Consider the following 72,089-nt stretch of genomic DNA (forward strand, 5'->3'; position numbering starts at 1 on the left):
CTAGGTTATCTGTCAATGTTGGATGCTAAACAGATGCTAACTGACTTACCACAGTATTAAATGCGTTCAGGTGCTCTGTCACCGAGTCTCCATCTTTCATCCTCAGGTTATACATCTTCTTCCACAGGAACAATTTATTCACCAGAGACTTAGATTGGTACAAAGTCCCTAACTTGTCCCACAAAGCCTTCGTCGTAGCTTCCCCTGATACATTCAAATATACTGAATATGAGACACACAATCGTATTGTGCTCTTTGCCTTTCGATCCAACTTCTTCTATTCTTCATTGAACACTCCTGTTGGTTTAGTACCTGGATCTACCGTGATCCACTAATCTTTATCCATCAACAGATCCTCCATCTTGAGTTTCCACAACTCAAAACTCTGACCCTTAAATTTCTCGATCTTTATCTTTCCACTGCTCGCCATCTTCTTTGACCACCATAATCAATCTCGCAGATCTCCCACTGAACAGGGTCTACCATATGCCCGACTGAAACCCCTCAGTAACAAAGGCATCTCCTTGAAGCCAAAACTACTCTGATACCAAATGTAGGTTTTAACCCCGTACAAAAGTTACCTGCATATGAATTCTAAAACATAGAAAATAAACAATGCGAGAGCATAACACATAAAACACATATGCACAGAGATTTTCCCCTGGATCCGAAAATTGGACTAGCAGCTTGATTTTTCATTATATTCCTTTCAATGTTACAATACTTATTTATACATGCTGAAGCATCCAATACCATGGAATGAAAACCATCGCGTCCAAAACCATGGAACGAAAACCATCGCGTCCAAAAAACATGTGCAAAAATCATGCACAAAACCATAGGTGGGTCTGCCCAACCTAACATAGGTTCCAAAACCAAAATATTCCAGGGCACTGCCCTAGACCCCATAAAGTGGGGTTACAGGTACCCCTCAAACCCCATGTGACCTCCCCCCTTCTAACCCCTAGTTAACTACGTGGGTTAGTCGTGGAAACAATATAACACAACCTAAGAGATTGCACAATAGTGTCAAAGAGTATCAGTTCCATTTTACATGAAAGGAACTTTTTTGAAATTGTGATTTCAGAAAGACAACATGAGCATGCAGGAATGTTTAATTTGAATATTGTAACACATGATTTTGCATGCATTACAATTTATCTTGTCCATATCTATGAAGTTTGAAATGATAAATGGATTCTTTGACTTTAATATATGTAGTAGAAATAAATATGGAATAATGATTGCATATGAGATTTTTCTAGATTTGGATGAATTGAATGAAATATACAAGGGCTTGCTTGAGGATACTTCAACACTTGAGCTAAAATGCCTCCCATGCCAAGCTAATAATCCCAAAAATGGGTCCATTGTGTATATACCTCAAATTGGTTATCAATTGTTCCTTTATGGATTGAAACTCAACGATAGTGAATGAGAAAATCTTAAAGACATAAAGTTTTCTTTTCTAGGTGAAAATGATCATCAGGAAGCATACTTTTATCATACTTCAAATAAAAAAGAGTTGGATCTTCTTCTAGGACACATCTATCATAAAATGTTATGATATGGAAAGAGGCATAATAAGATATTTGGAATTACAACTTTAGCCTTTCTCAATGAATTTGCATATGACGTCAAAGCTCATTGGGGAGATGGACTACATTCTCTCATTGGCATTAGTTGCACACCAGTACGTTTATGCCAGGCCAGTGCTCACTCTAGAGGATTCACATGAGATAAAAAAAGAAAGCGCTCATTTTCTGTAGGAAATAATGCCTTCTCCCTCTTAGAAACCGCTGCAAGAATTGACAACTTGCCTGTACAAAATGTTGATGGCACCATTGTCCCTATGATCAAAAGTTCAATACATAAAAAATTGGAGACTAAGAAATCTAATCTACTTGTACTAGTTTCCTTTGTGTCTTAAGGAGGGTGGACCCAACACTTTGGAAATTGAAACAAAATTATTTTTCTAATCACATCACCATTATATATATGTGTGTGTTTGTGTGTGTGTGTGTGTACAAACACACACACAATCTTCTCTTATATTTTTCATCATTCAAATTTATGAAGGAACAAAATGAAATACATATTTAAACTAGAAACAAATATTTATGGAAAACTAAACTTTAATTAATAAATAGGAAATATTGATAATTGTTTATGTGGAGAATGAAAGAAAACTAGATAAGGTGATGGTGGATTATCTATAGGAAGAGAAGTGAAGACAACATGCCTTATGAACTGTGTTACAGTAACACTCGATGGAATTTTTATCATGAACAAACAATGAGAAACCGTAAACATCCAAAAACCTAACCCTAGGAGATGAAGCACCAAAAGTTATGACCCCTGAAGGGGTTAGTTGGAACATCAAGTTCCATCAGTTGTAACTTTGGCATATGATCTATGTTTAGCATGTGCAATAGCTTGTTAGAAAGGTTTATTCGAGGAAGACAACTTTTGGCTACCAAAATAGATTTCCAATGTTTTCATGTTTCTCCAAAAAAACATTATTTAGGGCCTCAAAGTAGTTTCATAAGTTTAAGGCCCAAAAACTACCAAAAATAGAGAACTACCATAATAGGAAACTGTGCTAAAAAATAGGAAATTGATAGAAAACAACATTGGGGGTCCAAGTGGAATAAGACTATGGCCACCAATATCCACTTGGATCATTCATCCCCCCTTAGGAACAAATCATCCCCATGGCATTGAGTGTCTCCAACGGGTGAGGAAACTACTATTGAACTTGGTCCTTGGTGAGCCACATGCCTTAGTGCATGAGTTGGATGGCTTTGAAAACCCAATATAGTTTGATCCTGTGTTGGTGAGTATTCATAATTTGTGTCCATGTTTGATCGATTGTGGTCTATTCAATGAAATCTAGTTTGAGATATGTTAGTGTTATTTTCTTGACAATGTTTGACCTATCAAACAATGGTGAAAAGTATGGATGAAGGACGTCCAAATTAAATACTGGGTTCAGGAAAAGCAATGGGGGGGTACCTAGCTCGAAATTGTTGTCACCCACAATCTTGATGATGGCGTAAGGGCCATATTTGAGTGTTTGAAGCTTTTGATGGTCTCTGGAAAGGCATTATTTTTGTAAAAGAAACCAAACCTTGTTTCCCACTTGAAACTTATGTGGAACCCGATGTTGAGAATGACATTGTTTGTACCTAATATTGGCTTTATCCAAGATATAATGAAACATATATTGTATGTGCTAAATGCATTCAGTAAACTTGACTGCTTTATCTATTTTGGATTGAACATGTGCAAATTCTATCTATATAGTTACAAGAAGCATTGCAGCATCAATGGGATGCAATGTTTGAAATCTAGGCCTACTTAAAAGGGGATGTGGCCAATTGAGTTATGGAGAGATCTGTTGTAGTTTTTTTTCACACAGGGGAGACTCTCATCCCATGTTTGTGGATGCTTAGAGTTGTACATGCATAGTATGTGCAATATCATCTTGTTGATGACCTTTGTCTGACCATAAATCTGGGGGTGGAATGCATTTATCTTGGTGAGATTGATGTCCAACAATGACTTTATGATTGACTAGAATGTGCTTAGGAATCGACTATCCTGATCTAATATAATGGTCTGTGGGATCCCAAAATGTACCCACACTCGTTTGAGGAAGATCTTGGTAGTGGCTTCTCTTATGATATTCTTCTTATACGAAACCAATATGGCCATCTTAGAAAATCTATCGGTGACAACAAACACACAGTAATTACCATACTTGGTAGAAGGAAGGCTAGACATATAGTCCATGGAGATGGATTCCTAATATCAGTTAGGAGTAGGCAGAGGGGTGTATAGACCATGCTTATTAATGGTTGGCTTGGCGATGGAATAAATAATGTAGGATTTAAAATGTTTTCTAACATCCTATTACATTTTTGGCCACTAAAATTAATTTTAGAGTACCTCCACTGTATTTTTCACACCAAAATACCCTACCACACGACTATAATGTACCTCCAAAATTATCTTGTTATGCTCACTTGAAGGAATAGAAAGGTGTCACAGGTAGAAAAATAGTGCACCTCGAGGTGGAAGACTAGAAATTTCTTGTCGTCTATGAGCATCTAGTATGTGGTGGTAAATTCTAGATTATTTTTGTATAGTTGTGACCATCCAGAGGTCTTGTAACCACAATACTTGGAAACTATGCTTGATGCCACAATTAGGGACTAGCTGAGGTAGTGTATGACATGATTGGTGCTACCATTCTTGTATTTAATGTTCAAATGGAATGTTTCAGATATGTGGAAAATTTATGATGGTGATCATTTTGCAACTTCCATTGTTTCTGCATAAATTAAAGAGGTTGATGATCCTTGTGGATGATTGTCTCCTTCCCCATAATATATTTTTCCAGTTGTTGGTAGTCTTCCATAATATAATACATTTCTTTATCATAGGTGGGGTACCTTCGAAGAGTATCAGAAAGTGTCTCACTGTGATAGGCCACCAGGTTCCCTTCTTTGAGCGAGGACTACACCAATAGCATAATCGGAGGCATCTATCTCAATCTCAAATGATTGTTGCATGTACAACAAGGTGAAGACAGGTGTAGAGAAAAGGAGGTTTTTCAGTTCAATCATTTTCTTTTGTTGTGACTCGAACCAAAATAAAATTTATTTTACTTTTCCCTTGGTAACTTAACGTAAGGGCCAAGTGATACAAGAGAACCCCAACATGAATCTTTGACAGAAATTAGCAAGTCCCAAGAACTGCAAAGCTTTTTTACAGTCGTTGGGGCTAACCAATCCCCAATGACTTCGATTTTAGCTAGATCCACATGCATTCCTTGCTCATCCATTATGTAGCCTAGTTATTAGACCTTGTCCATCCCAATGGAGCATTTCTCAAGGTTGGAGCATAAGTTGTGCTGCCACATGGTTTGAAGGACCTATCGAATATGATGTAAGTGATATTCCAAAATATTATTGAAGATGATTATATCATTCAGATATACAACAACAAATGAGTTGGTTAAAGGCTACAATATGCCATCCAGTAGCCTCATAAAATTTGTGAGGGCATTTTTCAACCCAAAGGGAATGACCAACCACTTAAAGAGACCCTACTTGGACTTGAAGGTAGTCTTTTATACATTTGTGGGTTCTATTGAAACTTGGTGATAGTTATACTTCAAATCAATCTTGTTGAAGTACTTAAGCCCCTTGAGTTGGTCAATAAGGTCATCAGCTAATGGGATTGGGTATCTGTTCCTCAATGAGATATTTTCTAATGCCAGTAATAAATGCAAAGCTTCCGGGTCCCATTTTTCTTTTGTACGAGTAAAATTTAGCTCCCATAAGGTGAGGAACTTGGTTAGATGTGCCCTTTTTGTAGAAACTCCTAGATCTGTTGCTGATTTCCTCATTTTCTAGAAGAGAGCAGAAATAGATTGGCCCATTAGGTATAGTTTCACTAGGGGTTAGATCGATTAAATGCTTGGCTTGAAAGTAAAAAGGTACCCTTGTGGGTGAGGAGAAGAGGTCCTTGTACTCTTCCATGACCTTATCCACTTGCCTCTGATGCACAGAGGAGCCCTACCTAGGGGCCATGGATTGGCCATGATCTTCCCCTTACTTTGAAAATGAATCAAGAAGAAAATAAATTTCCCAGTATGGGAGAAGTTATGACCGTGCTTGCTTGTAGAGATCAAAGAAATGGTAGTAGGCGGGGTTACATTCACTATCCTGTATAGTTTTTTTCTCAAAGTAATAATAGCAATATGAGGTTTGGACTTATAACAACATGACACTTCCACAAGTATGGATGTCCTAATGAAACATCACAAAATTAAAGGAGATAAACATCACAAAATACCTCGTACATGGAAGGCTTGATGTTATAGGGTAGCCAATGCCGCTGGTTGATGCAAAGATTTTTCTCTTGGTGGAGCCACCCGATGGTGTATGGCTATGAGTGTGGTGTTTTCAATAGGCCCAAATGCTTAATGACCTCACCTAAAATGAGGTTCTTTTGACTCCCACTATCAATAATGAACTGCATCAGAGCGCATTTCATCCACATATATTAGTGGAAGAGATGATTGCCCTCCTCTAGGTATTCAGGCTCACTTTTCTTGACCTTAGTGGTGGAAACAATGGTTTTGGGTTCTGCATCAATGATTTGTTTCCCCTTGTTAGGTTTTGATTAAGAGTCTAAACATGCATCCAACTCTAGAGCTTTCATCTCGGTACTAGTGACTTATTTGTGCAACGTTCATTTGTGTTGTGAGTGGGGCTCTTCTGGAACTAACACCACTTTCCTATGTCTTTCTCCATATTCCCATTTCTATTATTTGCTTGTGGATTCAACACGTTTTCTTGGGTTGTTTCACCTTGGCTTTGTTTGTTTTTATATATCTTGGGGGTTCCCTTGCCCTTCTTCGAAATTATCAATCCAAAGTATCGCTTCTTCTGTTTAAATTTCAGCTTGATCTTTACGGAATATTAGTATGCTACCCCAAGTGAGGAGATTTTGAGGAAATCCATTTTTGTCTGGATGTATTTTTGCATACAATAATGGTACTTGAGGACCAAATTTCGCTAAGATTCCTTGATACCCAACTTCCTGCATAGGGTATGAAATATATTCATGAACTCTAACACTTATTGGTCCCTTTCCTATCATAGTGTGGTCCATTTTATATACTTGACTTCATAGCTCCCAACAGGTTTATATTGTTCCTTAATAGTATTTCAGAAACAATCCTAAGTTGGTGTGACTAAAATAGTGAGGATTCCTCCTCGGCCTAACCCTTTTCTCATAGTAAGTTTCCAACAAGTCCTCGACATGTGGGGTGACCTTGAGGAGTGAAAAATTAATATGTTGTCTATCTGAAAAATTATGGACCAAGAAATATCCCTCCAACATATTTAACCATTTATCTAGGGCATATACATCTATCTAGTCTTCAACTATAAGATTGTCAAAATTAACTCATAACTTAAAGGGGGTGGTGCCTTTGAAGTGATTGTTGGATGAAGATGCGTCACCCATCAGTATATGCTGAAGGAAATAGGACAAATTATCCATCATCTTGTTCCCTTGTCACTTAGGGGCTTCTTTGAGAAATAATTTGATAGGATATTTTTCTCCCTTGTCTTTATTTTCTTCTACCTTAGGAGGTTCTCGATGTTAGTGAGGCCATTCTTGCAAGGGCTCAAGCAGTTTGAGTACCAACTCCTTATACCCCGACTTTGTTGCAGACAATGCAGAAAGAAATAGAAAAATATTAAACTACTCTGATAACGCTGATCCAAATTTATGAAGGAAAGAATGAAATGTATATTTAAAACATAAACATAGAGATATAACAAAACTGAACTTCAATTAATAAATTATAAATGTCGAAAATTGTTTACATGCCATATTGAAAAAAACTAGCTTGGGAAATGGTAGCTTATCTTTGAGAATAGATGTGATGGCTACATGCCTTCTGAATTATGTTATCAATTATAATAGATTCTAAAATTTGTTGAGTACTTATTAATATTTATTTATTTTTCCATTTTCCCTCTATTATTTTGGATTTATTTCCTACCTCTTGTCATTGAGGGAGAGGGATGAAAATATTTCCTTATAATTTATGCAATGGAAAGGAAGTACGATAATTCAAGGATGATTCCATCAACCATTATTTTCTCCTATCTCTCATTTTCTTCTACTAGTTCCTTCTCATCTTATTTTGGTTCATTCTCTTGTGGAGTTGCAAAAATTATCCTAATTTATGTTGGGTCCCTATAATACTAGTGATTACCCCATTACTATTGTAGTTATACCCCTTATTTATATTGTTGTGCCCCTATTACCCCCATATTGTTATTTTTGTGGCTTTATATTATTATTGTTAGGTCCGCTGGATTATATTGTGACTCCTTAGACTCCTATATATAGAAAGCAGGTTTTGTCATTTGTAGCATCGAAGAATTGTTCATTTATGTAATGTAAAGGAGGTTGCCCCCTCGAAGAGTCTGAATTCTAAGGCGTTGATCTATCTTTTCTATCTTTTTTTGAGCTGGTTTCATAACATTTGGTATCAGAGCTTTGGATTCTAGGGTTTTGCTGCTCCAAACAGGTCATCGTGGCATTTTCGCTATAACTTTTTTTCTCTAACGTTTCAGAAGTCGCAAAAAAACCCATTTGAGAAGAAATCACGTTGAACCTTGGGTCCGAAGTTCAGATCTTTTCGCACGATATTTGTGGAGATATGATCTGAGGAAGTTGGTATTTTTGCGGACTCCTGAATTACATTCAAAACAGGTGACCTGGGGAAAATCGTCATAACTTTCTCTCTTGGGATTGGATTGAAATTTAGTAAGAAGGTACAGAAAGAGGACGGACTCTAGTTTCTTGTATATGTGTTTCAGATTCAAAGGTTGAAACAGTGACTCGTGGTACGTCGTATAAATTCGCTCTACTGAACCAGTCTAAAAGAAAGTCACTGTGGGAGATTTCACATAACTCTTCCTTGGAGAATCCAATTTGGCTCAGACTTGTGGCATTGGAAAGAGGACGCAGAAGGCTACTACAGGTAGAAATTTCAGAACTAGATGATCTGCAATTACAGAGATACATCAGACTCAATATTAGGCTTCTATAAAGTGAAAAAAGGTGTGTAGTTTTTTTTTTAATTTTTGTGTAAGCTTGGTTTAATAGAATTCAAAGGGCATAGTAAAGCATTATTATCGGTAACTGATGCCCGAGGAAAGAAAATGCAAACAACTAGTAAGGAACCTGAAAGCTCTAGCATGACTCATGAAGAAGAAGAAGAAATGCTACATGATATATCAAAATTACAAGAACAAGTGCAACAAATGTCACGCTCACAAAAGCTAACAGAAGCTAAGATAAGTGGCGTGGAATCTAAGATAAATGGCATGGAATCTAAGATAAAGGGCATGGAAGCTAAGATGGATGACTCAAAGATAGATTTGAAGAGAGACATGGCAGATTTGAAGATACATTTGAAGACAGACATGGAAGAATTAAAGAAGTTGCTACAAGAAAGGGTCACTAATGGTGAAAAGGTAGTAAAGGAAACTCATGATGAGAACAAAAGAAATGTTAATCATGATTCCATAGACGCTAATGTTGGATCGAAGAATCACCATATTCCAAAAATCGATATGAGGAAGTTTGATGGCAAGGATCCCGCCACATGGATATTACAGATGGAGCAATTCTTCGATCTCAATAATGTGCAAAATGCACAAAAGGTACGTATGGCAACTGTATATTTGGAACCAAATCAATTTGTATGGTGTCAATGGCTTTGCTCTCGTAAACAATTTATCACTTGGGAAATTTTTACGGAAGAATTGATAGCACATTATGAAGATACAAAAAGCAACACTTTTTTTAGCCAATTGATAAGTCTCAAACAAAAGGGTTCAGTAATGGAGCACATTGAGGAGTTCCAAAAATTGAACATAAGGGTAAAAGATATTCCAGAGGAGCATAGGATTGATGTGTTCATAGGGTCTTTAAAGGATAATATCCAACATGATGTTCGCCTTTGGGAACCTGATTCATTAGAGAAGGCATTCAGGTTAGCAAGAAAAATGGAAAGCAAAATTATGGCAAACACGAAGCATACCACTCACAACTATAAAGACGGAAGTGTTGTTTCCCCTAGTCTTCCACAACCTATAAGGTTGACACCACAACAATTGGAAGAAAAAAGAGCAAAAAGGGCTTTGTTACAGTTGTGATAGCAAATACACTAAAGGTCATAAGTGTGCTGAGAAGAAATTATTCTACATAGATTGTGAAGAGGAAGAAGAAAAGGAGAAAGAAAGGTCAAAAGAAGAAGATATACTCCAGGAACAAAGCCTAGATGAAGAACAAATAAATCCGACCATATCTTGTAATGCATTGGCGGGAATTACCACTCCTCAAACCATCAAGATAGAAGGACAAATCAAGAAGAAAAAGGTAATAGTGTTGATTGATTCAGGAAGCACCCACAATTTTATTCATTGTAGGGTAGCAAAAGAATTGAATTGTTTCCTATATCCAGCACCAGAGTGTCAAGTGATGATTGCAAATGGAGGAACAATAAATTTCTCTGGAAAGTGCCATAATATCAAGCTATCCATGGGAGAATATGTATTGACTAGCCCAATGCTTTCCATTCCAATGGGAGGTGCTGATGTTGTACTAGGAGTCCAATGGCTACAATCCTTGGGTACAATAGCTTTTAATTTTCAAGAACTTTTCATCAAATTTTCTACGGAAGGAAAGGAAGTTGAATTAAGGGGTATTGCAGGGAAACCAGGAAAGATAATCAGCTCTAATGGCATGACAAAGCTTCTAAAAAAGGAGCAAAGAGGTGTAATTGCACAATTATGTTCGCTAGATGTTTCCACATTGGAATCATCTATTTCTCCATATCTCCAAAAAGTCCTGGACAATCATTCGAAGGTATTTGAGACTCCAAAAGGTCTCCCACCTATGCGTGATCATGATCATGCTATTCATTTGATTCCAGGAAGTGTTCCTACAAACATCAGGCCGTACAGATATCCCTATGTCCAAAAAAGTGAAATTGAACGTATGGTTGCAAAAATGCTAGAGGTTGGTATAATTCAACCGAGTCAAAGTTCTTTCTCAGCTCCAGTAGTATTGGTGCACAAGAAGGATGGATCATGGCGCATGTGTCCGGATTATAGGGAGCTCAACAAGCTCACTATTAAAGATAAGTTCCCCATTCTGTTATTGATGAATTACTGGATGAATTGCATGGATCAATTTACTTCACCAAGTCGGATCTTCGTTCAGGATATGATCAAATCAGAATGAAGATTGAAGACATTCCGAAAACGGCATTTAGAACTCATGAGGGTCATTATGAATTTTTGGTCATGCCTTTTGGCCTTACCAATGCACCTTCAACATTTCAAGGTTTGATGAATTCAATTTTCAAACCATTCCTTAGAAAATTTGTGTTAGTATTTTTTGATGATATACTAATCTACAGCAAGTTTTGGAAGCATCATGTTGAACATGTTGACAGGGTGCTACAACTATTGGAGGAGAAACAATTATATGCAAAAAGATCCAAATGTTTCTTTGGAGTCCAGGAGGTGGAATATTTGGGTCATATTGTATCTCATGAAGGAGTTAACGTAGACCCTAGCAAAATTAAAGCCATTAAGGAATGGAAAATTCCCACATCCATAAAGCATCTGCGAGGATTTCTTGGGTTGACAAGGTATTATCGCAAGTTTGTTAACGATTATGGGAGAATAGCAGCACCTCTAACAACATTATTGAAGAAAGATTCATTTTCATGGACTCCGGAAGCAACAAAGGCCTTTGAACATCTTAAAGAGGCAATGTGCCAAGCACCGGTCTTAGCCACACCAGACTTCACAAAAACCTTTTTGTGGAATGTGATGCTTTAGGAAATGGAATTGGTGCTGTTCTAATGTAAGATGAAAGACCCATTGCTTTTGAAAGTCGTCCAATCAAGGGAAAGTTTTTAAGCAAAGCTATTTATGAGAAGGAAATGTTGGCAATACTCCATGCACTTAAGAAATGGTGACCCTACCTAATGGGAAGACACTTCAAGGTAAAAACGGATCATGATAGCCTTAAATACTTTTTAGAACAAAGATTATCCTCTAAAGAGCAACAAAAGTGGGTCACAAAGATGTTGGGTTATGACTTTGAAATCATCTACAAAAAAGGGAAGCAAAATGTGGTGGCAGATGCACTCTCAAGAAAGGATGAGGATGTGGAAGCATTGTTGTGTGCCATTTCTATTATCCAACCAGATTGGATAAACGAAGCAAGGGAGGAATGGAAGAATGACGAAGAAGTGTGGGCACTTATTCGAAAGCTACAACAAGATTCCAGTACTTCTGATACATTTAGCTGGCAAAATGATTCGTTATGGTACAAAGGTCACTTATACCTCTATAAGAATTCCCAGCTAAAACAAAATATTCTTATGGAATTGCACACTTCTCCCATAGGAGGGCACTCAGGATTTTTAAAAACTTACCACAGGGTTAAGAAGGAATTTTTTTGGGATGGCCTTAAATCAGATATTCAAAAGTTTGTGGCGGAATGTTTGGTTTGCCAGCAAAATAAAGTTGAAACAATTAAGACACCGGGTCTATTACAACATTTATCCATTCCAAGCCAACATTGGGAGGAGGTTTCAATGGATTTTATCACAGGTTTACCCAAGTCTGAGGGAAAGAGTGTCATCATGGTTGTAGTTGACAGGCTTACCAAGTATACACACTTTTGTGCATTATCACATCCATTTAAAGCCAGTATAGTTTCTACTGCATTTATGGAAACAGTTCAAAAGCTACATGGAAACCCAAAGATTATTGTAAGTGATAGAGATCCCATTTTCACTGGAAATTTTTGGACAAAATTATTTTCTTGTCTTGGTACTCAGTTAGCTCATAGCTCATCTTATCATCCTCAATCTGATGGGAAAACTGAGATAGTAAACAAATGTTTGGAAGGATATATTTGTTGCTTTGTATCTGATAAACAGACACAATGGGTCAAATGGTTGCCTCTGGCTGAATGGTGGTATAACACTTCCTTCCATACAGCAACAAAATGACCCCATTTATGGCACTTTATGGGTATCAACCACCATCCATCACATCATATTTAAGAGAAAATTCTAAGGTTCAGGCAGTGGAACATCACATCGAACATCAACAATAAGTCCTCCAACCCTTAAAGGATAACCTCGTGTTGGCACAAAATAGAATGAAACAACAGTTAGATCAACATCGCAGTGAAAGAAGTTTTGATGTAGGTGATTGGGTATTCCTACAGCTACAACCATATAAGCAAATGTCCCTAAAGCAAGCTAAGAAGGATAATAAATTATCACCAAAGTATTATGGTCCATACAAGGTGTTGCAAAAGATTGGTACTATGGCATACAAATTGGAGCTTCCTGCAGCTTCTCGATTGCACCTAGTTTTCCATGTTTCATGTTTAAAGAAGGTTATAGGTGACAAGCTCCCAATTCAAACAATATTACCAGAACTTGACGAGGAAGGAAAAATTATATTGGAACCGGAAGCAATCACAGGAACAAGAACTCGATAGCTATGAAATCGATCAATTTCAGAGTATCTTATCAAGTGGAAGAACTTATCGGCTGAAGATTCCACATGGGAGGATGAGAATTTTATGTAGAAGTATCCAGAACTACTCAAGCGTTGAGGACAACACTTTTTTGAAGGAGAGGGGCATGTTGGGTCCCTATAATACTAGTGATTACCCCATTACTATTGTAGTTATACCCCTTATTTATATTGTTGTGCCCCTATTACCCCCATATTGTTATTTCTGTGCCCCATAGAATCCCTCTATTGTTATGTTTGTGGCTTTATATTATTATTGTTAGGTCGGCTGGATTATATTGTGACTCCTTAGACTCCTATATATAGAAAGGAGGTTTTGTCATTTGTAGCATTGAAGAATTGTTCATTTATGTAATGTAAAGGAGGTTGCCCCCTCGAAGAGGCTGAATTCTAAGGCGTTGATCTATCCTTTCTATCTTTTCTTGAGCTGGTTTCATAACAATTTAGGTCCCAAACTTATTACCTAGATTTTTCTACTCTAAGGCCTCCTAAATTTTTATTGTTGACCCAAAATTGAAATGGGGCTTAGTATTCAAGGATCATGTATCTATAAGTTCATACTCCTCTTTCACCTAATCTTCTAGAACTTCAAATTTGTTGTTGGACAAGTTAGGTGGCGTTATTTCATGTTTTTTTCTTTAGTTCATAGTTTGAACCCATTTGAGCTATGATTTCTTGTATTTTAATAATTCCTATTTGAATGATTCTTTCTCATAATTATTCTAAGGAGTTGCAGATTGGTTTAAAGGATGTTGAATTTATTGGTATCAATGTTTTTAATGAAGTGGACATACTCATAGTAGATGTTACACTTGAAATGGATTCGTTCATATTCAAGGGGTTGAAGATTACTCTAGACCTTCAAATTGATCTGAATTGCCTTCGGAAGTTTTTTTTTTTTTTTTTGTAAATATATTTCCACACAGATTCTACATAGGAGAAAATGCCCCCCTTTGTCTTAGCTCATTCATTGTAGTCGCCTAACTTGTATCCAATAGAATTGTGAGAGTCCTCGTCCTAGAAAATAATGGGGAGATGTGGTCATGTGGTTGTTTAATCCATGTAGGAGCAATGGAAATTTCCATGTGCATATCAAAATTAAAATTCCAATGGAAAATGAACATTCCCCTGGATCCCGTGACACAATGGCCTAATTTGAAAATTAGGTAGGTCCCTTTCTTCTCTAATACTAAAAACAAACACATAAAAACGTTTTCCACTATAAAATTTAGAAATATAACCTAGAACATTAGAATCCTCTATGGTTTATTTTTGAACTACTCAAGGACTAGGGAAAAGCCCTATGAGCTTGCCTATTAAGCCTTTTTCATGTAGGACAGTATATTTCCCTTTTGCCTCTAGAGGCATCATGGTTAGTTTGTTGGAAATACTAAGGGGGGGGGGGGGGTGGATTAGTATTTCTTTTCAATTATTATCTTTTATCAGTTAAAAACATTTATATTTGGAACACAGAAATAGATAATAGGAATAGATGCTTTTATTAATGTGATCTTCGCAATAAATCAAGTACATTATATGTATATCTATCTCTCTCTCTCTCTCTATATATATATATATATATATATATATATATATATATATATGGTTTCAATCAGTTGCCAAGCACCAACTTGGACTCCTTGTGAGGCTCCAACCTCCAGAGCACTAACTCTGTCTTGTCCAGGCACCAACCTTGAATTTAGGAGCACCAACTCCCAGGACACCAGTCCTTTCAGCTCTGAGGCACCATCCTCAAGGGCTCTGAACCTCTACTATAAACTATCTAGATCTGCTTGGTTGTAATTCTCTACTCCCAACCCTACTGGACCTATGACTTACTTCTGTCCTCCTATTCGTTCCACTTCTGCGAGAACTTCGACTTCCTTTTTTTTCTTCTAGTTCACTAGCAACATTAAACTTTCCTTGTTCTCTGTTTTTTATGCCTGGTACGCCTGACCTTTGGCTTCATCCTTGTTCGCTTGAGCTTCAGCTTCGTCAACGCTCGCTTGATCTTTTAGCTTCCTCTGTGCTCACTCTTCGGCTTCCTCTGTCTCTTCAAAAGCATCAATACTCACAGGACACATTAATGTGGAAGAGAGGCCGAATTACACTAATGCTGCATATTAAATAAAATATCATAGAGGCCCCACCCCTTTTTTTTTATATTCATACAATATACATTAATAATCTCGCAATCGCAATCACAACTTTCTGGAGGTCTTTTATAAGTCGTGCATATACCATCACCAATGGCCGATTTCTCCTACTAGATGCAATATTATATACAACTCTATCGCAATCGGAGGTTTGCACATAACATTGCCAATTCCCCTTCTGCCAATGGGACAGATGTGAAATGATATTAAACAATAGTTAATATACCTGTCGAGTCCGTATGTATATATTGCAATTGCAGTTTATAATGTGCCATCCCTATAACTACCAACACGACGGCCATAATATAACATTAGGGCATATTACAATGGTGATGACGTAAGCACCTTGGACACAGTTCCCGAGGTTTAACTTTATCTGGTTCATTCTCCACCGTCGATTTCAACCCCCAAAATTTGACGGCCTACAACAATTTCGGGTGGACTACTTGCACGAGAGTTACTCGCCTGAAATGAGTGGTTTTTCTCTCTCCTCTAGTCGCTACCTATCAACCATCGAATGGAATTGAGCGCTCTTCTATAAATACCACATACCATTTCCCATCCACCTGAAATCCCGCTTATAGCTTTAAATCTGCCTTCCTTCGTTGACTAATGCCCGAGCTTGTTTGTACCCGATGACCGTAGATCTTCTACCATCGATGGTTGCGATGCCTTTTCCGGATTCCTCTTCTTCTACTGCTTAAATCAATATCTGTCATTCATTTCTTGACAGTAGTATGCGCGATTTAATCTTGGCCGATCATTTCCTTCAACCTCGTCCACTGATCTCCGAGATCCAATGGTTCCTGTGCATTCAATCTTCATCTGTCTCCTCAATTTGACTTTGATTCATTTCTTCAATTTTTTTCTGTGGTTTTGGGTTTTCTTTAGGGTTTTGGGCTTTCACTTTTCCGCTGCTCAACTCTCTTTGACCCTGCCTTCTACGAATTCATACATCGCTAATTCTCTTTGAGCTTCACTCTGATTCTTCAATTGGATTCAAAGACCCATTTTTATTCCTCTTTGCTTCTTTTGATGAATTCTTCCTCTCGGTTCATCTTGGGCATACATTAAACGTGATACTCCCAACATGGCTCCTCCGATGTGGCTCCTCCTCAATCTTCTACTCTTACACTTGCTTCTCTTCTCTACTTTGATAGCTCTACTCTGATAGCTCCTTGGCTTCATATTGACATTAATGACAATCTAGATCAACATAGTTTGGGATGAATTATGCATTTTTAAAAAAAAATTGTTCTTAGCATAATTCTCACTGGTAGCTTTAGAATATCTAATTAGTGAGGCAAAGGCTTCCTCTTCTAGATTAGATGGCTCATCCATAGTGAAAAGAGTATAACTAGGGTGATAAAATCCCACACCTAAGTGGTTGGAGAAAACAAAAACTAAGATTCAACAAATAGAGAAAAGAAAGGAAAAAAAACCTAGATTAGAAATGTCGTGGACTAATCCTTCTACTATACTCAAAATTGAGCTAATAATGAATGACAAACTTTACATCATTTAGTGATATTAAATAAAAGCAATGTTTAACTTTATAATAAACACAAAAATAAAATAACATACTTTGATTTAGTTAAATTATTTTTAATAAATGAAATTCACATGATATTATTTAATTTCTATAAAATTGAAACTTATAGAAAATCTTAATAATATTTATATTTATAGATTTAATATTGTTTAAATTTTATCCTACATTTACAATTTAGAAAATCTCATATAAAAGAATTATTTAAAAGAGATTTTTATTTATTAAAATTAAATTATTCAAAAGAGATTTTTATTTACTAAAATTAAATTATTCAAGAGATTTATAATATAAGAAAAAATATTGCATTCCAAATTTCTTTTGCTAACACATAAAACATATTTTGCTTCCAAATATTTTCGAAATAATATTTTAATATTCAATCTATAAGAATAAATCAACAAAATATATCCTTGAAATTTAAATAATTTTATATTTAAAATATTTGAAATTCCAATTTTAATTTTCAAAATACTTTAAATTATATGTAATAGAATAAAGTTATTTAATATGTATAATTTGAGTGTTCCAGGAGTTTTTGAGGGTATTGAATTCATTTATGCATTCTAAAATATACTTTAAATAACAAAAAATCACAATATTGCTTGAAATTGTATTGCGAGATATGAAAAATGTCATTTCATCTATAAGTTATATTGTGCATCTTTTAGCTCTTTAATAAATTATGTATTTAATAAAATAGTTCATAATTATCTAGAGACAATGTCTAAGTATTAAATATTTCACAGTTTTTTGGTCAAATTTTGGCCTTCTTTTTGGGGTCAAATCTTAATCTTTTGTTGTTTAAAATGTGTTGTTGATTACATATACAAATTCCACACATTAAAAATACTTGAGTCACTCGAATTGTGAAAAATTCACAACTGAAAACTTGTGATTCCAACAAATTTCCACCAAATTTTAAATAAATTCAAAAAAGAAAAACTCTAAAATAAACTAGAGCATTTTACTTGCTTCATTTTATTTGATTCACGAACATTGAATAAAGTTATAATTTCAAGACTACCAAAAGGCAACGGCTCCAAAATCCTATCCAGTTACCTGGCGGTGTTGTAATTGACAACAGATCAATGCAAGGCAATAAACAAGTAAATGTGTCCTTGTCATTCTTTAATGGATAACCATGGTGTTGCTTTCTGCACCGTTTCTCACATTGGCGATGGATACGTGTAAAATGTTGGAACTACTACACACCTACATGCGGACTCTTAGTTAGAGCATGGGACTACATGCAAGATTCCTTTTGCATGATTTACTCCTTGATTTGGTCCTTCTTTAACTCCACATCTGGTTAGTTCTTCTGCATGATTTACTCCCTCATTTGCTCCTTCTTTCACTCTACAACTCGCTAGTTATCTCCCGAACTTGTTGTAGGTGTTGAGTCTTCTCATTGATCAACACTATGGTGCATTACCTTGGGATCTTCACCCAGTAATGCTATATCATGAGCATTGTAACCTATTTTCTAATGTATCATTCTTTTCTTCTTTTGATTTTCTCTTAGTGTTTTTGCTCTGCAAAGCTGTGTGTTCAACCTTTACTAGCTAGATTCATCTGTGCAAGTTTTCTAACACATTTACATGGTATCAAAGCCCATAGGTTGCTAGATAAAAGGTGCACCAGTACTTTATTTTGCAGGTATTATAGCTTGGAGATCGAAGATCGACAGAAAAATGGAGTTTCCCAAAGCATCGATCCTAACATCGTACAACTATCATGAATGGAAGGACCAAATGGCTCGATACCTTCGTCATAAAGGGTTGTACAGGATTACCATGGCTACGGAAGTGGAACCCACTTCAGCCATAGAGAAATCCAAGTACCTCAGCCGTATCTATGACGCCCACGGATCCATATGCATGTGCATCTCTCCAGAGTTGTAGTTTCATCTATCTGCTTGCAATACTCCCAATAAGATTTGGAAAAAGGTTGAAGATCTCTACGGGAAACAGGATGACATGAAAGGACATCTGCTCGAAGTGGAGTTGCTCTCATTGGATCCACGGAACTATGATATAATTCAAGACTTCTTCACCAAATATAATGATCTATTGTTGCAACTCAATGGTTGTGGAATCGACAAATCCAAGGAGGAGAGTCGTCAAGTTCTCTCTATTATGTCAAAGCTCGGACCGGAATACTCTGTCTTTGTGTCTACATTTCATTCAGTAAGGCTCACAACAAGTAAATCCTACACTATGCCTTCTCTCAAAGAATTTATGGAGTCCCTTATTTTTGAGCAAGATAAACTCATTGGCATGGGGAAAATCAAACCTCCAAAAGTGCATGCACTTGCTGTGCATGATGGCAGCCACAATAAAAATCACAGATATGATTCAAATCTGAAAAATCAGCAGCAAAAAGACAAGGGAAAAGCACATTCCCATCCATAGAAGGAAGGGTACACCAAGCCCTTCAATGACTCCTCCGGCTCGAGAAATGAGAAAGGGAAGAAAGGAAACAGATGCACCTACTGTCAAAGAGGATTCCATCCAGAATCCTCTTGCATGAAGAAAAAATTGACCAAATGGCAGAAATCCTTCAGAAGCACAACCTTGGGGACCACATCCCTCAGGGCACCAAGAAGAAAACTAAGGATCCACCACACGGGAAAGGTAACAATTTTCATGCTTTAGTTGCAATTAATTCTTCTCCTGATGCATGGATTATAGATTCTGGTGCATCACATCATATGGCTGCTATAAAGGAAGTCTATTCCTCTTTGGATGCATGCAAAGCACCTTCCATTCTCATGGGAGATGACTTACCTATTGAGTGTCCTCTCCTCAATAGGTGTATCTTCTCAGGAACAAATCTGAAGTTTTTGAGCACTTTGAATATTTCAAAGCACCAGTTGAGACACAGTCAGAGAGAAAGATCAAAGCCCTCCATACAAACAATGGGGGGGAATATGTTAACACAACACTTTAGAACCTTTTCCTTCAGTCAGGCATACAGTTGCAGTACACAGTTCCATACACTCTGTAGTAGAACGGAGTTGCTGAGAGAAAGAACCGATCTCTCAAAGAGATGGCTTCCTGCATGTTGCATGCTAAGTCACTGCCTCATAAGCTATGGGCTGAAGCACTTAATTGTGATAATTACATCCAGAACAGATCTCCTCAGAGGTCTGTCAAGGACCAAAACCCCTTTGAGGCTTGGAGCGGCACTAAACCAGAGGTCACCCACTTCCATGTTTTTGGCTCTCGAGCATGGGCCAGGATCCCCTCTGAAAAGAGGAAAGCTCTTGATCCACAGAGCATTGACTACATCTTTGATGGATACCCTGATGGTGTGAAGGGATACCGACTCCTGATTCCCTCTACGAACAAGCTCATCATTGAGCGAAGTGTCAAATTTGAGGAAAGTCTCTCGCATGCACCTCAATCGCCGCATGTAGACACCTTTTATCTACCTCATGTCCAAGATGATGACTCAGTATACTCAGATGAAGATACAGAGCATGTAGATGCAGAGGTAGAGCATGCAGATGCAGAGACAGAGTCTTCAGATACAAATCTAGTGCATGCAAATGATGATCCACATCCAAGCCCAGATCGGGCTTCCAGCAGTGAATCGTGTTCCCCTGTCATAAATCAAAGAACAAGGAGCTTAAGTGAGATATATGCACAAGACCACCCAGCTGCTAGAAATGGTCTTGTGGGGGATAATTGTGATCTGCAGATGACTAGATCAGAGTTTATTGAGCCTCCTCTTGTCCTCATTGCCACTGTACCATCACCATCTTGGCATTGTCATTTGGTTCAGTCTTCTGATCCACAGTCTTATGCTGAAGCTGTTGGGCATCCATCTTGGGAGTGCACCATGGAGGAGGAATATAGCTCCCTCCTCGAGAACCAGACCTGGGATCTGGTCCCCTTCCTTCAGGAAGGAAACTTGTCTGATGCAAATGAGTGTATAGGACCAAGAGTGTTGTAGATGAGCAAATCACTAGACGGAAAGCGAGGCTAGTAGCTAAAGGCTTCCGACAAGTGCATGGCATTGATTATGACGAGACCTTTGCTCCAGTAGCAAAGATGGATTCCATATGCCTTACACTTTCCATTGCGGCTGTGCGGGGAAGGGAAGTACATCAGATGGATGTGAAGAATGCCTTTCTTCACGGAGACCTATTAGAGGAGATTTAGATGGAGCAGCCATATGGTTTCATTCAGGATTCATCTTTGGTCTGCAAACTAAAGAAATCTCTCTACAGCCTTAAGCAGGCCCTGAGAGCTTAGTATGCAAGGATGGATTCTTTTCTCTTATCACCAAAACTTTGAAAGATGTAAGTCTGATCCGAATGTTTACATGCTTAGGACACATGATTCTCTTCTTATCTTAGTTTTGTATGTGGATGATCTCTTAATCACCGGCAGCTCGGCTTTAGCCATTGGTACAGTCAAGAGAGCCCTGCATGATAGGTTCTTGATGACGGAAATGTGTTCATTATACTTCTTTCATGGTCTGGAGATCAGCCAAGATGCCACAGGCATCAAACTCTCTCAGGCTAAGTATGCACAGGATCTCCTCGAGAGATTTCGCATGACTGAATGCAAGCCAGCACCGACTCCTTTTCTTTCTGGGGTCTGCCTTGAGGATGGAGGTAACACTCCATTAGTTGAGAGCACTCTCTATCGACAGCTAGTGGGGAGCTTATTGTACATCACCCACTCCAGACCAGATCTCTCATATGCAGTAGGGGCAGTTTCCAGATACATGCAAGAGCCACATGAGCTACACTGGAATGCTGCCAAGCGCATCCTACGATATGTGTAGGGCACCATCACCTTCGGGATTCACTATGCAACCGGCACTGCATTGAGTCTCCTTGGCTTCACTGATTCTAATTGGGTAGGCGACAGCATTGATCACAAGTCCACCTCTGGATATTCACTCAGTCTAGGGTCTGGCCCTATCTGTTGGTCGAGCAAGAAGCAAGCTGCTATTTCTCTCTCTTCAGCCGAGGCCGAGTACCTAGGAGTAGTCAACATCACCATTTAGGCTCTGTGGATACAAAACTTCCTCACTGAGTTGGGCGTCCAGTTCCACCAGCCCATTGTCATCTGGTGTGATAACCAGAGCACTCTCAAATTTTGCAGGGATTCAGTACAACGGCAGCAGACGAAGCACATCGAGATCCATATGCACTACATCAGAGACTTAGTACATGATCGGGTCATTGATTTGCAGTTATGTCCCTCAGCAGAACAGACTGCAGACATCTTCACCAAGACATTCAATGAGCAGAAGTTTCGCTCTCTGCGCGATCGTCTTGGAGTGAAGGACACAGTTGCTTAGCAACTGTCTTTTCTTCCTCTTTTCTTTTGATTACATTGTATTTTGAGCGGGAGTTTTTCCCACGAGGTTTTCCCTCTTTCCTCAGTTTTAGTATAAGTTTCACTGTATTTTGGATGACCTTTCGCCTTAGTTTCCAGGGCCCATTTTCTGTTTTTCCCCATAGTGGTGTTCAGGGGGGGGGTTAGAACTACTACAGACTTATATGTGAACTCTTAGTTAGAGCATGGAACTACATGCAAGATTCCTTTTGCATGATTTACTCCTTGATTTGCTCCTTCTTTAACTCCACAACTGGTTAGTTATTCTGCATGATTTACTCCCTAATTTGCTCCTTCTTTCACTCTGTAACTGGTTAGTTCTTCTGCATGATTTACTCCCTGATTTGCTCCTTCTTTCACTCCGCAACTGGCTAGTTATCTCCGGAACTTGTTGTAGGTGTTGAGTCTTCTCATTGATCACCACTATGGTGCATTACCTTGGGATCTTCACCCAGTAATGCTATATCATGAGCATGTAACCTATTTTCTAATGTATCATTCTTTTCTTCTTTTGATTTTCTTTTAGTGTTTTTGCTCTACAAAGCTATGTGTTCAACCTTTACTAGCTAGATTCATCTGTGCAGGTTTTCTAACACATTTACATAAAACACAGGGCATATATCTTGAAATTTCTAAAAGTTTACTTTGAAAAGTCTGGTTTAATGACCTCCCACCATTCCGAGTGTGTAATTTTTTTATGAACTCTCTTAATTGGCAGTAGACCCGTGATGATATGACAATATAAACTCTTCAGGCTAGCATCAGAGAATATAATCACGTAGTCTGATTAATGTATGCAGGCGAACATAAGTGATGGATTCTGCGCAAAGTCCAGATGAGAATGCTGGTGGTTTTACATCTCGAATTATCAGATTACTCTTGCTTAGCCCATTGGCATTGGGCGTGGCTTTTGTGGTGAGCTTCTTGGTCAAGCTGTTCACAGCCAGAGGAATTGTGCCACATATCCTCCCCCCACTTCATAACAGCTTATTTGTTTCTTTTGTTGCATGAAATTGATCTCCAGGTGGCAGAGAACGCGGAAACAAAAATCTACTCCAAAACAGATTGAAGGTCCCAATGAATTCGATGGAGAATATCTGAAGAAACTGACTGGACTTCCTGCAATATTCACTTACCAGGCCATTGAGATCGCGACAGGCAGATTCAGCAAAGAGATTGGTGAGGGAGGATTCGGCACAGTTTATGAAGGAATTTTGAAGGATGATATTTGAAATGTTTGGTAAACTAGTCCAAGCATGTACTAGCAGAATTTTGTGTAAAAATCACCACCATATCGTCAATCAATCATTCCAATCTCGCAACCTTCCACATCACCAATAGAGCACCCAAGAGCCATGCCAACCATCCATGTAATCAACCTATGAGACAAATTGAAGTCTTAGGCTAGTAAACCCTTGAACACTCCATTGATATGGGCATGCATGTGTCCAGGAGTCTCTCGACACACCCACAACATGGGTATGCATGCGTCCAATCCTCATACCTATGTCCGCATCTCCGGGATTTGTGCCAATATTTTAGGCTCGAAGCTCAAGTCACTGCCCAAAACTCAATGACGCTTTCATAACTGAAAGATAACAACAAATTAGTGTTACAAATGCAATTGGACTTGACTGGACCCTTACTAGCCATGACACAGATTTTGTTAAACATGTCCCAAATATGTAATTTACAAGTTTAAGCAACATATCTAATCATAGGGGTCTCATACTTATCTTAGAATCACTAAGAAGCATTGTTCCCTTATATCATTAGCTGCATTATTGTCTATTAGGTCATAGATACATTGTTCATTCATTTACAAGTCAAAAAATCACGATAGCCTTACATAATCACTATCATAATAAATGTTTATAGCCAACATAATAACAATGGAAATATGAAAGATACATCATACATAAAATCCACATATAAACTAGTACATTTACACATATGATGTCAAGGAAAGAACCTCTTATTAATCAATGCAAAATCCAACCTAAGATGGGACTACCATGTTCCACTCGACCATAGAATAGATGAGCCAATTATCTCTTCATCCATTCATCCCCATGCCATATTGAAAGCATGAATGTGGGACTCAAACCAAATGAACCAATGAGGGCATCCTGAGGCTAAACCACCTCACCCTCATCAATAGAAACCGGGCTTTACTGCAATCCACATGGGATCACTGGGCGAAAATAATAAACATGTAATAACAGACTTTACCACGATCTCCACCTGATCACTAGGCCAAAACATGCATGTATGCCACCATATTTCTCCACCTACACCATGAGGAATTTTCTTGTCTCATAGTCTCTCAGGCTTTACCGCAATCCATATTCTGATTTAGGGATCACTAGGCCCTAGATCGAGACTCCACCCTCTAGAATTTACTGTATATCTCTATTATGAAACCAGCTCACAAAACGATACAAAAGATAGATAAACACCTTCTAAATAAGCCTCTTCGAGGGGGCAACCTCCTTTACATTACATAAATGAACAATTTTTCGATGATACAAATGACAAAACCTCCTTTCTATATATAGGAGTCCAAGGAGTCACAATATAATCCAGCCGACCTAACAATAATAATATAAAGCCACAAAAATAACAATAGAGGGATTCTATGGGGCACAGAAATAACAATATGGGGGTAATAGGGGCACAACAATATAAATAAGGGGTATAACTACAATATTAATGGGGTAATCACTAGTATTATAGGGACCCAACATGCCCCTCTCCTTCAAAAAAGTGTTGTCCTCAACGCTTGAGTAGTTCTGGATACTTCTGCATAAAATTCTCATCCTCCCATGTGGAATCTTTAGCGGATAAGTTCTTCCACTTGATAAGATACTCTGAAATTGATCGATTTCATAGCTGTTGAGTTCTTGTTTCTGTGACTGCTTCCGGTTCCAATATAATTTTTCCTTCCTCATCAAGTTCTAGCAATATTGTTTGAATTGGGAGCTTGTCACCTATAACCTTCTTTAAACATGAAACAGGGAAGACTGGGTGCAATCGAGAAGCTGCAGGAAGCTCCAATTTGTATGCCATAGTACCAATCTTTTGCAACACCTTGTACGGACCATAATACTTTGGTGATAATTTATTATCCTTCTTAGCTTGCTTTAGGGACATTTTCTTATATGGTTGTAGCCGTAGGAATACCCAATCACCTACATCAAAACTTCTTTCACTGCGATGTTGATCTGCCTGTTGTTTCATTCTATTTTGTGCCAACACGAGGTTATCCTTTAAGAGTTGGAGGACTTGTTGTTGATGTTCGATGTGATGTTCCGCTACTTGAACCTTAGAATTTTCTCTTAAATATGATGTGATGGATGGTGGTTGATACCCATAAAGTGACATAAATGGGGTCATTTTTGTTGCTGTATGGAAGGAAGTGTTATACCACCATTCAGCCAGAGGCAACCATTTGACCCATTGTGTGTGTTTATCAGATACAAAGCAACGAAGATATCCTTCCAAACATTTGTTTACTATCTCAGTTTGCCCATCAGATTGAGGATGATAAGATGATCTATGAGCTAACTGAGTACCAAGACAAGAAAATAATTCTGTCCAAAAATTTCCAGTGAAAATGGGATCTCTGTCACTTACAACAATCTTTGGGTTTCCATGTAGCTTTTGAACTGTTTCCATAAATGCAGTAGAAACTGTACTGGCTTTAAATGGATGTGATAATGCACAAAAGTGTGCATACTTGGTAAGTCTGTCAACTACCACCATGATGACACTCTTTCCCTCAGACTTGGGTAAACCTGTGATAAAATCCATTGAAACCTCCTCCCAACATTGGCTTGGAACGGATAAAGGTTGTAATAGACCCGGTGTCTTAATTGTTTAAACTTTATTTTGCTGGCAAACCAAACATTCCGCCACAAACTTTTGAATATCTAATTTAAGGCCATCCCAAAAAAATTCCTTCTTAATCCTATGGTAATTTTTTAAAAATCCTGAGTGCCCTCCTAAGGGAGAAGTGTGCAATTCCATAAGAATCTTTTGTTTTAGCTGGGAATTATTACAGAGGTATAAGCGATCTTTGTACCATAACGAATCATTTTTCCAGCTAAATGTATCAGAAGTACTGGAATCTTGTTGTAGCTTTCGAATAAGTGCCCACACTTCTTCGTCATTCTTCCATTCCTCCCTTGCTTCGTTTATCCAATCTGGTTGGATAATAGAAATGGCACACAACAATGCTTCCACATCCTCATCCTTTCTTGAGAGTGCATCTGCCACCACATTTTGCTTCCCTTTTTTGTAGATGATTTCAAAGTCATAACCCAACATCTTTGTGACCCACTTTTGTTGCTCTTTAGAGGATAATCTTTGTTCTAAAAAGTATTTAAGGCTATCATGATCCGTTTTTACCTTGAAGTGTCTTCCCATTAGGTAGGGTCGCCATTTCTTAAGTGCATGGAGTATTGCCAACATTTCCTTCTCATAAATAGTTTTGCTTAAAAACTTTCCCTTGATTGGACGACTTTCAAAAGCAATGGGTCTTTAATCTTGCATTAGAACAGCACCAATTCCATTTCTTGAAGCATCACATTCCACAATAAAGGTTTTTGTGAAGTCCAGTGTAGCTAAGACCGGTGCTTGGCACATTGCCTCTTTAAGATGTTCAAAGGCCTTTGTTGCTTCCGGAGTCCATGAAAATGAATCTTTCTTCAATAATGTTGTTAGAGGTGCTACTATTCTCCCATAATTCTTAACAAACTTGCGATAATACCCTGTCAACCCAAGAAATCCTCGCAGATGCTTTATGGATGTGGGGATTTTCCATTCCTTAATGGCTTTAATTTTGCTAGGGTCTACCTTAACTCCTTCATGAAATACAATATGACCCAAATATTCCACCTCATGGACTCCAAAGAAACATTTGGATCTTTTTGCATATAATTGTTTCTCCTCCAATAGTTGTAGCACCCTATCAACATGTTCAACATGATCCTTCCAAGACTTGCTGTAGATTAGTATATCATCAAAAAATACGAACACAAATTTTCTAAGGAATGGTTTGAAAATTGAATTCATCAAACCTTGAAATGTTGAAGGTGCATTGGTAAGGCCAAAAGGCATGACCAAAAATTCATAATGACCCTCATGAGTTCTAAATGCCGTTTTTGGAATGTCTTCAATCTTCATTATGATTTGATGATATCCCGAACGAAGATCCAACTTGGTGAAGTAAATTGATCCATGCAATTCATCCAGTAATTCATCAATAACAGGAATGGAGAACTTATCTTTAATAGTGAGCTTGTTGATCTCCCTATAATCTGGACACATGCGCCATGATCCATCCTTCTTGTGCACCAATACTACTGGAGCTGAGAAAGAACTTTGACTCAGTTGAATTATACCAGCCTCTAGCATTTCTGCAACCATACGTTCAATTTCACTTTTTTGGACATAGGGATATCTGTACGGCCTGATGTTTGGAGGAAAACTTCCTGGAATCAGATTAATAGCATGATCATGATCACGCATAGGTGGGAGACCCTTGGGAGTCTCAAATACCTTGGAATGATTGTCCAAGACTTTTTGGAGATCTGGAGAAATAGATGATTCCAATGTGGAAACATCTAGCGAGCATAATTGTGCAATTACACCTCTTTGCTCCTTTCTTAGAAGCTTTGTCATACCATGAGAGCTGATTATCTTTCCTGGTTTCCCTCCAATACCCCTTAATTCAACTTCCTTTCCTTCTGAAGAAAATTTGATGAAAAGTTCTTGAAAATTAAAAGCTATTGTACCCAAAGATTGTAGCCATTGGACTCCTAGTACAACATCCGCACCTCCCATTGGAATGGAAAGCATTGGGCTAGTCAATACATATTCTCCCATGGATAGCTTGATATTATGGCACTTTCCAGAGCAATTTATTGTTCCTCCATTTGCAATCATCACTTGACACTCTGGTGCTGGATATAGGAAGCAATTCAATTATTTTGCTACCCTACAATGAATAAAATTGTGGGTGCTTCCTGAATCAATCAACACTATTACCTTTTTCTTCTTGATTTGTCCTTCTATCTTGATGGTTTGAGGAGTGGTAATTCCGGCCAATGCATTACAAGATATGGTCGGATTTATTTGTTCTTCATCTAGGCTTTGTTCCTGGAGTATATCTTCTTCTTTTGACCTTTCTTGCTCCTTTTCTTCTCCCTCTTCACAATCTATGTAGAATAATTTCTTCTCAGCACACTTATGACCTTTAGTGTATTTGCTATCACAACTGTAACAAAGCCCTTTTGCTCTTTTTTCTTCCAATTTTTGTGGTGTCAACCTTATAGGTTGTGGAAGACTAGGGGCAACAACACTTCCATCTTTATAGTTGTGAGTGGTATGCTTCTTGGTTGCCATAATTTTGCTTTCCATTTTTCTTGCTAACCTGAATGCCTTCTCTAATGAATCAGGTTCCCAAAGGCGAACATCATGTTGGATATTATCCTTTAAAGACCCTATGAACACATCAATCCTATGCTCCTCTGGAATATCTTTTACCCTCATGTTCAATTTTTGGAACTCCTCAATGTGCTCCATTACTGAACCCTTTTGTTTGAGACTTATCAATTGGCTAAAAAAAGTGTTTCTTTTTTTATCTTCATAATGTGCTATCAATTATTCCGTAAAAATTGCCCAAGTGATAAATTGTTTACGAGAGAAAAGCCATTGATACCATACAAACTGATTTGGTTCCAAATATACAGTTGCCATACGTACCTTTTGTGCGTTTTGCACATTATTGAGATCGAAGAATTGCTCCATCTATAATATCCATGTAGCGGGATCCTTGCCATCAAACTTCCTCATATCGATTTTTGGAATATGGTGATTCTTCGATCCAACATTAGCGTCTATGGTATCATGATTAACATTTCTTTTGTTCTCATCATGAGTTTCCTTTACTACCTTTTCACCATTAGTGACCCTTTCTTGTAGCAACTTCTTCAATTCTTCCATATCTGTCTTCAAATCTGCCATCTCTCTCTTCAAATCTGTCTTCGAATCATCCATCTTAGCTTCCATGCCCTTTATCTTAGATTTAATACCACTTATCTTAGCTTCTGTTAGCTTTTGTGAGCGTGGCATTTGTTGTACTTGTTCTTGTAATTTTGATATATCATGTAGCATTTCTTCTTCTTCTTCATGAGTCATGCTAGAGCTTTCAGGTTCCTTACTAGGTGTTTGCATTTTCTTTCCTCGGGGCATCAGTTACCGATAATAATGCTTTACTATGCCCTTTGAATTCCGTTAAACCAAGCTTACACAAAAATTTAAAAAAAAAACTACACACCTTTTTTCACTTTATATAAGCCCGATATTGAATTTGATGTATCTTTGTAATTTCGGATCATCCAGTTCTGAAATTGCTATCTGTAGTAGCCTTCTGCGTCCTCTTTCCAATGCCACAAGTCTGAGCCAAATTGGATTCTCCAAGGAAGAGTTATGTGAAATCTCCCACAGTGACTTGCTTTTAGACTGGTTCAGTAGAGCGAACTTGTACGACGTGCCACGAGTCAATGTTTCAACCTTTGAATCTAAAACACACATACAAGAAACTACAGTCCGTCCTCTTTCTGTACCTTTTTACGAAATTTCAATCCGATCCTCAGAGAAAGAGTTATGACGATTTTCCCCAGGTCACCTGTTTTGAATGTAATTCAGGAGTCTGCAAAAAGGCCAACTTCCTCAGATCATATCTTCGAAACTATCGCGCGAAAAGCTCTGAAATTCGGACCCAAGGTTCAGAACCAATTCTTCTCAAATGGAGCAGCGAAATCCTAGAATCCAAAACTCTGATACCAAATGTTATGAAACCAGCTCAAGAAAAGATAGAAAAGAAAGATCAACGCCTTAGAATTCAGCCTCTTCGAGGGGGCAACCTCCTTTACATTACATAAATGAACAATTCTTCGATGATACAAATGACAAAACCTCCTTTCTATATATAGGAGTCTAAGGAGTCACAATATAATCTAGCCGACCTAACAATAATAATATAAAGCCACAAAAATAACAATAGAGGCATTCTATGGGGCACAGAAATAACAATATGGGGGTAATAGGGGCACAACAATATAAATAAGGGGTATAACTACAATATTAATGGGGTAATCACTAGTATTATAGGGACCCAACAACATTACACAAATGAATAATTCTTGGATGATACAAATGACAATACCTCCTTTCTATATATAGGAGTCTAAGGGGTCATAATATAATCAGAGCTGATATAACAATAATAATGTAAGGGCACAATAATAACAATATGCAGACTACATGGGTACAACAATATAATAAGGGGGTTGTACTAATAACAATAAGTGGTTACACTAGTAGTATAGGGACCTAACAATCTTGACATTCACAAAAAAGGATTCCCATGCCTAATCAAGGGAAACAACCTCTAGGCTTTACCGTATAACTCGCCATTAGCCGTCGAGGATTCCTAGGCCCACTAAGGCATCACAAAATATGGCTTTACCACAACCCACAGTCTGGTTCATAGGTTACTAGGCCATGTGTTCTATTATTCAAAGATCAAACTCACTTAGCTTCAAATCCCTCCAGAAATCCAACTCAACCAAAATATGAGAAACCCATCACATCATGGCTATTCAGAAATGGCAAGGCTAGGCTGAAAAGATTGTCACACCTCGAAAAGCCATGCTGGAACAACAAAGAACCACATGCAATACCATGCATGCAAAATCTATCAAGGAAAAGAAATGCAAATTAATACCTACAAATAATCTTGTTGTAGTTGCTTGATCCTGCTCTTCCTTGCTTTCCCCGTGCTTTCTCTTTCCTTCTTTTCCTTTCTTAATCCAATTCCAAAGTAGTCCAAGAAAACTCTAAGTTTCGAAGAGTGTGTGACCGAGAGAGGGAGAATAATAAGAGAGATCCAAAACTAAACTGACGAAAGGTACCAACTGATGCTTAGAAGCTTTTTTCGGTTAGACCTCTATTTTCTTCTTTTTCGATTATTTTCCTTCAATTTCCTCCCCACATCCAACTTGTGATCTTTCACTTTTCTTCTCCCCTAATTTCCATTATTTTCATAAATAAATGTGCCAAAATTTCCATTTTCCTTTTCAAATCCTTAACCATTTCATTAGCCATAATAAACCAAATGAACATCCACTAGGATGTTTCACCCAACATTCAACTTGGAATAAGTGTCCCCTTAACCGTGGTTATCATTTTTTCTTTTATTATTTTTTATTACATGAAATTTTCACTAGGGATGTTGTAATCCCTCTTTTAGTCCATTTTCTATTCATGTTTATATACATTACATCGTCTTGTATCATTTCTATGCCCTGCATGCTCCTTGTTCTTAGGGTCAAAAACTTTCTTAGATAAGTTGTTCATAAGAATACTTTGTATTCTTAATTCCTAATTTATGTTATGGCCTTCCTATTTTATTCCATTGCATCTCTTTCTTGAATCGAACAATATTACGCTTCTCGATTAGATGAAATTTTTGTATCTTACCTTTATAAATACATACCTAGTTAATTCACTTCGTTTCGGTATTGCCTCAAAGTTATGATCTTAATTCTAACCTTGGAATTAATGATTTTGGATGAGAGAACTTCATTCCTTAATGTGTATTCTTGAATATTAGTTACTTCTTAGAGTCTGTAACAACTAATCCTTCAATTTTTTTCTATTCTTACTCTTGTTATACTTGCATTTTTCTTTATGTCCTCTATATCTTAAGTTTTTACTGCCGAGAAAAGAATGAAAAAGTCGGTGTTTATGCTTACCCTGTTGTATTCAATAAGTACATATTCTGCATAGGTTGTACAAAGACTCACTATTGTAACATCCATGTATGATCCTTTTTCACACTTACACCTAAATTCTTGATAACAATCTGGTGTTGTCAAAATTTATATACATTTGTACTTTTATTCTAGCTATCAATACTTTACACTTTCTCATGTATAATATTTATAACTAACTATTATTGAGTTTTTTTCCACATATTTCTCAATCCCAAATAATCCACCATTATCTCATTTCCTTGTATAGATCTTGAATTTAACATACAAGATCATTGAGTTCCTTGCTTTTAAGGCATCATATCTCCCTTTTACTTTAGATAGAGAAATATACTATAATAGAACTTATATATATATATATATATATATATATATATATATATATATATATATATATATATATATATAATAGTACACCTTAAAGCACTTCCAACTTATATACTCATATATACCTCAGTGTGTAACAACAAATTTTATTCCCCATTCATGATTTTGTGCCTATAAATGTTACTTCTTCCTCTTTATACTCACCCAATTTGGAGTTTAGGTTTAATTCATTCCATAATCTATTATTACTAGCTAATATTAATTTAATATTGTATTATTCAACTCTAAAAACAAGTGTCAGATATTTAGACAAGCTCAGTATACTCATTATGTCTCAGTACACTCATTATGTCTCTCTTGATAGTAATTTTTTTCCTAGACAGACATATACCAATACTTGTTTTCCTATTTTTCCTTGGTATAGTTATCAAATTAACAAGAGGCATTGCTTATTTGGTTATAGAAATCACGTGCACATGCCACATTCATTAGTCTCATCTAATTAGTTCCATTTTTGAAGTCTTTTACACCCTCCAACAATGCCACATCCATTAGTCTCACCTAATTAGTTCCATTTTTGAAGTCTTTTACACCCTCCAACAATTATGTTGTAGAAAGTGGCACTTCATCTTCTATCCACACCTTGGTGTGATCTAAATAGTGCTCATTCCTTTATTATAGTTGTGGGTTGGCCCATAGGCCTTAATATTGAACCTACATATTTGATACCATATGTAATGAACCTCAGTTACACAATTTATTATTATTATTATTATTTATAAATAGTCATGGGATATTGCTTATAAGAGCTTCACATCCTTTCAATTACATAACTTGAGTTTCAATTAAGATATATATATACTTCCATGTTCACTTCGCAGAATCTTTAGTCTCTCTTTATATATATATATATATAGTTTCACTCTTTATACGGAGTGGATATTACATTAATTTGATTGTCATAATAATAAAATATGCATTGTTGATTTTCTTGATTTTTATTAGGTGCATAAAATTTTATAATTTTGATGTGATTTTCATCGAAAACTCTCTTCAAAAACCTATTTTGATTTAGTTAAACTATTTTTAATAAATAAAATTCACATGATATTATTTAATTTCTATAAAATTGAAACCTATAGAAAATTTTAATAATACCTACATTTGTAGATTTAATATTGTTTAAATTTTATCTTACATTTACAATTTAAAAAATATTATATAAATGAATTATTTAAATCGATTTTGATTTATTAAAATTAAATTATTTAAGCCATTTATAATATAAGAAAAAATATTCCATTCCAAATTTTTTTGCTAACACATAAAACATATTTTTCATCTAAATTTTTTTTAAACAATATTTTAATATTTTAATATTCAATTTATAACAATAAATCAATAAAATATATTTTGATATTTAAATAATTTTATATTTATAATATTTAAAATTCCAATTTTAATTGGAAAAATACTTTAAATTATATGTAATAGAAGAAAGTTGTTATTGAGAGGTTTTTGATGGTGTTAATCTATTTATGCATTCAAAAATATATTTTAAATAACAAAAAATCACAATATTGGTTGAAATTGTATCGTGAGATATCAAAAATGTCATTCCATCTATAAGTTAGATTGTGCTTCTTTTAACTATTTCTACTGATAATAAATTATGCATTTAATAAAATAGTTAATAATTTTTTAGAGACAATGTTTAAGTATTAAATATTTTGCAGTTTTTCCCTCAAATTTTGGCCCTTTTTTGGTCAAATCTTAATTTTTTATTGTTTAAAATGTATTTTTAATTACATTTGGCACATTGAAAAATACTTGAGACACTGAAATTGTAAAGACTTCAGAACTAAAACCTGTGATTCCAACCAATTTCTACCGAATTTTAAACAAATTCAAAGAATACAAACTCTAAAATAAACTACCCCATTTTACTTCTTCATGAACATTGAATAAAGTTATAGTTTCAACACTGTATCAAAAGCCAACGGCTCCAAAATCCTATCCAGTTACCTAGTGGTGTTGTAATTGACAATCGATCAATGCAAGGCAATACACATAGTAAATGCGTCCTCGTCATTCTTTAATGGAAAACCATGGTGTTGCTTTCTGCACCGTTTCTCACGTTGGCGATGGATACGTGTAAAACACGGTATATATCTTGAAAGTTCTAAAAGTTACTTTGAAAAGTCTGGTTTAATGCCCTCCCACCGTTCCGACTGTGCAGTTTTTTTTATGAACTCTTTTAATTGGCCGTAGACCCGTGACGATTTGACAATATAAACTCTCCGGGCTAGGATCAGAGAATATAAGCATGCAGTCGGATTAATGTATGCAGGCGAACGTAAGTGATGGATTCTGCGCAAAGTCCATATGAGAATGCTGGCGGTTTTACATCTCGAATTATCAGATTACTCTTCCTCAGCCCGTTGGCGTTGGGCGTGGCTTTTGTGGTGAGCTTCTTGGTCGTGCTGTTCACAGCCAGAGGAATTGTGCCATATATCCTCCTCCCACTTCATGGCAGCTTATTTGTTTCTTTTGTTGCCTGGCAATTGATCTCCAGGTGGAAGAGAACGCGGAAACAAAAATCTACTCCAAAACAGATTGAAGGTGCCAATGAATTCGACGGAGAATATCTGAAGAATCTGACTGGACTTCCTGCAATATTCACTTACCAGGTCATTAAGATTTTGACAGGCGGATTCAGCAAAGAGATTGGGAAGGGAGGATCCGGCACAGTTTATGAAGGAATTTTGAAGGATGGTACACCGGTGGCTGTGAAATGTCTGCTAAACAAGTCCAGGTAGGGACTAGCAGAATTTTGTGCAGAAATCGCCACCATATCGTCCATCAATCATTCCAATCTCGTGAGATTGCATGGTATTTGTGTGGAAGGTGCTCATCGTATTCTGGTTTACGAATTCATGTCCAACGGGTCTCTTGATAAATGGCTTTTCGGTTCGGACAAGAATCTGGATTGGAAAACTAGATATTCAGTTGCTCTCGATACCGCTCGCGGACTAGCCTACCTGCACGAGGAGTCGAGGCTTTGTATTCTGCATCTGGACGTTAAGCGGCAAGCCTCAGAACATTCTGCTGGATGAGGAATTCAAGCCGAAGATGTCCGATTTCGGCATGGCGAGATGTCTAAATAGAGATATAGAAAGCCACCTGGTGACAGCCGTGAAGGGTACGCCTGGATACATGGCGCAGGAATGGCTTTTGGGAGCAGGAATCACGTCTAAGAGCGATGTCTTCAGCTACGGGATGGTACTACTTGAGATTATCAGCGGGCGCAGGAACGTCGATAATACTCGGGATTCGGACAACTCGTATTTTCCTTCCATTGCTTTTAACAAAACGAGGGAAGATAAAATGGAAGAGTTATTCGAGAGTGGATTGGAATTCCAAAGGCCAGAGAATTTTCAGGAGGCTTACCGGTTGATAAAGACAGCGTTATGGTGTATCCAAAGCAATTCGGCGCTAACACCTTCGATGGCAACAGTGGTACGAATATTAGAGGGTTGCTTGGAGATAAAGGATCCTCCATTAGACTGCACGCTTCCTTTTGCCCCATCCGTTGGTTATTTGAAGCCCACCGGCGATACCACCCCATCCATGGCTGAGTAAAACGGTGGCTGAGTAAAACGGTAAATGGACGTAGGCATGCCCTGTGAATGCACCGAAAGGGATGCTCAATTTGGGAATGGAAGAGTTGCTCGAGTTTTTCAATCGGAAAGCTGAGTCTCCCTTGGGTTCGCGCGTGGATTCTGTTCTTAGTAAGCCTGTTGATATTCACTTTATATTAGTTTGGCATTATATATAGTAGTAGTATGAAACAATTTCGCAGAATTAAGGGCTTTGATCATGTTCATTCTTTCCAAGTATTTGGAGACCCAGGTTGGTTCTCAACTGGGTCGCTAGACCAATAAGATGTAACAATGGGATGATTTTCATCTTGTTAATGAGATAAGATGTAGCAATGGGATTATTTTGCTTAACATTCTTGTTAATGAGATAGTTTAAAACACTCCTTTAATATGTTCATTATTTTTCATGTTTACAAAGAAGTTAATACTTAGGGGGACTTTTTCTCTAAGCATCATGGGATTTTGGATGATTTAGGAGTCTCAAAAGCACAAATATTATATGTGATTTTACTTTTTGGATATATCACAAGTAGGTTTGGATATCCATTATTGTAATACACTTCCTATCTATTATTGTAATACACTTCCAATGGCTGTCTCGGAAATTTTAAATAGATTTGTCAGATCTAAATAGATTTGTCAGATCTAAATACATGAATACAGGATGGACATATACATGCAAATGCAAATTTATTTTTTCCATAGGAAAAATAAATAATATTTTAAAATTTGATATATATAAATATCTCTTCTCTATTTATATTTTTATTATAAAAAATGTTATATTAATATGAGTTACAATGTTTTGGGCATCTAATATTAATATATTATATTATTGGTTTATCATAATAAAGCCTAAAAAAATCTCTAAAATAAAGTAGAGTGAATTTTAATGGAATCTTGTTATATTTCTTTTAATTGTATATGTGATTAACTTACATATTATATATTAATTTGAATGGTAGAGATTTCCACAATTGTTTATATTGTGAGAATCTTTTGAAAATAAAATGTGGATAATCCACCCACACAACGACCAGTGAGTAGGGGAATCATCTACACAATTTAGTTCCAAAAGATTATGAGAGGGTAAACATCTATACAATTTCTTTGTGAAAGATTCGAACATTTACATATTAATTATTTTTTATAATTAATAAGTTCGTTAATCTTAGATCTGAGACTTTTGTCATCTATATTGTAGATAAATGTCAATTGGAATAATCACATCATTAGGATTTGGTCTATGTTTCGAACCAACCAATGTGGTTCATCGAATGTGGTTCATCGTGGTTCATCCTCCGGACAAGGTGAAAGAAATCATATAATCTTCACGAATAAATAGTAACAATGCATCATTGTGAAAGAAATCGTATTAACTTCAGGAATAAATAGTAAAGATACATCATTGCCCAAGGTTAGCTGTTGAAAACTAGCTGTTGGAGATTAGTCAAACAAGTAAATAGAGTATTATATTTATTTAAAAAATAAATAAAATATTATTTTTATTTAAAAAGTAGTTTTAATATTTTAATATTATTTAAAATCCTAAAAATTTAGATACAAATTATTTTGTATTCTTAATTTAGTTAAAAATAGATGTTAGGATTACAGATGTTCTTAAGAAATTTAATGAGAGGGTTTTTATTTATTATTTTTTAACACTCTCATTAAATTTCTTAACAACATCCGTAATCCTAACATCTATTTTTATCTACATTAAGAATAAGAAATAATTTATATCTAAATTTTTAGGATTTGAAATAATATTAAGATATTAAAACTACTTTTTTAAAAAAAAATAATATTTTATTTACTTTTTAAATAAATATAATATTTTATTTACTTGTTTCACTAATCTCCAACAACTAGTTTTCAATGGCTAACCTTGGGCAATGATGCATCCTTACTATTTATTCTTGAAGATTATACAATTTCTTTCACCTTGTTTTGAGGATGAATCACAACTTCGACCAAATCCTAATGATGTGATTATTTCGTAATACATTGATCTATAAGTTAGTTAGCTTTAATGATTTTTTTGTTTAATTTTGATAATGTGAGATGTATAATAATGTACTTGTTTTTTATGTCTTTTTGGGATTTACCAACCATTTTATCTATATAACTACACTAATCAAAGAAAGAATTAGACCTACTTATATATATATATATATATATATATATATAGAGAGAGAGTTTATATTTTTATTTATAGTCAAAATAAAATAAGTTGAAAGTAGATGTCGCAACATTCATATGACAATTAGGCTTATATATAGTCCATCAAAAAGAAGCATGAGTATGCATATACATCATGAGTAATTATACTAAAAAATAAACTCCTATAAGCTCAAAAATAAATCAATTGAATTTATCTTCTTGGTTCTCATAGTAAAGAAGATCTTGTATGTCCATATATAATTAGAAATAAAAAACAAGGAACCAAGTTCAAGAAAACCAATTCTCATTCATGATATCTTTCTTAGATGTCGTTCATATATAATTAGAAATAAAACCAAAGAACCAAGCTCGAGAAAACCAAAAGAACTTTGATTCATGATATCTTGCTTAGATTTTTGGGTCTGATAGAATCATGTTTCCTATGGATTTGTTCAAAAAAAGGTTGTACAGATATAAGAAGGATGTAGATATTATCAATATATATTATCCCAAAATGAAACTTCTCGAAAAATATGAGCTAATGGGGTAAATAAATGTGCTATTTACACCTAGTGCCATATTTGGTGAAACTGGATGGTGCCTTCATTGTTCTCTTTGTTTTCCCACTATCCTTAATCTAATGGCAATTCTCTTTTAGAAGGTTGAAACGTTGTTTGTTTATGTTCTATATACATATGAGTGAAAGATATACGAGGAAAGGACACATATTTTTGAAGATATTTTTGGTAGAGTGGAAGGAGCATATATTTTTTGAGTCTGTGAAGTCCTTGAATCCATTTTATAATAACTAAATAGTCCCCATATATATTTATCGCAGTAAGTTGTGGATAAGAAGTTAACTATAGTAGGAGATTGAGAGTAAACAACTTAACATAATTATTTGTGGCATGTTCAATATTGCAAGAAAATGAGAATAAGTGTGAATCGGTCTATTGAATGGTGCCTCTTGCACCTCCTGTTAATGGATTTTCCTTGGAGGCCCATAAAAAATATCCCATGGTTTGTAATTTAAAATTTCCACTTTAGTCATATTTATGATATGAGTAGTTGAGGGAGGTTTTGGTATGGATGATAGTAAAGAAAAACAATTTATAGCTACTTGGATATAATATTGACCTTGAATTTGAAGGATGGACTTATTTCTCTCCATCCAGATGCCCCCAATAGATAAGCAATGGGAGCACTTTAAAGTGTCTTGGAGGTGTTTTTCCCAACCAATATTTAGGGAATTCATTCTCTAAGTGCCCGTGCCATGATGGGATGTTACACGAAAATTTCTTTACCTCTTCCTAGACTCTTGTGTATATATATATATATATATATATATATATATATATATATATATATATATATATATATATATAGCTACAACATGAAGTCAAATAAGTGCAATCAAATATCTGGTACCACAGATATAGTAGTGCTTGCAACTTGGTATATAGTAGAATATGATGGATGGTCAACTACTTCTTGATCAGGTACGTATGTTGAACTCAGCTAAGGTGGAGGACTAAGAGGTAGTTGGTCTGGAGTAGAAGGTGGATGGTCTATAGGAGAAGCTGGTTGGTCTGATCTATTAGGAGAAACATATGGAACATCCTCTAGCTCTGGCATCTCATCATGAGGCAACTCACAAGCAAGTGTACTACTAGAAGGGTCACCTATAGCCTAACGATCATGATCCAATGGGGTGGAACCACCAGAAGCATTAGCATCACCATCCTCATAATCATCATCGTGATCATTATCATCATGACCACTCTCATCTGATGGATGTGATAGTACATGATGCCCTCCAACCCTCATTGCTGCTAGTAAAATACTAGTTCTGATGACATGCCACATAACAGACATCAAATCCTATGAATAGTCCCTGTAGAGATCGACGGACATCAGATCCGTACTGATATCTCAAGGCCTCACAGGGAGGTTTCCCTATTGAACTAAAATTATGGCCAATATATCACAGTAGTCCATCGAAAATCACATAGCATTCCTCCAGCCCCAAATGCCCATGCCACCCTGAGGATGTGCCTCACCCTCCTCGGCCTTTCCCATCTCCTCATCTCCTCCATCTGACGATGGGGGAGGAGGCATGCCCCCATCATGCGGGCAATATAAACAATTAGTCAATTTCATTAAATGAATTAATAAAACAAGTTAAATAACATACTATAATAAATTTTATTCTAATTTATTAAAGTAAGAAAATGAAACTAGATTAATTTAAAGAAAAAATTAATACTACATCTATCATCTAGAGGCTCAATCGTCATGAAGAAGGTGTTGGGATACCTTCTCCAATCAATCCCCACATATGAATACGCCATCACAACAAATGCATCGTCATCAAAACTAGCTAGTAGTGCTATTGCCTCATCTGAAATCCTTACCAGAAGCTTCGGCATGCCCCTCTTGGGCATCATGTCCCCCCACATGTGCATCTAGGCCTCACTGATTGGCCTTGGAAGGTGACGATCAAATGTAGCCCTTGTCTCCATAAACCTCTCAAAAAATAAACAAAAAATATTGACAAAAAAAGGGAAGATCTCTGTCTCCTATCTCGACAACACACGACATCTATCTAAAGCCCTGAAAAACTACCTCAAAAAAATGGTAGGCTATCTAATGCAACGTGGCACTTGAATCAAAGAATCAACATAATACAAAAGAGGGAAACTAATACGTTTCCCATCACTAGAAGAATGTTCAATGGTGTTGACTAATAATAAGAGGCACCGAGCCTCCTTGGTCGAAAAATAATAAATATGTAGCTTTCGACCACAAACCTGGAAATTTGATGGACGAACCGCATGAGGCCCAACATATCTCTGATTGTATGCAAGTTGAATCTTAGTTGCGACATCGTGGGGGAAATAAGGGAAATGAGGGAAATCCTCCTATCTCCTCGATAAGAGAATGATAAAGTATATGTTGTCCTTAGTCAGCCTATACCACAACTCAGGATCGACACGGAAATTCTGCTCCTGAACATTCCATCGGTGGATCAGAGGCACCAATAAGATAGAGTACACCTATGTACCCTCCTCATAGTACTTGAGGAGGTCTACATTCCTCAGGAGCTCTCAATTCGTTGTAGTAATAGGGTGAGGGTATAAGTCCCTCTCCCTTTCTTTGGCCTGGAATCGTCGGACTATATTGTATTGGTTCACCTGCTACTCCTACTCCTTCTTTTGCTCCCTTTGCTGATGTCTTTGATGTATCTGTTACATTAGCCTAATACATAAAATGCAATTTTTTTCATTAAACGAAACATGTATTTATAACTATGGAAACATAACTTTCAATTGTAAAAAAAGAAAAATTACCAACGCATTAAGACCTTCGATGGTAACAATGTTGTGAATATTAGAGGGGGACTTGGAGATAAAGGATCCTCCATTGGACTGCACACTTCCTTTTCCCGATATGTTGGTTATTTGAAGCCCACCAACGATACCACTCCATCCATGGCTGAGTAAAACTATAAATGGAAGTAGGCATGCCTTCTAAATGCACCCAAAGGGTTGCTTAATTAGGGAATGGAAGAGTTGCTTCAGTTTTTCAATCTAAAATATGAGTCTCAATTGGGTTCATGCATGCAATTTGTTCTTAGTAAGCATGTTGATATTCACTTTATATTAGTTTGGAATTATATATAGTAGTATGAAACAATTTCGCAAGATTAAGGGCTTTAATGTTCATTCTTTCCAAGCATTTGGAGACTCAAGTTGGTTCTCAATTGCGTCACTAGACCAATAAGATGTAACAATTTGACGATTTTGTTTCTTGTTAATGAGATAATATGTAAGAATTTGATGATGTTGCTTCTTGTTAATGAGATAGTTAGTTTAAAAAATTCCTTTAATATGTTCACTATTTTTCATGTCTACAAGGATGTTAATACTTAGGGGAACTTTTTCTCTAAGAATCATGGGATTTTGAATGACTTAGGAGTTTGAAAAACACAAATTCCATGAGTATTAGCATAGAATTTTCATTGGGTCTATGATGCACCAGATGTTTGGAATTTTTTCAATGGAATTTTAAAGTCATTGTATATAACTGATTAAAACAACAATTTTATGTTTCATTTTTTGTATGAGCATATTATATATGATTTTACTTTTTGGATATATCACAAGTAGATCTAGATATCTATTCTTGTAATACTTTTCCAATGGCCTTTTGCCAAATTTTAAATAGATTTGTGAGATCTACATACATGAATATATGGTGGACATGTATATGCAAATGTGAATTTATTTTTTGATAGGGAAAATAATCAATATTTTGAAATTTGATATATATAAATATTTATTCCCTATTTATATTTTTATTATAAAAAAATGTTATATTAATATGAGTTACAATTTTTTGAGCATCTAGTATTAGTAAGTTATAGTATCGGTTTATCATAAAACAGCCTAAAGAATCTCCAGAATAAAGTAGAGTGAGTTTCAATGAAATATTGATATGTTTCTTTTAATTGTATATGTGATTAACTTACATATTAATTTGAATGGTAGAGATTTCCACAATTATTTATATTGTGAGAATATTTTGAAAATAAACTATGGACACTCCACCCACCCACTCGTGCATGAACAAGGAAAACATCTATGCAATTTAGTTCAAAAACATTCTGACACGGTAAACATCTACACAATTTATTTGTGAAAGATTCTAACATTTACATATTAATTACTTTTTATAATTAATAAGTTAGTTAATTTTAATGATTTTTTTGTTGAATATTGATAGTGTGAGATGTATAATAATGTACTTGTTTTTTATATTTTTTGGAATTTATCAAACATTTTATCTATATAACTACACTAACCAAAGAAAGAACTAGACCTACTTCTAAATAAGAGAGAGGGGGGGTTTATATTTTTATTTATAGTAAAAATAAAATAAGTTGAAAGTGGATGTTGCAACATTCATATGACAATTAGCCTTATATATAGTTCATCAAAAAGAAATATGATTATGCATATATATCATGAGTAAGTATACTAAAAATAAACTACTATAAGCTCAAAAAAATAATCCATTGAATTATCTTCTTGGTTCTCATAGTAAAAAAGATCTTGTATGTCCATATATAATTAGAAAAAAACAAAGAACCAAGCTCGAGAAAACCAAAAGAACTCCGATTCATGATATCTTTCTTAGATGTTTTCCATATATAATTAGAAAGAAAACCAAAGAACCAAGCTCGAGAAAACCAAAAGAGCTTTGATTCATGATATCTTGCTTAGATTTTTTGGTCTGATAGAGTCATGTTGCCTATAGATTTGTTAAAAAAAACTGTTGTATAGATATAAGAAGGATGTAGACATTGTCAAAAAATATTATCCAAAAATGAAACTGCTGGAAACATATGAGATAATGGGGGTAAATAAATGTGCTAGTTACACCTAGTGACATAGTTGGTGAAACTGGATGGTGCCTTCATTGTTCTCTTTGATTTCCCACTATCCTTAATCCAATGGAAGTTATCTTTTCGAAGGTCGACATGTTGTTTGTTTCTATTCTATGTACATATGAGTGAAATATATATCAGGAAGGCACACATATATTTGAACATATTTTTGGTAGAGTGGAAGGAGCATATAATTTTTGAGTCTGTAAATTCCTTGCATCCATTTTATAACAACTAAATAGTCCCCATATATATTTGTCACAGTAAGATGTGGATAAGAAGCTAACTACAGTAGGAGCTTGAGAGTAAACAACTTAACGTAATTGTTTGTAACATGTTCAATGTTGCAAGAAAATGAGAAGAAGTGTGAATCGGTCTATTGAATGGCGTCTCCTGCACCTCCCATTAATGGAATTTGTTGAGATGCCCCATCAAATATATCCCATGGTTTGTAATTTAAAATTTCCACTTTAGTCATTTATGATATGAGTAGTTGAGAGAGGTTGTGGTATACATGATTGTAAAGAAAGACAATTTATAGCTACCTGGATGTAAGATTGACCTTGATTTTCAAGGATGGACTTGTTTCTCTCCATCCAGATGCCCCCAATAGATAAGCAATGGGAGAACTTGAAAGTATTTTGGTGGTGTTCTTCCCAACCAGTCTTTGGGGAATTCATCCACTGAGTCCCTGTGCCAGGATGGTATGTTACCCAAAGATTTATTTACCTCTTCCTATAGTCTAATATATATATATATATATATATATATATATATATATATATATATATATATATATATATATTTACATGTCTATAGTAATGCTTGCAGCCTGTTCTATAGTAAAATATGATGGATGGTCAAGTCATGACTGATCATGTTCGTATGTTGAACTTAGCAAAGGTGGAGGACTAAGAGGTGATTGATCTATAGTAGAAGGTGGCCAGTCTATAGGAGAAGGTGGTTGGTATGCTTTGTTAGGAGAAACAAATGGAACATCCTCTAGCTCTGGCATATCCTCATGAGGCGACTGACAATAATGTGTACTACCAAAAGGGTCACCGACACCCTAACGACCATGATCCAATGGGGTGACACCACTAGAAGCATCATCATCAGCATCCTCAACATCATGATCATGATCGTCACCCTCATCGTCATTATCATTTTCATGATGACCACCCTCATTTGATGGATGTTCTACTGCATAATTCCCTGCAACCCTCATCCCTGCCTGTAAACTACTAGATCTGATGAAATACCACATAAAAGACATCACGTCTTGCGAATAGTCCCTGTGGAGATCCATAAGCATCAAATCTACGCTGATATCTTGAGGCCTCACATGGAGGTCTCCCCGTCGAACTAAAAATATGGTCAATCTATCACATTATTCCATCCGAAATTGCATAGTAGTCCTCCACCCCTGGATGCCCACACCACCCTCAGGATGTGCCTCACCCTCTTGGGCCTCGCGCATCTCCTCATCTCGTCCCTCTGACGGTGGGGGAGGAGGCATGTCCCCATCATATGATACAATCTCTAAAAATATATTGTACATACAAATAATTAGGAAATTTCATTAAACAAATTAGTAAAACAAGTTAAAGAACATGCTGTAATAAATTTTATTCTAATTCATTAAAACAAGAAAATGAAGCTAGATTAATTTAAGGAAAACAATAATATTACATCTATCATCTAGAGGCTCAGTCGTCATGAAGAAGATCTTGGGACACCTTCTCCAATCAATTCTCACGTATGAATATGCCATCACGACAAATGAATGATCATCCACACCGGTCAATAGCGTTAATGCCTCATCGTAAATCCTAGACGAAAAGTTCAACATGCCCCTCCTGGTCATCATTTCACCCACATGTGCATCTGGGCCTTAGTGATTAGCATAGGAGGGTGAAGATAAAATGTAGGCCTCATCACCAGAAACCTATCCAAAAATAAACAAAAAAAGATAGAAAGAAAACAGTAAGCTCTCCCTCACCTATCCCAACAACACACAACATCTACATAAATCCATGCAAAAATACCTCAAAAAAATGACAGGCCATCTAATGCGATGTGGCACTTGAATCAAAGAATCAAAATAATAAAAAATAGGGAAACTAATATGCTTCCCATCAACAGAAGAATCTTCAGTACTGTTGACTAATAATGAGAGGCACCTAGCCTCCTCTGTAGAAAAACAATAAATCTGTAGTTGTCCACCATGGACCTGAAAATCTGATCGACAAACTGCATGAGGCCCGACATATCTCTTAGTGTATGCAAGATGAATCTCAGCTGCAACACCATGGGGGAAATTAGGGAACTGGGGGAAATCATCCTCTCTCCTGGATAGGCCAATGATAAAGTGTATGTCCTCCTTAGTGGGCCTATACCACAACTCAAGACCAACATGGAAAGCCTGCTCCTAGACATTCCATCGGAGGATCAGATGTACCAATAAGATAGAGTACACCTTCAGTGACATACCCTCCTCATAGTACTTGAGGAGCCCTACATTCCTCAAAAGCACCAAAGTCGCTACAGTAATAGGGCAAGGCTATAAATCCCTCTCCCTCTCTTTGGCCTAGCATGGTTAGACCGTATTGTATGGGTTCACCTGCTTCTCCTACTCCTTCTTTTGCTCCCTTTCCTAATGTCTCCACTACGTGATTGACATATAAAATACATCAGCCTAATACATAAAATACTTTTTTTTTCATTAAACGAAACATGTATTTATAACTATGGAATCATAACTTTCAATTGTAAAAAAAATAATTATTGGTGCGCTCAGAACACAATCATGTACTGAAGCTGGTGCACTTTAAACTATAACTTCATGGGTAATGGTGCGAACATAAGTATGAATGACCACATGTGTTTCCTAAATTTACATTTTCATAGCGGTGAGACATACTTGTGCATTGGTGTGTACGTATAACCTGTTGGCACTGGTGTGATACATTCAGGTTATCAAACACACCAAGTTATAGGAATATTTTTAAATAATTAGTTGTGGTGTGTTTGGTAAACATAAATACACTAGGAGTGACACACCAGTGTACAATCTGTCACATATTTCCTGGTGCATTTATATTTACCAAATGTACTGCCATAATGGTGGTGTGTTATGTTCATGCACCGAAATGCAGTGTACCCTATAAATTTATAGGATGCACTGCTTCTGATGGTAGACAAACATATCAAGCACACAGTGTGTAGATTTTTTTTGTTGTTGCAAAAAATAATGAAAAATTAAACCTAATTTTCAATTCTAATCACTAAAAACAAAAATTAGAAAGAAAAATAGACATTTGGTTATTGGGGAGGAATTTTGGGCACATAATGGAGAAAAAAAAAAATTCACACTATTTGAAAAAATTGGAAAATCAAATAATGAGCACAATAGTGAAAGGTGTTGAGAAAGAGAAGCATCGATGTCAAGGTGCTAGGTAGTGGCAAGAGTGGCATTGTTGCTTCAGAGTTCTCTCACACTATAGATGGTAAAAATCAAAATTAGAGCCGTGATGGTTTTCTTTATTTAACCCTCCTCTGGTGTGTCTTGTGAAGTACACTCGGGCACGATATATCCAAAATCACCATGTTTTCTTTAAATTTAAAATTATCACGGTGCTCTATCGAGATGCCCTGCGGATTTACGTTACCTGTAATGCACCAGTGTCATGGTTTTAGAATAGCACCAGTCTATTTTAAAAATTAAAAACCATCTATCGGTATGATTTATAAGATACCCAAGGGTGTTGTTATATGTTTACTACACCGGGACATCATTTTTGAATAGCACCGAGATGTTTTACTCTATGGAGTTTGGTTTTAACGAATAATCAAGCAATGATGTGTTTTGGTATTTAGTGCACTATGGATTAAAATAAAAAAAAATAAAATTCCATGGTGCATCATGTTATATGCAACTTCGGTACATGTATGGATAGTAAAGCACCAATGCACTTGAATAATATAGGTGTACATTCAAAGAGACATCTGCTAAAACATCTGCTCGTCCACCTCCTCTACAAATGAATTGTTTGGCTATTTTATTAGGGGCCTCCACAAAAAACTCCATTAGAATGTGTTTTTCTTATAGTGAAGGCATCAAAGAGTAACAAAAATCATCTCTCGATGAGATATAGGTTCTCCAACAATCTACAATTGATCCCTTAGTTGAGATATCCTCAAGGCATATGATTGCATAGTTTCCCATTTATTCATGTTAATGTCCTAGATTTGATTCTTTCTTATACATGTCCCTGGAAGTCGTGAGATCATTTTCTAGAGGCTCAAGAAATTTTGCTTTCAGATGTTCCAAAAAACCATTTTCATCCAATGTCACTTCCAACCTAATCTTCCAAGCAATAAAATTTGAGGAGTCACCAAACTTCTTTGTATCATTGAAGTATGAGGTAGACATCGTCATCAAGTAGCTTCTTTCAAATATATTCCTTTAAGGATGATTTCTTCAGTATCCTGTCTCCTTTGGCTTGTCTTCACCTTAGCTTTAATACCATGTTAATTCTCCTCAGTTCTACTTACAACAATTCTTCTTCAATTAGCAATCACTTTTATTCATTAATTTATTCTGCCAATGAAAGTAATAAATTGTAGATAGAACAATACAACAAATGTAATAAAAAAAAACCAAGAGCATGAAACAAGAGACAAGAATTTGATCAAAGAGCAAAGAAAAACCCCATAAGGGGGAAAACCCTTTCTAAATTCTTCTTCTATTAGATAGTCTCCAAATGTTTAGCAGAGAGATACAATATTCCAATCAATCAATGAGTTAAAGTAAAACAACTTTGACCAACCAATTAAACTAGCCAATATCCAATGAGAGATGAGCCCAAAAGTCAAATTTGATCTAAAGTCAAAGTCTGCAATTCTTAGTCAAAGTGAACAATATTTAAAGATACCATAAACAACCAATGTTTAAAAGTAAAAGTTCCTTTGAAGCAACTTGGTAAGTATTCAAGGAATTGTACCTCCTTTCTTGGTCGAATTCAAGTGAAAATAGTCCCCAGATAACTTGGTCAAAGGAGAGATAATGCTTGTGGTCAACCTTAAAATTTTGTGGTCAAAGTCAATGGTTAGTAGTAGTTAAAGTAGCATAGAAAATGTCACTCTTTTTGTCAAACAACTTGACCTATAATTTTAGATTTGTATGAACCAATAGATGAATAGACGATGTGTGATGTGATGTGATAGATGGTGTATTTAGATGCTTCTTAGGTGGTTGTATTAGCTTTCTCAAACCAACTTGTACTAAATTTGTGTACTTGTGGGTTTTACTTCAAAATTTGATTTTTTTCCTTGACAAAAATAAATTCTTCGAAGGGCAAGGAGGGGTCATTATTTATAAGGAAGGTTGTCAAAAGGAGGGAACTTATCCCTGACGTGCCAAATTAACATCTCCCCCTCAACCTCTTTCTAAATATTTATCCTCATCTCTCTCTCTCTCTCTCTCTCTCTCTCTCTCTCTCTCTCTCTCTCTCTCTCTCTCTCTCTCTCTCTCTCTCTCTCTCTCTCTCTCTCTCTCTCTCTCTCTCTCTATATATATATATATATATATATATATATATATATATATATATCTCCATATGTCTACCATTCTCTTCCCCTTTTAACTATGTCTCTAAATCCCTCCCTCTCTCCTTCAATCCTACAACCCTTTCTCCCCTCCCTCTCTTTAATTCTCTCCACTCATCCCTCCCCACTCCTCTATTTCTCTATCACTCCCCCCATCCTTAATCCTTGCTTCATAGAAATCCCCCTCCAACTCTCTCTCTCTCTACGCTTACCTCTATCTATTACTCCCTCCCTTTATCCTTATCCACCTCTCTCTCCCTCGATGTTTATTTGTCTCTACCTATTGTGTCTCTTATAACTATCTCTCACTCTCACTTCCCCAACCTCTTTCCCTATCTCTCTCCCAATTTGACTCTCACACTCTCTCTCCCCATTTTTAGCCATTACTCACCAATTAATTCTAGTTAACACTTGTCTCTCTCTCTCTCTCTATTTTTTTTCTTTATCTTCCATGTGCTATCTATTCTACCCTCTCTACCTCTCGCTCTCCCCCTCTCCCCCAACCACACCTCAACTATTTCGTATTTGTTAAGTTCACTAGATGTAGGAATGTGGATTCATTCCTATCACTATGAATAAACTTGCATCTTAATTCTAGGAATTTGGATGTACTTTTAGTGCTAGATACCCATGCACATTTTTATTTATAAGAATGTACACATAATAATTCATACTTAAATTCTTTCCAACAGGAGAATTATATGCACGATGAGTTGGTCACTCTATATATAGGTTAAGGATAATAATCCATGTTGGTTTTGGATTCAAACATGTAACACCCTCTTCCCACACTTAACAAAGGTAACTATTCCATCGAGGTAAATATGTGATGAGAAGTTACTATGATATGATTCAACTCCCCAAGTACAATTAAGGAAGTGGAATAGACAAACCAAAACCAAACTGACCTTCCTTAGTACCTACAGGACCCCAGGGGATAACCAACTACTTTGGGTGCCTAACCCCTAAGTTAAATTTCCATTTAACTAAATTAGACCCCCAGTCACTCCCATGACAAGCCCTCCATGCGATTGGAAGCCTCTAGTCTCTCCTACAGTAAGGCCTCCATGTGACTGCAATATTTTTTGGCAGTTCTGTGTCAGCAACCCTGAAATATGAGCCACTTTTCTAGGGCTAGTACTAAAACCTCTGCCTAAAACTTGATGAAACACTTACAAGTGATAAATAAAAAGAATGAAAGGCCTCTAATACAAAACTTGAACAAGGACTTGACTTGACTCAACCTAACGATAATGTGAATTTCGTCAAGAACATCGTGAATATGTAATGTAGAAGTCATGAAAGAAAATATGAACATACTTATCTGAGAATCGTCAAGAAGGTACTGTGTCCTATCACAATAGTTTCAAGATCACCTATTAGTCCATACATTTCATTTACTAAACAAACCATAATGAGATCCATAACTCAAGTTTGTCATAAAACCATGCTTATAACATGAATATAACCGAGAAAATATCAATTACAGAACAACCATTAAAGCCACATAATAGAAAACACATTTACTCATAAAATATAAGAGGAAAAGAGCTCTTACTAACATATGAAAATCCAACCAAGTCAAAGACTTGCACGTACTACCTAACGATAGATTGGGCTGAACAAATTTTTCTTTCAGCCAATCACACTTATGCCATATTCGAAGCATGAATTTGTGAATCACAAAAAAGCCAACCAGGAATTCCTTAGGATTTACCGTGTATCCCGCCATTACTGGGCAAGCGATTTGCAAGCCCGAAACCATGATCTATGCAACTAGCTTTTACCGTGTATCTTTCCATTTGCTGGTCAAGGGAATCCTATGCCCAAATAATAAACACAGTTTACCATGATTTACCAAAATCCCACCATACACCACTCAGGGGATCACTAGGCCCTAAAAGAGCATGGATGCCTTGGATTTATTCACTTAAACCATGAGTAATTTTCCCGTATCCACCCTTAGGCTTTACTGTCTATCCCATCATTATTGGTCAAGGGATTCCTAGGCCTTTGGGAATTTTCATGAGACCACCCCACTTAGTTTCGAAACCATCTAACAATCTAGCTGAACCAAGTAAAATAACCCCATCACACCATGGCTATCTAGAAATGGAAAGGAAAGGCTGAGAACCACTATCACACCTAGAAAAAACCATGCTAATGACAACAAGAGAACAAAATACACACATGCATACCAAAAATAGCAAGGAAATCATACATGCAACTCGATACCTGTAAGTAAACACAATGTAACTACTTGATCCAACCTCTTCCTTGATTGATCTTTTCTTCCCTTTATTTTCTTTCCTTCCATTTCCTTCCTTTTGTCAATGCTAAAGTGATCCAAGAATACTCTAAGTGTGCAAGAGTATGAGAGAGTATAGAGAATAGAGGGAGAGATCTAAAACTGAACTAACAAAACGTTGTGAATTGATTGTTAGAAGTTTTTTTATCAATGAGACCTCCATTTTCTTCAATTTCCATTATTTTTCCTTCATTTTCCACCTCACATGCAACCTATAACCTTTTACCTTCAGTTTCTCCTATTTTCCATTATCTCATAAATAAAATACCATTTAATGCCTATTTCCTTTCCAAAGCCTTTGCCATTGCCTTTTCCAATTTCCCCTTAGCCATACTAAACCAAATGAACACTCGTTAGGATATTTTTCCCAACATTCAGCTTCAGGAATATGTGTTCCATGACCTTTATCTTATTTTTCCTTTATTAAATTATTACCTTAACTTTTAACCCAGGGTTGTTACAAGCCCCTCCCCCTTAAGGGAACACCGTCCTCAGTGTTCAATGATGCCTAAAACGAGTAATATTGCTGAAAATAAAAACATATATTTCCCATCGAGTTTGATAACTTAGCTCGATGTGGTATTTACAATGATCAACCGGTTGAAAATAAAACTAGCATCACAAGCATAACAACATGACAACCATACTGCTTATTAGAATTTTATAACTCAGATCATTGTAGTATGTGTATATATATATATATATATATACACACATATACCAAAATTGTTTTTCCTCAATCGACATAATGATGGATACATAGCCTACATCTGATCACCCATCTCCCATGTAGCTTCATCAAACCAAAAGTGCTTCCAGGTCACCTTAACCTACTTGATTGCTTGGTTTCATAACATGAGAATTTTTCTCTGCAAAATAAACCAAAGTTCTGGATGGAATTCTCCTTCTGGTTCCACCTATAATACAAACCAATAAATAACATGTTCGGCATCCTTTACATACATTTTAAGTAATGAAACATGGAAAACATCATGGCATTTCACCATTGGAGGCATTGCAAGTTTGTAAGCCACTAGTCCAATCCTCTCAAGGATCTTGAAAGGCCCGCAATATAGAGGTACAAGCTTCGCATATGACCCGGTCATTAACGAGCTCTTCTTGGGCTTGATCTGCAAGTACACATGTTCCCCAACCCGAAACTCCTTAATTTCCCTATGCTAATCTACATAATTGTTCTCTATATCATGTGTTTCCTTCAGATTCTACTTGATAACCTGCATTTCTTGTTCCATCAAGTAGTACAAAATGGCTAATTAATTACTAAAATAATGACTAAATTTTGCATAGAAGCGACCATTTTTTTAGTCAGTGACCAGTAGTAGCTAATTTATAGTATCTTATAACACGACCAACTCTTAGTCCTTTTTAGCTTAGTCATTAATTGGTTTTTTTAATTTTATTGTCTAGTAGTATATTTAGTCGTTAGCTTGGTCATTGATTTAGTCATTAATTGGCACAATTAATGACCAATAAAATATGACCAAAATGTTGGTCGTCTTATAAAATATTGTAAATTAGCTACTAATAGTCATATATATGCAAATTTTGGTCATCATTTGAAACCAATTAATGACCAAAGGAATATGGATAAATTTTGGTCGTATTATAAGATATTGTAAATTAACTACTAATAGTCGTATATATGCAAAATTTAGTCATCATTTGTAATCACAAATTTATCATTTGTAGTAGTCATTTATATTTTTTGGTAGTTTCACATTCATTATATAAACAACTAATTTAATAGTTTATATTCATTTAATTTATTTTCATTAATAATCACTATAAACGGTTATTTTAATTATACAGTGATTTCATTTGTGTTCATCATTAATCAATATAAACTACTAATTTAGTAGTTTTAGATTGATTTGATGTGTTCATTATTAATTAAAATAAATTAATTAGTATGATTTTGCGACTAAATTAAAAAAAAATGTCATACAATGTGCATGTTCATCTAATATGAAAACACAAAGTTACATATGTTAATTACAATACTAAATATTATCAAGTGCAACTATAAATAAATTCAACCACATAAATTATATTATATGAAATGACAAGTATTACAATACGAGTTTCCAACTTAATATTGGTCGAACTACAATTTACACATGAAATATTGTTTCATCAATTAAAAACATTATCTTTGTGTTCCCTAGGCATTGTAGTTGAATTCACCAACTTTGAAGACTTGATCATTAGTTTCTACGTGCGTGTCTCATGCAAGATATTGTATTTAAGGGTACCACTAGACCGATTCTCTCCTCTCTCTCTCTCTCTCTCTCTCTCTCTCTTTCTGCATTTGTCGCTCCAGTGTTATTTCTCTCCTCTTTCTTCAATTCTTGTTTTTGGCCATCAATATTGAGGTATTATTTTGAAATGAAAGAAGATATGATGAAGAGTATAAGACATGAAATACGATGAACACTAGAATAGAAACTAACGTAGAATATAAAGCATTTATAGGACATATACCTCAACATTAGCTATGTCAATGCCATTTTTCCTTAGAAAAGAAAGAAACTCGAACAAGTTTTCTTTAGTTGGTGACAGTGGCCGGGTGAACTGTATAAAAAAAAACAAATAAAACATCACCATAGAAAATAACCCCTTGGAAACTGAATAATAATCATGTCAACTAAGTTACAATCTAAAAATATCAAGTTGTATATATCTTGTGAAAACAAATCGAAAGAAAAAGACAACATATAATAAATAATGTATGACAGCTAGCTATAAAATTGCATCATAGAGGAGAACAAATGTCCTATGGTTACACATACATGTGGGTGGGTATCATGCCCAAAAATTCCATGATCCTTAGGGTTGAGAGGAAGTAAACCTCCTACTAACATAATGATTGATTGGTTGCATCTTGGCCTTGCCTCTCCTTTGTGAGTCCAAAAAAATAAAAATAAGTCCATCATTAACTAGTTGTACTCCATAGTATCATTTTTGCATGTTATCTCCACATACCTACAAAAAATGTCATCTACGCAAAACAAAAGGAATTTTGGAATTATTTCTAAAACTATGTCATTTATACCCCTTTCTAATGTATCTAACCAAATGTACCCACTTGATTTTCTTCTTTCATATTCATTTACATCCTAAAAAATATTCATTTCAAAAACAAAGACAACCCCAATATCTATAGATCCTAATGTTCATCCATATTTTCCATAAACCATAGGAATTAATACTCTCTTATGATCAACATTGTACAACAAGGAAGCTACACAAAACTAACTATTCGTATAAAACAAAAATGAAGCCATTTCTATAATAAAAACAATGAAGCTACACAATGAAGCTTAATTTCTATTAGTATAATGAAGCTTAGTATTTATTGGTACCTACACAAAATAGAAATGAGGTTATAGGTATAAAGAAAACAAAAATGAAGTTACACAAAATACTCAGTCAATCGGTACAAATTCCAAACGTAATGAGAAGATGAGCATTGCATCATTCTCTACCATGTCTTCTACCAATTATATTGGTAAAAATACTAAGAGGAAAACTCTCTTCTTTACAATGTGTTTTAAGAAGAATAAATGGATATTCAGTTGCTTATTTAAATAGAATCCATTTGCATTCCAATGTCGAAGTACCTCCACATAAAGAGATATAACATTTCAAGTTCCCACATACATCATAGGAATTCAGGATGATATTTCCATAAACAAGAAAATGAATTAGAACCATACAAATGACATACTTGTGACAAGAAAAGGGATGCAAATCATTGGCTGTGTTGCACAAATAAAAAAGTTTCATTGTTTTGTTTGTAGATCCTGTAGCCAAAACCCACTCATTGAAAGATTTGAATGTAAGACAATTAAACTGAATAAATTGAAATCCACTTTATCATCAGAAAGAAAACTAGTAATACCTTAACCCTAAATAAAAATTATACTACAATAGAAATAATAAAGTAAATCTTATTGATATGAATTGAAAGAGCAATGAGAATAATCACACAAGAAGGAAAGTATGAGAAAAAATCAAACTATATATTATAAATTATATTAGGTATATACAACATTATAAAATTGGTGGATAGAAATATTTTATGAGTTAGGAGAGGGATAATGTTTCACCCACCTCATTGTAATAAACTTACATATCTATAAAAATTGGACCAAATAGACTATGCCTAAGCTTGACCACTCAACTAAGTTACCAAAATTACATCATGGAAGAATAGCTTAACCTCAAAAGCAAGTTTTGATACAAAGAAAAAAATGGGTTATTATGAGTATTGGATCCATTTTTTGTCTCCCTCCTACACCTTATTTGGATGGTATCTATAAATTTATAATTCAATATAATTCAACACCTTATAAGTTATATCCTATTTAATGTCTTCTAGATTTCTCTTGGTTAAGAATCTAGTTTTTATAACATACATGGAAAATCTTTCCTGGACAATAAAACTCAAAACCTAGTATGATTTTCTACAATCTTGCATGGTAATAGGGTTAAAAGATAAATTGTTGAGTTTTATGAGTTAATTTAGAAATTATTATTCCTTTTTCCATTTTCTATGTATCATGAAAAGAAAAATAGAAGTAGGGCATGTTACATATATCTAACAAGAGATACTATTAACCCCAACTCTATAATTAATGGTAGTTGAATCCTTGGGCTACTTGATATATATCAAATAGGGTGGACAATGTTAATCAAAGGAACTGCCCTCCCTAAACAAGGAACCAATTAGCCAATTATTGGGCATTTTTCAGTTGATTCCTCACATCCTAGAGGAACACGAATGAGTGGAAAATATGGTGGATTGCCTTCAAACCTACCCAGCTTCAAGATCATGAATTCAATGTGTCAAAACAAACCCAAGTATTCAAAACAATGTTTTTGAGACCACACTACTTTGTTAGCTGATCAACTCTGATCCTACATTCAATAGGGCCAAAGATGTAAATTCATTGATATCCCCTTCAACTTCCAAGCTTGACGAAACAATATTTTGGACATGGTCATTTAGGGAGCTGAAAAAGTGATTCAAAAATTGTTGACCGAGGTAATGAATTACACTAATAGATTTCAAATATGAACTAAGATTCTAGCTCCCACCACATCTATCTTCATCTTGTTTGGGTTCATCATCTAATACATAAAAATTTCATGATAAATCTCTTCAAAATATCTGGGCTAATAAGGGAGGAGAAAAAGGCTTCCATCACATCAATAGGAACACCTATTGCATCTAAGGAGACATGAGTTATAGGAATCATCAAAGCCTATACCTAATGTTCAAGCCTTATATTTTTTTATTTCCTGTGGATTCCTTAAAGTTCAAAAACTTGTTTTTATAACAAACATATCCAATCTTTGTGCACACGTACTTCACCTTGTTGACCACAATATCAAAACATTCATGCATAAAGGGGTTTTACAATTCTAAAAAATAGGATTAATAAATTGTAGTTATATGGGAGCATTTACATGAATTGGGGGTTTTAAAAAAGGTATTTAGTAAAAATAGAGTATACCTAGTAAAAATAGGGTTTTTTTTATTGGAAATATGTATTGGGAATGGGGTTCAATAGAATACTTTTTAAAGAAGACTAATATGTTAATAATCAATTCCCGAGGGAGGGTTGAGATTTCAGGGGTGATTGTTCTAAGATTTGGCACAATATATAGGTGTTTTCAGGAGGGTAGATTGGAGATCAATAATCATATTCTGAAGTTGAGATAATATGCATGTTTCTTACAGAAATTTGATGCCAAATTCTTTTTACTAAGAAACATCATTAAAGGGTTTGTAATTTCGGAAGGGCACTAATATTTTGTACCTTCTTTTTGAGTTTATAACAGTTTATACGAGTGAGCGGAGATTGTTCAAAATTTGTCATGAAATGATGCTCTAGTTTCCATGATCTTCCTATACAATAATTTTTTTTTGAATTAAGCAATAAAATTAATGATTGCCTCTTATTTCCTCTTGTTTTAGTATTTACCTTAATGCGCATGCCAAATGTTTGATGAAATTATTGCACTCTAACTGTTTGTAAAAATTTTCAGATGAACTTTGTTTATGAAGGAAAAAAATGCATAATTAAGAATTGGTACATCACAATGGTATAAAAGCATGCTTGTGTCCATTTATGGTACTAGAACATATTGAAAAGGAGAATTATGGAACCAAAATAAAAAGATCTAAGGTATCTAGTAAAAAAAAATGGTTCCAGATAAAATTTTTAAAGACTATAGCTAAGCCTTCATAAAGGTAACAAAACTCTTGGAAGCCTGGGTATCATCAAGGGCTGCCAAGAAGGGAAGAAGTAATGACAAGTTCCTGAAGTTGATACAACCAAGAATGAAGGCTTAGTACATTTATTTTATAAGATGGATAAGGATGAACACATGGTTGATTTTGTAGAGGATCCAAATGTAGTCGAAGCTTTGAAAAATCCGTTTAGAGGGAGCCAATAGGTAAATAAAGATATGGTAAATATGTTAAATGGTACAAAAGAGACCACATTTGTATTCGAAATTCAAGTCAAAGATCGAGATATCAAGGACAAATTTGGATGAATTTGACTGTTCAAGAAAGGTATGTGATAGACAATTGAAAAAATAGCCTAGCACTTTTAGCAATGAACAAATTAGTGTCATTGTTTGCTGACCAAAATCCTTCTACTCAATTAGCTGACAACACAATTATAATTTATGATCAAGGCAAGGGAAGATATACGTTTAAAAGGGGAGTTTGCAGTCTCTCTGAATATTGCTCAACTATGGAGGTGGGACATTCTATAAACGTTCTGGAGGCAAAGAAGCTACAGTCCCATAATCCACAACAGGTGGATCATTATACATAGGCACTACAAATTTTCCCAGTCCCCCAAGTTAAGTGGCTCATGGTTTCTCAACAAATGTAAGAACTAAATGTTATGGTAGTATATGATATCAAAATAAGGGAATAAAATCTAAAACCAACATACTTGAACCCATTCCTAAGCAATAAAAAATGCCTGACGGTTTAACAAATTGCACTGGTTTATTGGAAATGAGAATTTTGCAAATGAGTGATGGATATGTGAAAATTTGGAATATTAATGAGGAAGAAAGTGTCTTTTAGGTTCCACCAGCATTTGCATGGCTACTTGCATTTAGATGTACAAATTATATAATATATTGTGACAATCTTTGAAAGATAAAAATACCATGGTGCGTTTTGGCACATCATAGGAAAACTATGGATAATGTCAAGTCTCTTGATTCGACCAAGCTTGCCTCAGCTTCAATTGATGGTACACTCAAGCCTTGGAACCTGGAAACAAGTACATGAAGTGTACTTTTCAACCCTACTCTAACATATTCTAGGCATAAAATTAAAAGAACCTTGTGGGGATTTCTGTTGCTGATAGGTATAATTCTATTGGCTCAAAGTCAAATGAGGTTTTTGTCTATCATAAATATTTTCCAATACTAGTGGCATATTATAAGTTTAACTCTGTAGACCTTCTGAATGGTTAAGAGGTATATGATGTCAATGGGTAGTTGGTTTCCTCTTTGTGATAAAGAGGGTAGACCCAAACTTTGGTTGCATCACCACTGTTAACATCTGGAGTCATCTACTACACTTCATTTGTAAAACACATTGGATGTAAGGTGAAAATCAAACTTCTTTCCGCTCACACAATTGTCAAGGCATATGCATATTGTTGCATGAAGAGAAGGCCTCATATTACAAAATATCAGGTATTTGTAACATTTTTGTCAAATAAATGAACCCTTCTTGAACAATTTTGGATTGCGCCTCTCCAAAATAATACACTTCTGCATACGTGTGTGCTCTCAAAGGAGTACAAGATATTTCTGGGTGGCACTCAATCAAAATGTTATTGTATCAGTTGTCCTACCATACCTACATGAATTCAAACCAATTATTCTTCAATCTAGCACTTTGGATGTATCCCCAACTTAGTTTAGGCATGGAAACAATTACACCCAAAACACCAAAGAAATGAATCCACTAGATCCCAACATGTATGGTTGCATCATGGTTCAATTGACAATACAAGATTTTAGTTTTCTTTTGGGCCTTGCAATAATTATTTTTCTATGAGAAATACCATGTAAGATCATTACCATCCTCCAACTCCTACATCTACATTATAAAGGGAAAAATAGCTCAAGACATCCATAAAAATATAGACTCCAGCTTTCTCTAAAAACAAGACTTTTATGACAAAGAGATGCTTTGCTGCAAATTTTGTCTAGAGCTCTTCCATATAATTATATGGGCAGTCACTTTAGTGTTATCAATCTTGGAACAGGCTCTCAAGTTTTATCCAGATCATCGCATAAACAATCAATTTTTTTTATTTATTACACCCGAACTTTGTATGTACTGCAATATTTTTGGAAATGATAACTCTGATATTCCTAATCATGGTGATCTACTAGCTACCGCTTAAATAATTATATAAAGCCTTGAGTATTGGCTGGCTCACAAGTTGTTACTTTCAAAGGTCCCAAACAACAAGTTGAAGCATGCTAATCTTTTGAACAAGTGTTTGAAATTTTTGAATGAACAAGAGCATTTGGTGGTTTGTGCATGTGCTCGTGACAACTCAATTCCATAATGGACACTAAAATTGATGTGAAAGTTCGTGCTGCTGGGGATATTCGTGCTAGGCTACAACAAGAGATGATTATCAACACTATTGAAGTGAAGGAATATGACACCACACCAATAAAACTTAACAGGTTTTTAGAGATCTCATTAAACAAATTTTTGAAAATTGATGCTACAGATTATGATGCCTTGCAAATTTTTCAAGTTGATAAGCATCCAGGAAACATGGGCATTGGAAAAGACAAGGAAGGATTTTTGTTTCTTGGCATGTTTAACAAGTTTTTCATTGACATGTGCTAATTTATTTTAAGGAATTGATGCTTAATGCCTATATTGGATCTCAAAATTTTGAATGGTCGTCTCAACACTATACCACTGCTTCATCATTGTGAGGAAATGATCTCATCCATACAAAACACTTTGTAATATGTGAAATATATTCCAAATCTACTCAAGATTTCGGTGTCCAAGTTATCTGTCAACATTGGATGATTGGACAACAGTGTCAAAGAGTATGAGTTCCATTTTACATACAAGGATTTGAAATTGGGATTTTAGAAAGATAGCATGAGCATGGAGGAATGTTCAATTTGAATATTGTAAGACATGATTTTACATGCATTACAATTTATATTTTTCATATCTATGAAGTTTGAAATGATAAATGGATTCTTTGACTTTAAACTAATAAATTGAAACAAATATGGAATAATGATTGCATTCGAGATTTCTCTAGAGTTGGATAAATTGAAGGAAATATACGAGAGCTTTCTTGAGGATATTTCAAAACTTGAGCTAAAATGCCTCTCATGACGGGCTAATAATTTCAAACATGGTTCCATTGTGTATATACCTCAAATTGGTTATAAATTGTGCCTTTATGGACTGAAACTCGACGATAGTGAATCAAAAAATATTAAACACAAAAAAACTGCTTTTTGTTGAGGGTGTTGGACTCGCCAAAATGTTAGGGGATCTCCTCGGTAAGAAGTCCCAATTAGACCTCAAACTGTTTGGTGTAGGAGTCCCAGTAGTTGACCGTACGGTAATGCCTTGACCACGATTTCACAGAGAGGCAAGTAAGATGTCCCTGTTGGCAGCAAGGGTGTGACAATTGTAGTAAGTGAAGGAAGGTGCATGAGAGGTTCTAACACATGGAGAGTGAGGTGAGTGCACCGCTTGGAAACCTATAATAGTATGCGGATTGGAAGGGAACACACAAGTGAAGATGCATCACTAGTTGGAAAGCAATATAGCGAGAAATCGAAAGTGATTTTTAAACTAACAACACATCTGCAACAAGATTTATACAATTGCATACAAAATATTTCATACACAAATGTATAAGTTAAATAACATACATTTCTACAACAACAAGAATAGTCCAACTACAATAACAACATATGCATGAAAACATGTTGGCTCTATTATATTAATAAGTGTATGTTCCAGTCATATAATACATCCATGTCGGACCACTAGTTTTGATAATAGAACATTACAGCCATAGCCACTTGCTCCTCCAAAGAGATATAGTAGCTTTGTGCAGTGGAGAAGCCAAGGTGCGTTACAATAATGTCCAATCTTTCTCTAAGATACTCCTATCGAAGCTTGGCTGACCAAAAGCCTATACAATGAGTTATGAGGTAGTATTTAAAGCAAAGGGTGGGGTGACTCTTGACATTCCCTTTTGAGATTGTTCATCTTTCCTCATGACTCTTCAACTACTCTATGACTATTAAATTCAACTATCAACACTTGAACTTCCACTTGACAAGATGTTACATTACAATGCACATGTTCCCATGTGAGAGAAAATGGCTTGAACAAGCCACGCAAGACATCATTGACACTTGAACCATTGTGGTGAGACCATCTCTTTGACATGCTTGTGATGGTCGAAGGTGGTGAGCTGATGCCAAGCTTGGTTGTTTGTGATGGTGTCTGTGTGCTCAATGGTGACATCTTTCTAAATTAAACTCTTACCTTCATTGCATCTGGGTGCAATGATATGGCTCCTCTATCAAACTCATCTCATAGCATGTGCATGGTCATCTTGGTGCCACCACACTGGCAACATGTTGATGCATAGTGTCTACTCTTCTCTCTAAGCATGCGATGGTGGTCGTCTGCATCAACTCATTGAAGTACATGTTTAGCTCCAGTCATACTTGCTTCTTGTCTTCGCCTCGATGAGTGTGTCGAATGGGTGGGATTGCATGCATGTGCATAATGACATCCATATTGCTGCATTCCCTTACATGCAATCAACAACACTACTCACCTTGTCTACTCTATGCTAGCTACTGGGATGGATCTATAACTTGTACTGGCATAGTTTCATCCGTGAGTGCATGTTGCACCCCCTGTTGTACCTGTTGTGGCTGCAAGTCATTCTCTCATCTATGCAACTCCTATTCTTCCTTAAGGTGCTACATCAGAACATGCAACTCCTTCTCTATTTCGTTCTCTACCTTTGTGTGATCTTCATGTCGCACTATCACCTCATAGCGTGAGTCTCCAAAGTTGCTTTCATCACAAGTGGATCTGCTTGAGCTTGCAACTTTATTCTACCTCTATGTTGTTAATAACCTTCCTCTTGTGTTTGTTGCATCTGTTATGCTGCGTTCAGCTGCTATTGATGGTGCTTCTTGCTGTGATGTTGCTATCGTCATATCTTGATGTCTTCATTGGTAGGAAAGTTCATAGACACTTGATCCATTGCATCCCCAAGTGTGCTCTGAATGGTGTCTTCCACTCTGCTCTCCTGGAAACCATTGTACGTATGTTGCTGAGAGGCAGATGAACACATGTGATACCTACAGAGATGGTAACACTCATGGAAAGAAATTTGTCAATTGAAAACCAAAACTAACTTGAGAACTGACTTGCAACATACCTCTGTAACTCATTATGATGGTTGCACAGTTTCCATCGGGAGGTTGGGAGAATTACTACCGAAACTATGAAAGGCATAGTTCGGGCTATCACAAGGCTGACTGACTACTCAAACTACGCAATCTACAATCCAACTTGCCCTGTTGAGGATTGAACCTGCACAATGCACAATTTCAGTCAACGGTGAAATGCTACCAGAAAACTGCATTGCGTAGTTTCTAGGGCCAATAGGACACTGCTTCCAAGAATTGGGAAATTAAAGCCTAGATGTTAGTGCCTGGCTAGACATGCATAATTTCTAGAGGGAAGGAAAAGCCTTTTGTTCCAAAAATGAGTAGTGTTAGTTGGGCAAGGCATGGTCTGGGCCAAGGCAGCCTAGTCCAGCCAACGGGTGACTGAAAACATGAGAAGTGTGAATGCATGATGAGGTGAGTGAAAACAAGAGTGAATGATAATTCATGCAAACAACAAGTGCATGATTCAAAAACTGGGAAAGCATGCATGTGTGTGAAGTGAGTCACTGCAATGACGATTGTCCATGCAAAACAATGTTATGCATGCGAGAGTAGTGAGATGGAAATAAAAAATGAAACAATGCTTCTAAAAGATAACATACATCAAAACAATAGCAAGCGCTCATTGAAATCAAGAAGATAGCACTCACACGAAGTGAAACATAAAAAGCGACAAGAACACAACGCAAGACATGAAAAGTGGGCTTACCCCAAAGCAACTGAGTTGAATGTATCGGCAACTCCTAGATGCAATGTGAGATGATAGAGTTGCAAGGTCGATGTGAGGAATGAGCTCTGTAGTGTTTGGTTGATGAGTTTTGATAAAACCGAGGTTGTGACTCACATGCCACAAATCTAGGAAAAACAACGCTTCGTGGGAGGTTTCTGAAATGATCCTTACATGTAACCTCCAACTGCTAAAAATAGATCCTTGAATCAAGGGATTCCTTTGCATGCTACCTTGGGAGAAGTATTCCATGCATGCAAATTAGTTTTGCTCGGTCCCAGAGGGAACTGGTCAACTCAACTGTATATGCAATAGTTTTCTTAGCTGGGAGGAAAAAATGCACATTTTTGGGAGGGAGCTAGTCTGGCTGCCCAGAAGATTTACCCAAATTCTTGGCGAAGCAGCTGACTGGTACCTAGGATTGCACAATTTCTGGGGTGAATAGCCTTGCTGGGAGGAATTGCACAATTTTTCCATTGGACGGTGACAAGAAGATTTGCGGAATTCTGGAGCCTAATAGGCTGCCAAACACAATTGTGCAATTTATGGAGGGAAGTTTGGTTACCCTCTAGAATTGCACAATTTCTTGAGGAAGATGCTTAGCTTGTAGCTAGACCAAGTTTGGAGAAACAATCTGTGACAGGAATGCAACAAGCTCTGATGCATAGGCTATCATTCTACAAGAAAAATATTGAAGCTTGTGTACTTGACAAGGTAAGACATGTTGCTGTGAAAGGTTGATAGGGAGGCTCCAAAATGATGCCAAGGAAATATTTTGGAGGGTGGTTGTAGAGATGGAAAATTTTAAGGGCTAATGTTCACCTAGTGGGCTAATTTTCCATGATTTTTCCATAAAAAAAGATTCGCCAATTTCCAATTTTATAAAAGACGATTCACCCAAATCTTAGAATATAAAATTATTTTACCTTAAAAATCACCAACTTTATATAGAGACTATGTATAAAATCTTTATAAATTTGAATAATTTTTTCAAATATATCAATAAACATTTTATAGTTTGCATATTAGGGATTAGTGAGATTTTCCAATGTTTTTAAAGATCAAGAAAATTTTCGATCGTTAAATTTTCCTTGCAAATTGTAGCCTCTACAACACTTTTGTAGGTGAAAATGATCATCATGAAGCATACTTTTGTCATACTTCAAATATAAAAGAGTTGGATGTTCTTCTAGGACACATCTATCATAAAATGTTATGATATGGAAAAATCCATCATAAATGATTTAGAATTGCAGCTTTAGCCTTTCCCATTGCATTTCCATATGACATCAAAGTTCGTTGGGGAGCTGGATTCCATGCTCTCATTAGCATTATTTGTGCACTAGTACATGTATGTTAGGACAATTCTCATTGTAGAGGATGCACTTGAGATTAAAAAAAGGAAAGAACTCATTTTTTGTAGGGAATAATACCTTCTCCCTCTTAGAAACCCCTGAAAGCATTGACAACTTGCCTATACAGAATGTTGAATGGCACCACTATCCCTCTAATAAAAATTTCAATACATAAAAAATTGGAGACTAAGGAATCTAATCTATCCTGGACTAATTTCCTTTGTGTGCTAAAGAGGGCAGACCCAAACTTTGGTTGCATCGCTGTTGTTAACATCTGGAGGCCTTTGTTACACTTCATTTGTAAAACATATTGGATGTAAGGTGAAAATCGAAATTCTTGCATCTCACAAAGTTTTCAAGACATATGCATATTGTTGCATGAAGAGTAGGCCTCACATTACAAAATATTAGGTATTTGTGCCATTTTTATCAACTAATGCAACTCTTCATGAACAATGTTGGATTGTGCCTCTACAAAATCGTACACTTCTATATACGTGTGTGCTCTCAAAGGAGTACAAGATATTTCTGGATGGCACTCAATCAATAGCTATTGGATCAGTTGTCATACCATATCTAAACGAAGTCAGGCCAATTATTCTTCAATCTAGAGCTTTGGATGTAGCCCCAACTTAGTTTAGGCATGGAAACCCTTACACCCAAAACACAAAAGAAATGAATTCATTGGATACCAACATGTATGGTTGCATCATGGTTCAATTGGAAATACAAGATTTTAGTTTTCTTTGGGGCCTTTCAATACTGATTTTGTTTCAGAAATACCATGTAAAATCATTACCATCCTCTAGCTCCTACATCTACATTATAAATGGGAAAATAGCTCAAGACGTCTATACAAATGTAGACTCTAGGTTGCCCTCAAAACAAGACTTTTATGACAAAGAGATGCTTTCCTCCAGATTTTGTTAGGAGTTCTTGTAGACGCTTATATGGGTAGTCACTTTAGTCTTATCAATCTTGGAACAAGTTCTCAAGTTTTTTCTGAATGATCGCATAAACAATGAAATATTTTTATTTATTGCACCTAAACTTTGTATGTACTGATTTTTTTTGGAAATGATAGCTCTGATATTCCTAATCATCGTGATCTACTAGCTACCTTTTAAATAATTTCTAGAAGCCTTGAGTATTGGCTGGATCATAGGTTGTTACATTCAAAGGTCCCAAACAACAAGTTGAAGCATGCTAAGATTTTGAGCAAGTGTTTGGAATTTTTGAATGAACAAGAGAATTTGGTGGTTTATGGGTGTGCTCATGAAAAAATCAATTCCATGATGAATAGATGCTTGTCAACAATATTCAAATGAATGGATATGACACCGCACTAATAAAATTTGACTGGGTTTCAGAGATCTCATTAAAAAAAATTCTAAAAATTGATGCTACAGGTTTTGATGCATTGCAATTTTTCAAGTTGGTAAAGCATCCAAGCAGATTGGGCATTGGCAAAGAAAAGTAAGGATTTTTGTTATTTGGCATGTTTAACAAGTTTGTCATTGTCATGTGATGACGTAGTTTAAGGACTTGATTCTTAACTCCTATATTAGATCTCAACATTTTGAATGGTCCTCTCAACACTATAACACTACTCCATGATTATGATGAAATGATGCCAGCACTGCACAACACTTTTAGATCTGTGAAATATATTCCACATCTACTCTAGATTTTAGTGTCCAGGTTATTTGTCCACCTTAGATCATTGTACAACAATGTCAAAGAGTATGAGTTCGATTTCACATACAAGGAATTTTTTTGAAATTGGGATTTTAGAAAGGCAGCATGCTCATGTAGGAGTGTTCAATTTGAATATTGTAAGACATGGTTTTACATGCATTACATTTAATGTTGTCCATATCTATGAAGTTTGAACTGATAGATGGAGTCTTTGACTTTAATCAAAGAAATAGAAATAAACATTGAAAGATGATTGCATCTGAGATTTATATAGAATTGGATGAAGTGAAGGAAATAATGAAGGCTTGCTTGAGGAGCTTACAAAACTTGAGCTAAAATGTCTCCCATGTCAAGCTAATAATCCCAAACACAGTTCCATTGTGTATATACCCCAAATTGGTTATCAATTGTGCCTTTATAGACTAAAACTCGATGATAGTGAATTGGAAAATCTTAAAGGCATAGAGTTTTCTTATGCAGGTGAAAAGGATCGTCAGTAAGCACACTTTTATTGTACTTGAAAGACAAACAAGTTGGATCTTATTCTAGGAGATGTCTATCATAAAATGTTAGATATGGAAAGAGCCATAATAAGAGATTTGGAATTTCATCTTTAGCCTTTCTCAATGTATTTTCATATGACATCAAAATTCCTTGGGGAGATCGACTGCATGACCTCGTTGGCATTAGTTGCACATCAGTACATGTATGTCAAACCAGTGGTCACTGCAGAGTATACTCTTGAGATAAAGAAAATCAAAGCACTCATTTTCTGTAGGTAATAATGTCTTCTCCCTCTCAAGAAACCCTTGTAAGCATTGACAACTTGCCTATAGAGATTGTTGGTGGAGTTATAGTCCATGCGAACAAAAGGTCAATACATGAAAAATTGGAGACTAAGGAATCTAATCTATCCTAAACTGGTTTCCTCTATGTGCTAAAGAGGGTAGACCCAAAATTTTGTTGCAACACCACTATTAACATCTGGACACCTCTATTACACTTCATTTGTAAAACAGATTGGATGTAAGGTGAAAATAAAAATTCTTGCACTTCATGTAGTTGTCAAGGCATATGCATATTGTTGCATGAAGAGAAGGTGTGACATTACAAAATATCAAGCATTTGTACTATTTTTGTTAAATGACACAGGCCTCCTTGAAGAATGTTGGATTGGGCTTCTTCAAAATCATACACTTCTACATACGTGTGTGCTCTCAAAGGAGTACAATCTATTTCTAGATGGTACTTAATCAATACCCATTGGATTAGTTGTGCTGCCATGTCTATATGAAGCCATGCCAATTATTCTTCAATCTAATGCTTTGGATGCATCCCCAATGAATTTTGTGCATCGAAACCCTTACACCCAAAATACCGAAGAAGTGAATTCCCTATACACCAACACCTTTGGTTGCATCATGGCTCAATTCGGAATGCAAGGTTTTAGTTTTATTTGGGGCCTTGCAATAATGATTTTGTGTTAGCAATACCATGAAAAATAATTACTATCCTTCACATCGTGCATCTACATCATTAATGGGAAATTATCTCAAGACATCCATACAAATGTAGACTGCAGGTTTCTCTCAAAACAAGTCTTTTATAACAAAGAGATGTTTTCCTGCAAATTTTGTCTAGAGCTCTTGTAGATGCTTATATGGGAATTCACTATAGTCCTTCAATCTTGGAACAAGTTCTCAAGTTTTATCCTGATCATAACATAAACAATGAAACATTTTTATTTCTTGCGCCTAAACTTTTTATGTATTGCAACACTTTTGGAAATGATAATTGCGATATTCTTAATCATGGTGATCTAATAGCTACCTTTTTAGGAATTGTTTGAAGCCTTCAGTATTGGCTGGCTCACAGTATTTTACTTTCAAAGATCCCAAACAACAGGTTGAAGAATGGTAAGATTTGGAACAAGTGTTTGGAATTTTTGAATGAATAAGAGAATTTGGTGGTTTGTACATGTGCTCGTGAACAACTCAATTCCATGATGAACACTAAACGTGATGTGAAAGTTCGTACTACTGGGGACCTTCATGCTAGGCTACAACAAGAGATGATTGTCAACACTATTGAAGTGAAGGAATGTGACACTGAACCAATAATGTTTGGCAGGATTTTAGAGATCTTATTAAACAAATTTCTGAAAATTTATACTATAGGTTATGATGCCTTGCAAATTTTTCAAGTTTTTAAGCATCCAAGTAGCATGGGCTTTGGTAAAGCTAATGAAGGATTTTTGTTATCTGGCATGTTTAACAAGTGTGCCATTTTCATGGGTTGATGTCTTCTAAGGGCTTGGCTCTTAAGGCCTATATTAGGTCTAACAAATTTGAATGGTTGTCTCAACATGATACCATTGTGCTATCATTGTGATGAAATGATGCCAACCATGCACAACACTTTGAAATCTGTGAAATATATTCCAAATCTACTCAAGATTTCAGTGTTCAGGTTATCTTTCAGCATTGGATGATTGAAAAAAAATTCAAACAGTATGTGTTCAATTTTAAATACAAGGATTTTTTTTGAAATTGGGATTTCAAAGAGACAACATGAGTATGAGAGAATGTACAATTTGAATATTGTAAGATAGGCTTTTACAGGCTTTTAATTTGAGGAGATTTCAACACTTGAGCTAAAATGCCTCCCATTCCAAGCTAATAATCCCAAACACTAGTCCATTGTGTATATACCTCAAATTGGTTATCAATTGTGTCTTTCTGGACTAAAACTTGACGATAGTGAATTGGAAAATGAAGACATAGAGTTTTCTTGTACAGGTGAAAATGACCATCACAAAGCATACTTTTATCGTACTTCAAAGACAAAAGAGTTGGATATTCTTCTAGGAGACGTCTATCATAAAATGTTATATATGGAATAAACCATAATAAGATATTTGGAATTGCATCTTTAGCATTTCTCAATGTATTTGCATATGACATCAAAGTTCGTTGGGGAGTTGGATTGCATTCTCTCACTGGTATTAGTTGCACACCAGTAAATGTAAGCTAGGCTAGTGCTTACTGTAGAGGATGCACTTGAGATAAAAAAAGGAAATCACTCATTTTCTGTAGGGAATAATGCCTTCTCCCTCTCAGCAACCCCTACAAGCGTTGACAATTTGCTTGTAAAAAATGTTGATGGCACTATTGTCTCCATGATGAAAATATCAATACATAAAAAATTGGAGACTAAAGAATCTAATCTATCCTCGACTGGTTATGTCCAGATTTCTTACAGTGGAAAACCATTAGATAATGAAGAAGGGGATCTTATTAATTCCAGCCTTGGAGCATTAGAAAATAGCAAAGTGGCAACAAAAGAAGTGGAAGATGTCAATCATAATGTCACATAGGAAAATGTAGAACATAATGTTAGGGTACCAAAAGCATATGTTTGAATTAATGGAAACTTGGAGTTAATGATGATAATTCATATATAATATCAATCAAATAATCCTAGATTACTTATGTCCTTATGTACTTTCATGTGCTATACTACAAAAATAGCTTTCTATCCAGATAGTATCAAGGCCTATATCTACTCAATCCTAAGAAGAGGCCTAGAAATCCACAATAAAAGAGGTTGTGGCTCCAAATCTTGACATGTTTGCTAAGTCCTCACAATATATGTGGAGGCATTTTGTAATAAAAAAGTTGATTCAAACCATGTTCCCATAGTAAATCTGGGAAATTGTATTTGTGTTGTTTTCAAAATTTTTGTTATTCTTATACTCCTTGTTGGGATAGGATGCTTAGGGTCAATTTTTGATAGTTAAGTCAATTCTTGTAATAAGTTTTGTTAGAGAATGTAAAGACTCTGTGAAACATGGAAGTAGAGTGCCAAGTTAAGTAAGAGTCAAAGGGGCTTTAGCCCCTTGTATGGGTAGGTGATAGGATCGTTTTGAGACTCACCCATGGTCCGTGAACCATGGTATTGTAACTAAAATGCTATATATAATTGTGTCATAGCGATTATAAGTAATATATTTTTGATAGAGAATGTTTGAAGAATCATTGTAAGGGAAAGGCATTAGGGCTGGAAAGGTTTGTTTCCTGTACTTAGGGGAAAGAGGAAGGCTCCTACAACTAAGTGCATGGAGACCTTATTAAGTCTACAGTTGAGTGGACGGGCCCCACCAGTTGAGTGCGCAAGGTGAAAAGAGTCTGTAATTGAATGCTAAACCTAATAAATACTATTTTGGATTGAATTTGTTGCATTTGTGCATTGTTCCCTATTTATGTTTAAGTTTATGAATCTTCACTCAATGATCTATTTTCTATGAATTAAAGTGTATTTACTGTGCAAAATTGTGGGATATATAGTATTTATGCATAATAAGTATAATTAACCCTTTTCGTTAAGATTGGGAAGTCATTAGGTAGATATGTTGTAGTTAACTATTTGAAAAAGGGTAGATCTACGTCAAGGCAGATTGAGGGATATGATTTATTGCACCAAGTAGTGAATCTGTACCTTTTATGCATGTTAAGTATGATTGTGTACCTTCAAAAAGATCTGAAGGTAATTTCAATAGTGCTGCAACAATTGACAATCGAAAAGAATAGATCTGAGGGAAGGCAAATCTAAGCTATAGATCCTCAGGAAGACCTTCACACAGGCCTCTCGATGCAAAAACCTGGTTCTAGCATCCCGTAATACTGCTTTGGGTGACACTGTAGCCTACAATATGTAGGTTGTTGTCAAAAGGGCTAGAAGTTAGGGTTTTTTTGGTTGGCACGAATAACTTTGAACCTAGGTCAGGCCCCCTTAAGCCCAAAAATGGTTCTGTTTCCAGGACCGGGATCAATATGAGGAATGTGTGATGTCGAATAAGTGGTTGCCTACTAAGAAATAAATTAAGAAGTGGCTCGATCGAAAGGAACACATGTTTGCAGCTCAGGAGAACAAAAATCTATGATTATCCAAGGAGCAGTGGTTGAATGCATACCTATACTCAGATGAGACTGAAAATTTTTTATGTTTCTTGCCTTGCGAATTGTACAAGTGGCTATCTAAACTGGCAGACAACCAGGGTACGTGGAAACTTGATGGTCCTATTGTGTGGACTCCAAAACTTGTGAGGCACGTGGAAGCTTTAGAGAGCAATATCGCATGGGTCATCGACCACTGGATT

At 35.9% G+C, this 72,089-nt stretch overlaps 1 pseudogene; it reads left to right on the forward strand.

Annotated features, from left to right (window-relative positions):
- The first annotated feature begins 34,772 nt into the window (after positions 1-34,772).
- Positions 34,773-36,051, forward strand: LOC149209390 (G-type lectin S-receptor-like serine/threonine-protein kinase SD2-5 pseudogene; annotated as a pseudogene).
- Positions 36,052-72,089: the final 36,038 nt, after the last annotated feature.

The sequence above is a fragment of the Pinus tabuliformis genome, chromosome 1_2 (assembly GCF_031772625.1).
Source record: "Pinus tabuliformis cultivar Carrire ecotype Pingquan chromosome 1_2, CPIR1, whole genome shotgun sequence".
In the NCBI taxonomy this organism is placed as follows: Eukaryota; Viridiplantae; Streptophyta; class Pinopsida; order Pinales; family Pinaceae; genus Pinus; species Pinus tabuliformis.